General features: G+C 33.3%; 2 protein-coding genes across 2 annotated transcripts; one reads left to right on the top strand and one right to left on the bottom strand.

The window, feature by feature from the left end:
- Positions 1-2163: 2163 nt before the first annotated feature.
- On the bottom strand, positions 2164-11135 carry LOC127720940 (caprin-2-like). Its single transcript, XM_052227672.1, has 4 exons — positions 11031-11135; positions 8257-8381; positions 4719-5048; positions 2164-3092 (listed from the first exon to the last, which is right to left on the bottom strand). The coding sequence occupies exons 2-4, from the start codon at positions 8342-8344 to the stop codon at positions 2659-2661; spliced, it is 852 nt and encodes a 283-aa protein (XP_052083632.1). The 5' UTR covers positions 8345-8381; positions 11031-11135; the 3' UTR covers positions 2164-2658.
- An 11295-nt stretch (positions 11136-22430) lies between these two features.
- Positions 22431-59980, top strand: LOC127720765 (mucin-2-like). Its single transcript, XM_052227519.1, has 3 exons — positions 22431-23500; positions 25320-25423; positions 53417-59980. Exons 1-3 carry the CDS (start codon positions 22431-22433, stop codon positions 59884-59886), a joined length of 7644 nt encoding a protein of 2547 aa, XP_052083479.1. The 3' UTR covers positions 59887-59980.
- Positions 59981-72089: the final 12109 nt, after the last annotated feature.

The raw sequence follows: 72089 nt of genomic DNA, 5'->3' as shown, positions 1-72089 counted from the left end.
TGATAATTCATTTATATTTCATTTTATCTGAAAGTTGAAAGAGAATTCATTCACTTAATGGTTCTAAATATTCAATGCGGAAAAATTCTCCTGTCATTACCTCCTTCCTTCCCTCCACCCACAACCCATCCCCGAAATGTTCATCACTTATATGCAAATGCTGACTAATGTTGTTGTATGGTTAAAACATTTGGTTGAGGCAATCTAAAGTTTTAGAATAGAAACGACAGCTTTAGCTTTTTTTCATTTATAAAAGGGCATAACTCAAGAACGGTATCAGTGACGCTACCCAATTTATAACTTGATCTGTGTTTTGTGGTGATAAGCATTTCGTGTAAGTTTTAAAACATTTGTTAAGGCATACTAAAGTTAGAGAACGGAAACCAATTATTTGGCCTTTCTGGGCGGACGGGAGAGACGGGTCGGACGGACATGGGTAACATTTAACGCTACGTCAGGGCAGAACAACAGGTCAGTAAAACAGTGACATGCCTTTCCGAAAGTTACAACATTTGCCAGCTTTTGTATATGCCGTATTCATATTGTATACATCAGGTATGTAAAAGATGTAATAGGACTGTGTTCAAGCCTTATATTGTGTATATATCTTAAATGGTGTCAAGCGAATTGTATCAAATGCATAATTAGATATTTGAACCTTATACTTTATTTTCTTTAAAAATACGGCAAATAAATATTTTGAAGTTAGCAAGTTGCCATACAGTTGAAAACAAGTTGCCATACAGTAAATTTGTCAACATGAGCAAGTTGCCGTACCCTAGACTTTATATTTTATGGTCTATTTTCTTTAAAAACGTTCATTTTGACAACAAATTTCAGTAAATATGATGCCACACTATAATAATCTAAAAAAGTGTGGAAAAATAATGAAAAACAGTTGAATATCTTGCCAATGGGGCGACAGAGGACGATCGACCTCGAAATTTTCAGGTACTAAGGGGCAAGTTCTTGTGTATAACACAAAATCTTGTCTTAATTTTGTACTTATCGGCCTAATAATTTAAAGAATTATATATCAGAAAATCATTTCTTAAGCGGTATCCTCGTCAAATCAGTAGAAATGCTTTAAATTGAATGAATTCTTACCTTGTTTACTTTTTTTTCCCCATTTATCTCCGCTTCGTTAGTACCCAATTTCCGGTGGCGATGATACACAGTGTACATTTGGTCATTTAATTCTCTTGGTTAACAGATATAAAAAAAACAGTTTAAATGTAATAAACGTGAACTAAATATTATACATTTATTTCCCGTGCCGGAGGGAGATATGAAGATTTGTTCACCCAAGAATATTCATATTTCACGAGGCCTCTGCCCGAGGGAAATATGATTTTTCGAGGGTGAGCAAATCTTCTTATCCCCGGCTTAGTAAATTTCTAGGATTTTGATTGGTTAACGCACGTCGTTACAAAACCCATAGCCTCTGGGTGTTGCTAACCCATATACCAGGACGTTGCTACTCATTACAACGGGGAACATCACGCGCGTTTTCCTTAGTTCCACGGTTGTTCCTTGTGAAATATCGAATTCTGTAGATTATCCATGATGTCTGTAATTAAATATTTAATCACCTAACGATTTTATCTTATTACGTCGATCATTTGCACTCATTTTAGTAAATGCATCACTTGGCTGCCACATTGTCAATGAATGGGACTACTGACCTAGCTATGCAAATGACCCACGTTGACGTCACATCGTCTATGATATAACTCTCACAACATTGAGCGCCAAATTCGACCCATTCCAGTTTCTCTGTCTCTCTGGATTAAAAACGTCTTATATTTGACTACCTGTAGGGTTCTACCACCCTACACCCCGTTAAAACTATGTCAAATTCCCAAATTTCAATAAAAGATTTTTAAAAAATGAAAAAAACGTTGCTTTCACGTTACATTTTGTGGTTGAATTTCTCTAAAAATCGCAAGATTTGGACTGAGGCCTGGGATAAATTCGTTATCTACGTTCATATCCGTAGATATGGATATTTTAACACCCTTCAGTACCCTGTACACCCTTCGGCTCCGCCTCAGGGTGTACTTGGATACTTCAGGGTGTTAAAATATCCATATCTACGGATATGAACGTAGATAACTTATAATATCTCCCGAGGCAAAGGAAAATTAATGTTTTATTCCACTGCCTATGCTTTGTTTACTATCAATACATTTAATATTATTTTGCATACATTTTTTTTCCTTATCCGCTTGTTTTTGTAAGTCAAACTAAACACGACATACCCATTGATAAACAGTAAGGATCAAAATCTAATAATAAGTCTTTTTGTTTTATCGTCTGAAATAAATTTGAACATGATAATGATTTTTGCTATCGCTATTTTAAGAAGAATAAGAAGTTCAAAACGTTATGTACATTAACCGCGCGTAACGTCGCACGAAGTAATCCCGACATTTCAGAGGGGAATATGATCCTCAGAATGGAATATGAAGATTTGTTCAATGACACATGGGATAGCCTCAACCAATCAAATATTGATTAAACTATCAATATGCTTAAACAGTGGAATAATACAAATGATGTGCTCTATTTGAGATCTGTTATATGTGCTATATGAATGAAAATGATTTCAATAAGATATAATCTATACATCGTGATCAATGACTGTTAATTTTTATTTTAATCAAACTGTACTATTAAAGCACCAGAGAAAGTGTTGATTGGTTGGTCTGGTTTCCCATAAATAGGTGAGGGTCTTTTTACACGGCAATGTCTTATCCATACCATATCGTTGGCTTTAAGTGATAATACAATTGTTTGGCTTCCCATAGAATAATCATCTGGATCTGCATAGAAAGCGACGAGCTGAACTCCGTTTTTTACCATCTCCATATGCATTTCTTTACCTTCACTGTTTAGTATTGTTGCTGACAGGATGTACAGTCCTTTAACTGGTGCTACAAAATGTCCATGTCGGGCATCAAAACCCTTTCCAACATTTGTAATAACTTTATCATATTCAACAGGTTGGTGCTGCCCGAGACTTATAACACTAGTTAGTGCGGCAGTAAATCCTACCGCTTTGCGTAGCTGTGCAGGTTGAGAATTAGTGGCTGTTGAAAAAAGCAGACAATTATTATTTCCTTTTATGTATAAAACCAGACTAACATTTACAAGCGATGAGACGAGATTTTTTTTTATGTGTAAATGTCACAAACGTAAACAGACGTTTACCATGTTTACTGTATCAGTATACTACCAACATAACGAGGTCCAATTTGTTAGCCGGCATGACGTAAAAACGACGAATCAAAGAATATAACTTTATATATAACTAATATAGGACAATGGTGTTGTTTAAAAATTACACCATTCCAGGCCCTTTTGTTTTACACATAATTAAAATTACCAATAATTTTACAAGTTCCGGGTCGAATCCGATACCGATACCAATAGTATATGTCACATGTAGTTTCCGGTAGTTGTTATCTGTTACCTTCAGTAAACCCCTCCTCTATTAGGATAACCTGGAATTCTTCCAGTGGTTGTTTTATATCTATGTTACACTATAGTACACTTTTTATCAGGTCTGTTTTCTTCCACCTAAATACCACTATTAATTTTGGATAATTAGTTAAAAAAAAAAGTTATTTTATAGTAAGTTTATTGTAATAAGAAAACCAGGACGGGTTCAAACAGAACGATTTTGAAAGCAGAGAAAACTGTGCACCTTACAATCAGCATTACTTTATCAGATGACAATACGAATACAAAAAATAAGGCATAGGTACTTTAATTCAGCCACCAACCCGCGGGTGTGCTCTAGTAGATAAGTAAAATTTCCATTTAGTCTTTATTATTAATCTTTTTTGACAATTATCTCTGTTCTTTGGTAGTTGAAAATAATTAGGCGAAAAATAGTGTCTTCTTCACTATATGGAATTGGACCATAAACAATACATGCAGATCACAATCCTTAGTTTTATTGATACATGATTTGAACAACAGATAATGAACAGTTAATCGAATACACTTTTTTTAGTGGACATCTGTCAAGTTGTTTCGTTGATATTCATTATTCGTAACAAACTTTAAAATCTTTTCAATCTAATTAAAATATAGATCTCTGATTTCGATATCCTCATATGAGTTGAATATACAAGCACGCGAGTTAATATAGATATGCATTTTAATCAGATTGAAATCTTTTTTATTCAAACCTCGTTCGATTGTTTATAAATGTTTTAATATTCTTGAATCGTGTGGATTTTCGGATCATAAACTGGTTGTGGACGGAACTCACTGTTTCTGGATGTAGAACAATGGTAATAACTTTACTGATTATATGTTATGGCTGTTTAACTTATTGTTGATCATACTTTGTAAAAAAACATAGAAATCAAATCAAAATAACAAAGATTTTGTTTCTTTTGAGCCTCTGTGTAGGGTCACACTTTTAGGGAAGAAAACATTTATGATCCACATAATAGGTATAAGGAATTTGTGAGCTCGACTACATTATAGTAAAGTATTTGGAAATAAGCGTGTAATTTTAGGAGACAAGGAAGCAGTTTGTAATCATAGTATAATAATGTTTACATATATTTTTTGCTTATCTATGTCCAGGAAACATTTATATATCTTCTTTATAGAGTATTTGCATTTTTCATTATCAGTCATCATATCGTATTTAAAATTTTCCTTGTCCCCCTTTTACATAAATGATATAGTTCACTTACCAGCAGGTACCACTGGCAATACTTGTTTTGTTGGCTTAACAGTATTTGACTTTGTAGGTGTTGGCTTCGTTGAGCTATTATTAGGGGAAAGCTTCTTTGCATCAACAGTACTTGAATTTGTAGGTGTAGGCTTCTTTGCATAAACAATACTTGAATTTGTAGGTGTAGGCTTCTTTGCATTAACATTACTTGAATTTGTAGTTGTTGCACCACATTTACATGCAGTTTTGATTTGAACGTTTTCCTTTTTTAATTCAGCAACTGTTTTAGTAAGGTCGGTTACATTGTTTTTCAGCTGATCATAATGTGTCTTCAGAATTTTCAAAACACCTGGGAAAAAATATCATAGTTTAAGTATACAAATCATTGAATACAACACTAATAATCCCTTATAAAAACACGTCAAACACTTGGATGCTTAAGGGCATACGATACAGTTTTGATCCCATATTGAAATTTTGATGAAAATTTGCATATAGGCTATTTTTTACCTGATTAAATCAAATATGTAATAAAAAATATACCATCATGTGCTACTTTTTGAGTAAATTGAGGTTGAAATTTCAGATATTTTCTCAAAATTCGGATTTGTGGAGTGTGGACGTATTTTTCCTTTCGACAGAAATACATAACTTTTTTGTTTTAAAAGATAAACACAAGCTGTTTTTTGTTAAATTATTTGTAATTTCTTTTTTATATAAATGTTCTATAAATTTGTACATTTTATTTTTACAATTAACTCATATTTATCAAATGTTCATGAATGTAGAAAAATAACGTCATTTTTTGCTGTATATTTATCAAATTAAAAAAAATTGCACTATTGACTTATTCATGAAAATTGGTATACATAATCTTCATAAGTAATCAAACCAAATGTCACTTTAAAAAAGAGGGGTCCATGAACTCGTTTTCAAGTTAAATCAGTTTGAATGATAAAAATCAGTCGAAAACTGCATCTTTTCCCGATAAGTCACAGTTTGACGTCGCGAAAATAACAATTTACGTTAGCAACGTCATTACCTCCCCTGTAACTGTATCGTATGCCCTTAAAATGTACAAGAACAACCACTGATAATACCTATAGAGATAAATATTGCCTGTCATATTGTAGGTTATTGATATTACTGTCCAAGTCCAGTCTAAAAATATGGAAATGTTCCATGACTGCCAATGAAGAACTATCCACCACAGACTAAAGGACGAGAATGTAATTATCTATCTATATATATATATATATAGGTCTCCGTAAAGCCTCAACAATGAGCAAAACCCATACCGTATATGTAACCATTATATGATAAAAGGCTTCGGCAAGACAAAATGTAAAATAAATCAAGAGTGAAAACAAGAAACCCAGTTGGAAAAGGCTTGACTCATCAGATCGGCACGGACCGAGGTAAAAACGTACCGATATAAGACTTGTAGTTACTGACATTTAGTTCAAAATCAATAAAACGTACCGATATAAGACTTGTAGTTACTGACAGTTAGTTCAAAATCAATAAAACGTACCGATATAAGACTTGCAGTTACTGACAGTAAGTTCAAAATCAATAAAATGTACCGATATAAGACTTGCAATTACTGACAGTTAGTTCAAAATCAATAAAACGTACCGATATAAGACTTGTAGTTACTGAAAGTTAGTTCAAAGCCAACGTTAAAACCAATTAAAAACTACGTTTTATCAGACTAAAATATCTATCAGTACACGCCCTACGGATTAAGTGTTAAGAAATAAGCACGACCTTGTGTAATGCCAAATTAAAAGTATCGACCGGATGTGGGACCAAAATTGTTCATAGTAACTGTAAATGTATAGCAATACATAATAAGTTAAGGTTTAACACATTTAAAACAAAAAAATAATGTTTGTACTGTGGAAGACAAAATTCAAAGATCTTATAACAATGCAAAATTGGTCACCTTTCAGAATAATTTATTCTAAGAATCAATAAATTTATATAGATCGTATCGAAATTTACGGGCTCTATAAACAACATCAGTGTAAAAATCAGGTTGTGATATCCCGTTTGTAACACGGTCTCCATAGGTACAGTCAAATTTCCAAACCAAATAATTGTATCTATTAAATTATTGAGTAAAAACTTTTAAAAATAACTGGTGGTAACGAAATCCCTGACCTAATTTATCCGTTATACATAGATTATCTTTATTGAAATGTAAAACGTCACTACAGACGCGCACATAGCGAACAAGATTGGAAATATAGACGTCACTACAGACACGAACATAGCGAACAAGATACACCAAGTTAAAAAAAAAATTGCACACAACTTTGGCTCGTTGGACTTCAACTGAAAATCGAACAAAATAATGCATTTATCTATTTTATTTTCTGAAATATTACTAACTGAATTCTTTCAAAGTATGTGAACATTTGTATAGAAAACACATGAAATCGGCAAAAAATAACACTTTTAGATTTGTCTTAAAATCATCAAATCTCTAATAAAGATCCATAGATTTTTCTATAAAAAAGATATGGTGTTGATACATACATTTTCGTTTTAATGATGTAAAACAATAAAAGGGTCATCACCACCTTTAAGTATTACCGAATATTTGACCAAATCATAGATACCTAAAGATGACTAAACATTTCAATTTTGACAGACTTGCGGCAAATTCGATTAATTATATAAAAAAATGTTTAAAAAGGACATCTTTACCAGATCCACAATTTTAAAATTGAGAGTTTTTCTATGTATAATTATTTTGTCTTACAAATACAAATCAATTCATTTTGCAAAATTCCAACGTTTCGGCCAAAGGCCTTTTTCAAGGAGATTGTCACCATAAACAATACCTCTTGCTTCACTTTTATTGCTTTTCTAATAACAAATACAAAAGTGAAATAAGCTGCATTTTTTCTTATATTGACGGTCCTCGAAAAACGCCATCCCAAAATTAGAGGTTCCAATCATTCATGTATATAGATATAGGAAGATGTGGTATGAGTGCTAATGAGACAACTCTCCATCCAAGTCAAAATTTATGAAAGTAAACAATTATAGGTCAAAGTACGGTCTTCAACACAGAGCCTTGGCTCACACCGAACAACAAGCTATGAAGGGCCACAAAAATTACTAGTGTAAAACCATTCAAACGGGAAAACCAACGGTCTAATCTATATAAAAAACGAGAAACGAGAAACACTCATGAACCACATCAACAAACGACAACTACTGAACATCAGATTCCTGACTTAGGACAGGTGCAAACAATTGCAGCGGGTTTAAACGTCTTATTAGTACCAAACCGTCACCCTTATCTGAAACAATAGTGTAACATCACAACATAGAAAGACACACTATAAAATATCAATTGACATGGCTTAACTAAATCAAAAGAATATCTTTATGTCTTTTGTCTAATTAAGGTTATTCATGTATCTTTATGTCTTTTGTACAATTAAGGTCATTCATGTATATATCTTTATGTCTTTTGTATAATCAAGGTCATTCATGTATATATCTTTATGTCTTTTGCACATAACCAAGCTAACACTTACTAAGTAGCTGATTCAAGTCAACTTTTGCTTCTTCTTTGAAACTGCAGACTGTCCAAATATTCATAAAAAGAAAAAAGTGTACAAACATTGTACACTGACTTAACCAAATGTGAGCTCGCTATCGTCTGAAACAAACAAACAAAAAAAACAATTGTTTACGTTTAGCGATCATTTGATGTTTCATATAAAAAATATTTCAATTTTACTGTTAATTTACAGTTAATTGTCGCGAAAACATTAAAGGTTATATAAGGGCATCGAGCGGGGGTTCTGGATGTGCTTTACAGAATAGAGAATAATGGGGAAAAAATACGGAATAAAAGATCTGAAAATTAAAAAAAAAGAGAATGATAGGCCAATCAAATAAAGAATATAGAAAAATGGCTTTAAAAATTAAAGAGTACAGAAATGAAAGATCCTCATTCAGACCCTCACACGATTCCGTAGCATTGGCAGATCATGATGTATCAAAGTTTAACGCGTTCTGGTCGCAAAATTGTTCATTATTTGCGGAAAATCATTATAACATCATGAAATCGGATCAAAGCGAACATGTTGTATATTTAAGCACGTGGAATCTACCCCAGGAGCATACTTATTGAGGCAAATCGAGACTGCTTACTTTTCATTAGCAATAAATTCGTATACGACATTTATAACGTTTTGATGTATGACGGGAAAATCTACACGACGCTTTTGCAACAAGTATACACTACAAACCCCACAAAAAGGGAAATGGGATCTTCAGCATTTAAAAACAAAACTAGGTTTTCTATTTCTAGTTCAATATGAGCACATTGACCCCATTTTTTTTTTCTTTTGCAATCAACTATGTACTTCATCAGAAATGTTATATTGGAATTGCAACAAAAAACAAAGGAAGACTTTATCTTATATGCATTTGTATTGGCAAGAAATTTGTCTACGTGTATACGACTCTTTATTACCAACAATTGTATGATTTCTCAAAAGAATATCCCATGTAGCCTTCATTTTAGAAGCTGTCTTAATGGCTTATAAATTAAGGAACACTTTGCAAAAAATCCGGCTCTTTTCGTTTGAATGTTGCGTAATTTTTTTCGGGAAAGTATTGAAAAAATGAAATTTTGCGTTTTTACATGAAACATGAAAATTCAAACGAAAATATATCGAAAAGTAATTTGTGATAGTATATGTTTCTTTGTATATTTCAATATAGTGCCTATCAAACTTGACTTTGTGTTAAAATTCAATGGAAAAATCAACGGCAGACCTTTTCTGTATCGTATGCTCTAAGGTCAGTAACACTAAATCATCGATTCAAATAGATTTGCAAACTTTTGCATACTTCATCACACAGTATTCCTTGCAAATGAAAACTTTTCGAAGGATCATAGTTTAATGCACGTTAGCTGTTCATAATTTTATTTATAAAACCAACTAATTCATACATGTTACCAAAATTGTGTAATGCACTATAAGAAAGTCAAAGTAAATGTTAGACCCCGCAAATATAAACTTATATTGCATAGGCAGGGAAAATAGTCGTGAACCTATTTTTTTTCTACCTAAGACTAGTAAGAATTGTTTCCGTTTGCCCAAAACAATCTAGAATTTGAAACAAAGTCGGTAATTTGATAATAGGCTATATATTGGTCCTTCAGTGCCATTGCCATTTATAAGCATTCATCACTTACAAGTCTTTGCTATTTATTTCATTAAACAATATTTTCTTCTTCAAAAAGTTATTGTGGGGTCATTTCTGTTTGGATTTTATTTAAGTTAGTACCAATGAAGGCAGAATTGTCATAGGTTTATTTATTTGTTTGTTTAAATTTTTGAAACGAAGCGTTCTCATATCTGATAAATAAACTCATCATAGATACCAGGATCGAAATTTTGTATTTGCGCCAGACGCGCGTTTCATCTACAAAAGACTCACCAGTGACGCTCGAATAAAAAAAAAGGTTAAAAAGACCAAATAAAGTACGAAGTTGAAGAGCATTGAGGACTAAATATTCATAAAGTTTTTCCAAATACAGCTAAGGTAATCTATTCCTGAGGTAGAAAAGCCTTAGTATTTCAAAAATTCAAAGTTTTGTAAACAGTTAATTTATAATTATGACCATATCAATGATAATTCATTATGAACACGAGCATTATTTTTTCTCCTGTTTGATATTTATAATTTAACCGAATTAAGTTGAAAAAAAAAATTATATGTGTTCGCATAAGGAGAAAACACAAACAACTGATGACAAAATATATGAAATTTATAGCAAAAAATTGAACGTGACGAATACTTATGGCCATGCCCGAGGGTCCTTCCTTTCTGTATTCTTTAACTTTTTATGTCGCTTTTCTCTGTTCGTTATATCGCGTGCCCATTAAAACTTTAAACCCCATTCAGACCCTCATGCACTGTTTCTCTTTCCTACTATTATGTCTATCATTTTTTCAATCCTTGATAATGGTAAGTACGATTTAGAATGTGAAATAAAAAAAGTAAACAAAATATGAATTTGAAAAGACGGCTAAATAAGAATAAAATACTTTCAGCGACTCATTTCACAAACAATCTTACGAGAAAAAATACTCATAAGTCATGAACATTTCAGTATAACTTACGATATTTTTTTGTCGTAAGATTTTTAGTGAAAAGTGCCCCAAGTGGCTTTATCAGATCGGACAAAATCGCTACAGAATAATGTACTCTGAGGTCTTAGAAGTTGAACTAATTTTACGAAATAAACAGAGTTTTTTTTTTCATGACGAATATGTATGTATAAACTTACCTTTAAACATGTGTGTATCAGAAGGCCGATCAACGGCCCAGTGACGAGTTTCTTTGATGTGGACAAACCCCGACCGATACATATGCACATTCAAATTTCGTGACGGCATAAAAAGATATGGCATTGTGACGTTACCTTTTCTGTGAACTGTAGTCGTGTGCATTTGGCGCCATTATGAGAAAGGGAACGTTATATTGGACAAGCGGAGAAGAGGCGTAAGATTTCAAAGGAAAACTAATCCAAACTCATTAGTTGAATAGAGACCTACAAAATCACGGCTAAAAAAATACTACTAGTAATAGATAAGCCAAAATCTACTAAACACTAAATAGAAAACTAAAGACTAAGCAACACGAACTCCAACATCTCATGTGCTCTGGAAGAGGATCTGGATGGGCTTTACAGCATAATGGGCCAATACTATAATGATAAAAGAAATGATGAATAGAGAAAAATAGGACAAAAAATAAAGACTAAGAATAATGGGTTGCTACAATATGAAAAATGGACAAAAGATATAAAGAATAGAGAAAAAATGACCTAAAAATTAAAGAATACCGAAACGAAGGACCCCATCCATACCCTCTTGGAAGGCTAAGCAGATCCGGTTCTACATATTGCACCCTCGTGTTGTTCATCATAAGTACCATTTCGGTGATAAGTATCATTCATTCATGTCACAATAGAGGAAGAGGGGACGAGATTCGTGAAGGAAATGAAAATAAAAATGTTGTGCGGCCGAAACGCTTTTCTGCATTTACCTTCATCGGGAATTACGCTCAAACTTAATATTTGAAAGCCAGGGAAGTATAAATAAGTAGAACATTGGGAGGTCTTTCACCAAAAGGGACCTAAAATATAGCCAAAGTCAACTACGGTTAACTTTTTAATTTTTTATTGTCTGCGGGCTGAAACCTATGTGAAGGTTTAAAATTTTCGGTATACAATTATAGAAATAATCAATTAATGCGACAAGAATAGCCAATCATTGTAGAGGTTACACAGTTGGTATAGAGAAAGCTGCAAACAATACAAGACTTTCAGCTTTCCAAATTAGAATCGGTTTATGTATTTGAATAGAATTACGCCAAGATACAGTGGCATACCGTTATGAATACAGTGGAAGCTGTTGCATTCCAATTCATTTTGGCAGTTATGAGTTTCAACCTAAACAAATGTTATAAGTAAATACAATTGATCCCTCCGAAGGATCTTCTTGGAAATTGGTCCCAGTTTTAAAGTTTGAGGGGATAATATTCAACCACAAGGAGGTCCGATTGTCTCAGTGGGATGTATAAATATGACTAACGCCGACAATTCTGGTGCATTGTGTAGCAAAAGTGCCACTGACTTTGCAACTAAATCTAAACAACTCTTTGAGGGGTCCGTATATAGGTGGCTTGTTGCAAGGCACATTTATTATCATGATTTTCAATAATTTTGAATGAACGAGCGCCTCCCTTAAAATCGAAAATAATACTTTTGGTTTTGGCATACATAAAAACCTCACAAACTCTTTCGTTTGCGTCCCCTAAATCTCAAATCCTGAATATGCCCTCTGATCAATACATATGATTTAATTTAATGTTCATGACGTAAAGTATATTCTACCGATATTTATGTGCCCCTTTTATTCATATCGAATAACAAATAAAAATAATAAAAATATAGCCACAAAAATAAGCAATCTTCTTGCACTTTAGTTTGAACAAGCAAGGTTTGCTAAAAAGATTTCAAAGTTGAAAGAGTAAGGCACCAGAGAAAGTGTTAATTGGTTGTTCAGTTCTGCCATAAATTGAAGAAGATCCAGTTGTTTTAAAATGTCTTATCCACACCATATCGTTTGCTTCCAGGGCAATAACAATAGTTTGACTTCCCATTGAATAAACATCTGGATCTCCATAGAAAGCGACAAGTTGAACTCCGTTTTTCACCAATTTCATATGCATGTCATGACCTCTAACGTTAAAAATGGAACCTGACAGAATATATACGCCTTTTACTGGTGCTGTAAAATGACCATGACGAGCATCAAAAGCATTTCCGATATTTGAGATGGCTTTACCATATTCAACAGGTTGAAGTTCTCCAAGGCTGATATCATGCGTTAAAGCTGCTGTAAACAATGGTAAATGCTACCTTTGTTTGTTGGTCAGGCGAACTAGTAGCTGTAAAAGATGCATTGACACAATTGTATTTTTACAATTATACAGTTATATTTATGCATTAATTCATTAATTCATATGTATATAACACATATATGGTCACGTAGTAACGCTCTAGGCCTTGAGTGCGGTAGGTCGTACATTGTCTCGATTTACAACCGTGTCAAACCAAAGACTCTAAAATTAGTATTTGCGGCTTCTTATTATAATTGACCATACATTAGAAAAAGGAAACTCATTGGTAATCGAAAATAGTAATATAAAGCTTTTGGTCAGTAAATGTAAATACAGATACAGAAACATGTAGATAGTAAATTCATAGTGTTAGCGCAAGTCTTAGAGTAAAAAGAATATCGGAGAAATAAGAGCACATATACACGCATACAAATCAATCAAAGAAAGCAAAAACGCAGAAAAAAAGTTACAACTTTCCTTTACACTTTTTAAGTTGCTTGATTGATAAAATTACCTGCAGGCAACAATAATCTCTTGACATTTCCAGGAGATGATAAAGAAGGGTTACATTTTCTCAACACTGTTGCCTCTTTTTCCTTCTTTAATTCTTCATCAATTTTGTTGATGTCACTTATATTTTCTCTCAATCGTTTGTTATCCATTTGCAGCTATTTATTTTCCATTTTCGTCTGAACGAATTCTTTCTTCAGGAACTTTATGTCAGCTTAAAAATGTATCGAATTCAATACTTAAAATTTCTATGTTGTGTAGGAAAATCGTCAGTGTTTAGACAAAATTGATTAAATCATTGCATATAATATTAATGTAACTTTTATTTTCACAACATATGTACGACATTGGTGCAAAAGATTAAAACAGTGACCACTCGACATACACACCATAACGATTTATATATTGAAAGTACTTTGATTAACAACATATTAAATTGTAACACAAAAATTTATAGCATATTTTCTATAAAGCAATTTGATTAAATACAAAGATGTCCCCTTCTGTTTTGTGGATATAGTAAAACAAGTTGCTTTCTTTAAAAAAAGAAAATCAATACGTGAACCTAAGACCGCTGACTGGTAACCAAAATATTATAGCTGAATTTTTGTTTGCTTTTGAATTGAAATAATTGACTGTGAATAGAAGGAGATAATGATGAAGTTAAACTACCTTTATTAAAAATATGTAATATTGTGTACATTCTTGCACAAGTCAGTTGAAAGCAATGTTGGATAGGTGTGAATAGAAAAGTGTATATACAGCTACTATTTGAATATACATTTTAAAGCTCGACTATTTCATTTATTACTTGGGATTGTACATCATTTTTTTATAATCCTATTGCAAATCCAAGTTTCTACAAACCGGATGTATAATGCAAATTGCACAAACCAATCGCAATATAAATTTAAGCACTCAGTTTGCTTTATAATCTGGATGCATTTATTTTATCTATCACATCTTTATATTTTGTTTCCTGCATGGATGCCTTCATATTCTCAACTCGTTACTGAAGTTATCTGTACTCATGGTAAATGTCGTACAGATAAATTTAAAGTCCATTTTCCATGTGAAGTGAAACCCTGTGGCATGCAACTTATAAGAAAGTTTCTTGAGAGTAACACACCAGCTTCATTTGGACCTCTTATATAGAGATTTATTTTGATCTCATAAAACATCTCAAATTTTAAGGATTTCCTGATTTTAGTTAAATCAATCCAAATACTTTTCAGGGAAACTTGGTTTTGAAGAATATCTTATTTTCAGAAGTTTTATGAATGCCTGAAAAATACTCTCAAAAGAACCAATTTATATAAAAAGACATGTAGATATAAAAAAATACCAGGATTAACATGTTGTACGCCAGACGCGAGTTAAGTCTACAAAGAATCATTAGTGACGCTCGAATAAAACTAGTTAAAAAGGCCAAATAAAGTACGAAGTTAAGTAATCTATTCCTTAGGTAGAAAATCCTTGGCATTTCGAATATGTCAAAGTTTATAAAAGGACAGTGACTCCAAAAAGAAAACAAAAGAGAAACAGCTAGAGGTCAGAATACCGTAAGCAATGATGACCGTGCTTGAAAGTCACATGGCAAGCTCTTATTGCCGTGTCCTGAATTTAGATAAGAAAAGCGAAAATTCGCATTCGCGAATGAAATTAATATTTATGCATGAACGTGGTATTTTTGCGCAAGGAATAGTAAATAGAAAGCATACGCACTGATACTCTGGATAAGATTACGCATTTGCGTCATCACATATATAACTAATAGTTGAATTCGGATGTCAAACAACCTACCTCAAGTGTTTTGACTCCGGATTCATTGACATTTTATCCGGAATTTTTGCGAACGCAAACTGATAGTGTGCGTGTGAACAGGGTGATATATAATGTGAATGAATCAAGACGTGTAGGATAGCTGACCAACACAATGAATACAATTTTCAAAACGTACCATAGTACAAATATTTAGATGGTTGAACTAATAGAAGAAAAAAAAACAAAGAAAAAATAATTAACATTATGATAGTAATTAAATTTTGTTATGATTATTGTAAAATGTTAATTACGTTTTTTGTGAGATGCAAGGATTTAAAATCCTTGTGAATTGAAACCAAGCAAGTATTTTTTCATTCACGACCGTTTTAAATTTAGATATTTAACTAACTTTAGGTACGCATCCTTGCTAATTGATGCTCATACGTTACATATAATTTTCAAAAAAGTATTGACTGATCAAACCTACGAGACATAATGCACGTATACGTTACAATTTTAATTATATTCTATAATTATTAGGAATAAATTCAGTCTGAGTTTTAAACCTTAACAATGAATATTCTCTTAGTCCGGTAGTATCTATTAATGAAATTAGATTTTTTTTTACAGAAAAATCCTTTTGTTTGATTATCTTTCTGCTTTCCGACCACTGTGTTTCCGACCTTATATAAATATTTTTAACAGAAATATCGTTTTCTTAATTTTCTTCATTCTTTCCGACATTTTCTCATGCTATGATTGAAATACTAAATATCAAATGATAAACGTTCAGAAATAATCAATTTATTCTGGGTCATTGTATATAAAAAAACTATTCCCAGGTTTATCAAATACAACACACATAGCGCGTAGAGGGACCGTCTCAAAGCACGAAATATATAATTGCGTTATCATTATACTTTTTATTTAATAAACATTCACATTGTTATTTAAAAACATATATGTTTTGTCAAAAGGCAAATAGGTTCTAACATATAAATGATTTTTAGAATGCAACCTAGTCTTTATTGTTTTACTTTCAAATCTACAAATGAACCGTTTGTCGGATTGTTGATCCATAGAGGGACCGTATCAAAAACATATATAACTACCTATATAAATGATGAAATTTTTTCGAGACGTTCCAAGAATCGTGATTCCGAGGATATCGAGTGGCTCATAGACACTTCCAAAACTCGCAAATATATAAGCGTGAACCCCTCAGGGGATTCACGCCATGATGAACGCACATGCTTAAGATGGAAGTCTACATGCTTCAATTTTGTTATACCGCCTTGTTGGTCTCTTCTTAGCGTTCACGCCATGAGTACAGGAGGTTGTTCGTTCAATCACCGGTCGGATCCAGCCAAAGACTTTAAAATTTTAATGGAAATGCGTGTGACGTCAGCGTACTAAAGTTATTCGTTAGTGTTGTGTTAGCGACAAGTTCATATAATTTTTTTTTTATTAAAATCTAAATGAGGTACGTATAAGGGGTAATTCACGTGCATGCAACGTTAGCACCCATTTGGGTTACGTATACGTCAAGGCTTTCCGTTTGGAAACCCAACAAAGGCTTTTCAAATACAATAAACTAATTGAAGTTATCCCGGTTACCTATGTACATCAACAACCCTTATAAAAAAAATTGCTCGATTCAAAATTTAATTGTATTAAGTCACTGTGAACAGTAACGGCCACATTAATTTACTATAAAAAGCTTTTTTTTTTGTTGTAAAAATATACCTTGTGTGTGCGTTTCAGATTCCTTACAGAAATATACCTTGTGTGTGCGTTTCAGATTCCTTACAGAAATATACCTTGTGTGTGCGTTTCAGATTCCTTACAGAAATATACCTTGTGTGTGCGTTTCAGATTCCTTACAGAAATATACCTTGTGTGTGCGTTTCAGATTCCTGACAGTATCTGGTTAAGGATTTATCAATGCTTACATTTTCATGATACAAAAAAACCCAATAATGAAAATACTTAACCAGCGATGGAATTATTAAAAGTGTATATATGATATATAGTTGTATACAATAAGTACATTTCAACTGTTCCAAGTCGTTATATTTTAAATCATCTTGCAGAATATCAAATGTGCCAGAACACAGAATTGTCCCAATATTCACGAAGAAGCACACTAAGTACGTTGTAAACATTATGTTTGTAAATGAAGTTTTAGAGATAAGAACTTGTTTTAAACATTTAGGTTATTAAGATATATATCAATACGTTAGTCCAACAGCACATCGCATCAAGTCAAATCAATTCAAATAAGCTTCTTTGTTTTTGGTAAATTATTTTGTTATAAATTAGGCCGTTAATTTTCTTAATTGAAATATTTCATATTTTTCATGTCGGAGCCTTTTATTGCCGACTATACGGTATGGGTTCTTCTCGTTGTTAAAGGCCGAGCGGTTGCCTATAATTGCTAACATCCACTTCATTTGAACTTGATGGATAGTTGTCTCATTGGCAATCATACCACATCTCCTTATTTTTATATTATTCATGGTCGGCAAAATAAGTATCAGCACAACATAAGCTCATAGGTAGAATTTGAACCTACTAATTGTTGTACTCTCATACACTCTCTATAAAGCGACTTAAAACGACTTATTGACAGCAAACCCAATCCTCTTACAGCCTGGTAAAGTACGGTCAGTTAATCCGGATTGCCTGGTCTGCTGACATGCTTACGAGCATCCCTATTATTTCCATGGCAATGGAGCAAATTTTAATTAATCATTTATGTAAAAAATACTGCGTTCCTTCCTATGAAACAAATTTCCTGATTTTTTAAAATTATTGTAAATAAACCACAAAAAAAAAGACACTATAGATACCAGGATTTAAATTTTGAATCTGCAAAAGACTTGTCAGTGACGCTTGAATCAAAAAATTTAAAGAGACCAAATAAAGTACGAAGTTGAACAGCAATGAGGACCCAAAATCCCGAAAGGCTCTGCCAAATACAGCTAAGGAACTCTATTCCTGGGTTAAAAATTCTTAGTATTTCGCAGAATTTAAATTTACTCGTATTTAATTCTTAACGATTATAGGCATTAAATTTGACCGGAGGGAATGACTCCGGTGCTGCTCAATTGCGAGTACTGGGGTATCTAGTCCTATAAACACACGAGATATTTTGATTAACGGACATTTTGTGAGAGGTAAGTTTAGGCTGATGTCAAGAGAAATCTCGATTGATAGTTTTTTTAATGTAATAAAAAGGAATGTGAGGAATACTTCAAAGACAGGACAAAACAGACCATAAAACAACTGGGGGTCAACATGCAGTTCTCGACAACGGACATCTGTCTATATAGATACAACAGGTTCAATTAAACAAACAATCAAACAATTACTATTGATTGAATAAACAAACAAAAAGGCTAAGACAAAATAAAACAACTGAATATGTCTCTGACTCAGGACAGCCAACAATTTTATAAACGATAGTGATAATTTAAAAAACTTGATTTTATGACGTTTTTATAAGGAAATAATTCAATAAGATGTAGGGTATACTTTGATGTGACAGTAACAACCTAATAACACAAGAAAACACAAAAAAACACCCTGAGGTCACAATAGGTTTACAAAAGGGACATATCAATACAAGTTTTAAATCTCTTTATTTTAGAAAAAAAGCCGTCTGTTGATAATAACGACTACCAAAAATCTACAATCAACATCGAATTATTTCCGGGACATAAACGCACTAAGATATTACTAAAGACAACAACTGACAAGAAGACCTAGAAGGGGCAATCAAATGGGAACAAGACTGGCTAATGCAGTTCCACCCTGACAAAGGCAATATACTTCGAGTGACCACAAAGAAAACACCTATTCATTTTTATTATAATTAGGAAGAATGGCTATTGGAGAAAAAATATTAAAAAAAAATAAAAAATAATCAATTATGCTGTTGTGTACTCTATCTTCAATTCTATCTTGTAACACAACAGCAGCAGCAGCGCCTGAATATGGGATATATATCTCCCAGCTGATACCAGCTTTCGTTTTCTATCGACAATTTTCATTGATTTTTTGCTGGTTACATGTAGCTGTATTTTGAATCAAGTGACAAAGGTTAAAAAGTCATTCATAAAACGAACACCATCATAATTTTGTTGATTACAGATATCTTCATATTATCGTAGCCACAATCCTGTCGTCTTTTCCTCGACTGAGACACTACTGTTTGATAATTACTACCGACGAGTAAAACAACGGGTGGAACAAGTGAAGCAGGCACAGGTTTCTCCCAGAGCATCTAACAGGTTTTTTGTTTGAGTTCGTGTTACACAATCGTTAGTTCTCTATGAAACGGACTGTTGTTTGTCTTGCATCAGTTTTTTAAGGCAAGGTAGTTTTGACATTTGGCTTTAGACCCACCCCGTTGGTATTGTACTATGCATTTGCCATTGTGTTGTTCTCATTGGTTTCAAGAACATTCAAAGTTTGACAAATTAATTCATTTAGGGACTATACTTCTTTCTATTGGTGAAAAAAATATCGGATGTAAGATTTCAAATCTGAAAAGACCTAAGATAAAAATGGGGTGAATAGCACTAAAACGAAAATTGTACATACAATGAATTTTCTTTTCAAACGTTTTCATTGATTGTAAATAAAAAGTATTATTTAAGATACAGCAAAAGTAAAAGAAAAAACAACGGGGATAATAGCAATTACATTAAAGTAGCACAGCAAATGAAATAACATTTTATTTTTAACATTTCCATTGAGAGTAAATAAAATGAGTAGATAACAGGCAGCACCTGTATCAATGACCTATAACTATCTGGAACTGTAGACAAGACAATACAAGCATACATAAGATAGCGTACGAATAATGAATTGAAGATTAAAGAAATGATCAAAGGAACAGTATTATAAGGCAGTATTTGATACTTGAAATACGACATTGGTATAATAAGTGACATTTGCTACAAAAGACTCGTTAATGCCATTTGTAAGGATTGATTCATAAATTTTAATCTGCATATTCTCTAATTCTGGATCCTTCTTTGCATATACATAAAAAAAAACCAAAAGAAACCTATAAAGACATATAAACATTAAGACACCTTAAATGCGCTCTACTATCGGTTTGTAAATGCCTGAGACGGAATTACATTGTAGGTTACAATCCATTAAAGTTGGAGCTGGTGTAGAATTTATAACTGGTTTATTGTGAAACTTGCAAATAAAAATACTTCACACATCAGTAAAATGCACTTATTTCAGGGCTGTAAGCTTTGGATTCTCAAATATTTTGGTCTCGAGCATCACTGAAGAGACATTGATTGTCGAAATGCACATCTGGTGTAGAAAAAAATGGTACCGTTTATATTATTACTACCACTGGGTCGATGTCTCTGCTGGTGGACTGATAGTCCCCGAGGGTATCACCAGCCCAGTAGCAAGTACTCTAGTACTTAAATGAAATACGGATTTTATCTTATTAAAATTTGCTGTTATAGAATTTTGGTAATTTTTTTAAATTAAAGAATATATCTCCCTCATGCAAAGCTCCGATTCCTTGCACGGTTTTTGCGATATTTTTTTGTCTTTTTAAGTTTATAGCTCTTCATCCTGTAATAGTCTTCGGATTTTTTCAGATATTTTGGTCTCGAGCATCACCGAAGAGACATTGATTGTCGAAATGCAAATTTGGTGCAGAAAATAAAATTGGTACCGTTTATATCATTACTAGGTATTTATGGGAGGACTGAAATTGACATTCCCACATTGTGTATGTCTTTTTATTATTATCTGTTGGATATTTAATCGTTAAATTGTAACTCATCAAAGATACCAGGATTATGTTTTTTTTTTACTTTTTCAACTGAATTTTCTTTTGTATCCGTTTGTCATTACCTTAAACTGAAATGCAAATATGCATGGTTTTTAAAGATGAGAAAACATAATTGTTTTGGGGTCTTTTCGGTTATTCCTTCGCATGGATAAAGCTGTGAAATATTTGTAAATTCTTGGATAATCTATAAACATCGTCGCGATACCTAAGCATAAAGATGAGGCATATGTTTTTGATCTTTTTATTCTAAATTAATGATTGAAGGAATACTTGTTTTTATTAGTTTAAATTCTTTTTTGCAATAACATTTTTATTAGGGATACATTCTACATTTTGTTATATCCTCTTATTTAGACTTATCTCCGGGTTTGTACTTACACGAGCAACACGACGGGTGCCACATGTAGAGCAGGATCTGCTTACCCTTCCGGAGAACCTGAGATTGCCCCCAGGATTTGGTGGGGTTTGTATTGCTCAGTCTTTAGTTGTCTGTTTTGTTTTTGAACAGTTGTTTTCCGTTGATCTTTTTCCTTTTTAGCCATGGCGTTGTCAGTTTATTTTCGACTTATGAGTATGAATGTACATTTGGTATCTTTTGCCTCTCTGTTAGATCACACGTGTTTCAGTACTTATACACCCTTGGTTTTCAACTTTTTGGCAAAAGGAAAAGCACTTCGGACGCTTAAAACTTATAAAGTGTTATTTTCATTTTCAAGTAAAAAAAAGGTTGTGTTACTAGCGATTGTTTTATTCCATCTGTTCAATATATGCCCAACTTGGATTGACTGAAGACGATAAAAATTACAAGCTGCAATGCATGAGTGAAAAATAAAAACAGTAAAAGCGTAATCAAACAATTTTAAAGGTTTTCTCCATGAGTTCATGTATTACCCTCTATCAATCAAACATAGCTATGATCTTTTGAACACTTTATTCATATGGATTGGACAAGATTTTCGTTTAGTTTAGGTATACTTGCCGCCACTCTAATCGTATAGAGTATCCAACTTTATTCCATTATTATATCTTAGAGATGAAGGGATATAAATCAAAGCCAGCAACAAGAATAAAAAACCATAAGACATCATTTAAAAAAATATATACAGATTCATTTGATTTTTTTTTTTATTAAAATTCATAGTCATAACAGCAACAGTACCAACTACCGAAATGACAACACCTGGACATTCTACAGTGACAACTACAGAGATGACAACACCGGGACATTCTACAGTGACAACTACAGAAATGACAACGCCTGGACATTCTACAGTGACAACTACAGAGATGACAACACCTGGACATTTTACAGTGACAAGTACAGAGATGACAACACCTGGACATTCTACAGTGACAACTACAGAGATGACAACACCTGGACATTCTACAGCGACAACTACAGAGATGACAACACCTGGACATTCTACAGTGACAAGTACAGAGATGACAACACCTGGACATTCTACAGTGACAACTACAGAGATGACAACACCTGGACATTCTACAGCGACAACTACAGAGATGACAACACCTGGACATTCTACAGCGACAAGTACAGAGATGACAACACCTGGACATTCTACAGTGACAACTACAGAGATGACAACACCTGGACATTCTACAGTGACAACTACAGAGATGACAACACCTGGACATTCTACAGTGACAACTACAGAGATGACAACACCTGGACATTCTACAGTGACAACTACAGAGATGACAACACCTGGACATTCTACAGTGTCAACTACAGAGATGACAACACCTGGACATTCTACAGTGACAACTACAGAGATGACAACACCGGGACAATCTACAGTGACAACTACAGAGATGACAACACCGGGACATTTTACTGTGAAAACTACAGAGATGACGACACCGGGAAAATCTACAGTGACAAATACAGAGATGACAACACCTGGACATTTTACTGTGAAAACTACAGAGATGACGACACCGGGACAATCTACAGTGACAACTACAGGACAATCAACCCTTGGTCAATCAGAGGTGACAACTACCGAAATGACAACACCAGGACATTCTACTGTGATAAGTAGAGATATGACAACACCTGGACATTCTACTGTGATAAGTAGAGATATGACAACACCTGGACATTCTACTGTGATAACGAAAGATATGACAAACAATAGACAATCAGTGACAACTGCAGAACTTATAGCACTTGGTCAATCAAAAGTCACAACTACCGACATGACAACACCTGGAAACTCGTCAGTGACTACCTTACAAATAACAAAGCCTGAAGCATCTGAAGTGACAACTAGGAACACGACACCAATTTTGGTAAAGTCCCAGGTCACTTCAGTTGAACCGATCGTTCCACTTGAATGCCTATGCCCCTGTTCTAAGGTTGGAAAAGGCAAATGGGATTGCTTACGTGGAATGAATCTTACTCTTGATCAAATAAGAGAAATACTGAAGCCAGAATTAGACCTAATGAAAAAAGAACAGTATCAACAAATCCAATACAAGCCATATGCTTCGTTCGAAGATATCAGCTCCAGACGATCGTGTATTGGCTGCATCTGTAGGATATGTTGGAGTCATCTTCATTTGCCTTATAACAGTTTTAATTGTTTTCATTGACATACTCGGCTGCATTGTTGCTAAATTTAAAAGACGTTCTTGATTACAACTTTAAAGAAATGGTTCCTGTTGCTTTTGTGTTTTTGTTTTCTTTCTCAAATAGACATATATAATCTAATCAATTGTTATCTTGATTTTTGAAATGTGCAGGTTAAGTATACAATGACATATGTATGAACATAATAGTTTGTCTTGATACGAATGGGTCTGTTAGACTTAACTATTTGTTTGGCATTTGTTACACAGGCATACATATTTCGTCGAACCAGTAGTGAAGTCCATTATTCTACTATTTCCATATCCGATCTGTTACAAAAGGTGCATACATATGTTGATCTACTAAAACATTCCTCATATTGCTGTCTGGTCTATTGTAAGCAAATGTTGGCTTTGTCTAACTTTGTTTACCATTCGCTAGCTTATCAAGTCTGTTTCTCGCAAATTCAATTTATTAGTACGGTAACCGTACTATTGCATATGTACACCAGAGACATATACAGAAACATAAACATTTGCCTTGACCATATGCAAATTATATACAGTTACAGTGCTCTGCATTTTCATTTCATCATTGAATATATCACTGCATTTGTTGAACATCTTTTTTTGAACTTGATTATACTTGTTTTAGGTCTTTGTATAACACTGCATTAAGGGGATCACAATTCAGCAATACAGCATGTACAACATTTGTTTGTTTGTTTTGTTTTGGTTTTGTTTTGTTATTTGATAGACATAAAACTCTAGAAGGAGTTCAAAGAAAAGGTGGAAAGATATTCGAAAATTTGGTATTTTGGTAAAATTATTCTGCAGTCACATTTATTATTTTATGTAAATCAAATAAAGAATTTGCTTCGTCGTGTTTTCCCTGCTTGCTAAATAAACATTATGCCTCGCTTGCAACATACGAGCAAATGCCATTGACAAAATATATTTCTAACAACATACTTATAGAAAAGTTACAGTTTTAATTACATGCACCATATATATATTAGATTTTGTAAATATATTCTTGATGTTACAAAAAATTGTACAAATATTGATAATTTGTCCGAACTAGGAAAATTCTCTCTTTATATTGATATTCTTACAAACATGTGTATGTATTGGCACCGCCTTGTAAACCCATCTACAAAGCTATGTACATTAGCTTTCAGTGACTATCAAACAAGAGAGGTAGTTATAACCAATACCTGGTATAATACAAGTAAATTCTTTGGTGAGAAATTAAATTTTGATCTCTTTTTTGTTTGCCAAAAATATAACAAGTTTGCTAAAAAATGCTCCAAATTATATTTTATTAAGCATTGGAAAAGCATAAGAGATTCCATGTGTCATGGGATTACAGCAAATAAAAAAAACCGATTTAAATTTCACACTGAACTTTGAATTTGAAAATTTTGTTAATATCAAAAACTAACAAAAAAGATTCACATTGTGTAGATTTAGACTAAGTAACTATAGTCTCCGAATTGAGGGTGGTCGTTATGAAAGAATTATTGATAGTCGAGGAAAATTGGTTGTTTTACCTCGTCACGATACAATATGTAAGTTTTACTCACTCAACACAGTTGAAAATGAAACTCATTTTTTATTTACATGCTCTCTTTATAATATTAGAGAACCATATCTTAATAACATTTTTCATAAGTTTCATATCTTGATAAAATAACATAAAAATGATCTTTTAATCTGGACAATGTCAAATGATGACATACAATTTATATCAGAATTCAGTGATTATCTTAATTCTTTATTTAAAACAAGAAGGACAAAAGATCTAAAAAAACACCATTATATCTTGACAAAAAAGTATAGGTAAATAACAATAATTTATGAATATCTGATATGGACCAGGAGCTTTTCTCCTTTGTATATTGTATGAACTGACTCCCCTTTTATTATTGAACAATTATTGTTTGCTATATGTATTAATAATCATACTTATATTGTAATGGCTGTTTCTGTAACTTGATTGATATGCTTGTAATAAGTCCTATGGTTAGGAAAATAAAATAAGTGTACCTTGTTCACAACATGCACCACGTTAGAAAACATTTACTTGTCTAAGAGCAAGTATGGCCTTGCTAGAGAACATTAGGACATAAATCGTGCCATGCAACTGATATCAAAAACAAAGAAAATTTCTATCTGTCTTAGACTACACAAATAACAAATTTACTTTAACAGATATAACATAATGCTCCAATAGTTTCGTTAAAAATGAAATAAAAATACGTGTATGACTTAAATGTAATAACTTTAAAGATCTTGGCATTTGTAGACAATGAACAGCCTAGAGAGTTGTTCACTAAATGTCCGAAAATATCGGTTTCCCAGCCCAACAACTAGGTAAATAACTTCATGCTACTGATGGATGCAGGTGAGGAATTTGCCGGAAAATTGTTAAAGTGCGAGCAAGATGGACCAAAATAGGACACTTGATCAGTTAGATGAAAGATGTTCGCTCATGCGTTTAGAAGCGCATTTATAAACCTACGATGCACAATGAACACATGCAAGAAATTGTAAATGCTTTATCCTCTCTTTAATTTACTACACATATGTTGTTGTCCCAACAGAACAAGTGTCAAAACATATTGTTTGTATATGAAAAACTCACTATTTGGATCATCTAGCTATTCATAAGATTGTATATTGACCGCTAATTAGCTTTTGTTTTTTTTTCTTTTTTTGCTGTATTATTGTTGTAGACAAGACATTCAATTTTTTTTTAAATTCCACAAGACGAATGGCTGTTTTCTTAACAAAAACAATACATATGTTATAATCGTCTAATCAATGGGTATGTTTTTACAAACTCATTGTGAGTTAACATGAGGATTGACGGAAACTGTTTATTTCAGTAACTTTAGTATCTACCATTATTTTGTTTATTTATCATTGTTTATGATTAAATCCATGTTAATCATGTATATCTAGTTCTTAACAAAACATATTTCAACAGAGTATATGGAAAATCTTTTTCAGTTATTATTAGAAATCTTCGACAATTTTTTTTACCTAATTACCTTATTCAAATATCATCATAGCAAAATACAATTAGATCAACTGCTTGGCTATTATTACTGACACATTAGTATTATCTTTAAAGATGACAAAAATGTAATTCCAAATTGTAAACATTTTAAATTTTGAGTAAAGGTGTTATAAAAATGAGGAGATGTAGTATGATTGCCAATGAGGCAATAATCAACCAGAGTTGAAATGAAGTGATAGTAAGCAATTATAGCCACCACCCGGCCTTCAACAATGAGAAAAACCCAGACCGAATAGTCGGCTAAAAAAGCCCCGACATGAAAAATGTGAAACAATTCAAACAAGAAAGTTAACGGCCTCATTTATAACAAAGCAATTTACGAAAAACAAATATAACAAAGAACCAACTACAACCACTGTACTACATGCTTCTGACTTGTGAAGGGCACATCATTTTTTTTTCAATGAACATTTAATTTTTCATCGTTTGATAAATGGATTGTCGTTTGTTGTGCTTTGAATTCTGTACTTCGGTTCACTTTGGACATCCATGTATATTATTTTTTCAAAATATACTCTGGAAAATAGAAATATACAAACTGGGTCTATAGTTTGAAATGGTCGATTTCAATAAATAATACAATTTCAAATGTTATATATATGCATAATGCAACTTCCATTATTTATATTTGAAATATTGAAATAAGAAAAAGTGGAGACGATACCATTAAGGTAATACAAATCCGAAATTCCAAATAAAATACTAATGTGGCTGTAAGAAAAACAAGTAAAAGACAAACAACAGTTCAACAAAACAACACACAAAAATGTAAAGTTTTCGTTTCGAAAACTCCTCCCAAATTTGAAAGTGAGTTGTTCTGTACGAGCGGGAAGATCTTGCACCTCTATTGAAAACCGAAGTTTTGCTTATGTAATCGTCATATAAATGCCATTACCTAAATTGTCTTTATGATCACAACAATTTATTTGTTTCATTGATATCTCAAGGTCCCTACTTACACAAAATGACGACTTTGAAAATGAAGATATACTTTGGTAGTATTCTGGAGGTATCGGTACGGACTTGAATAAAACAAATCCTGGTTTCCTATATTCAATATGATATTAAAAAAAATATCTGATGTTGACGAATGACGGTATATTTATTGCAATAATTATTAATAAGTCGAAAATAAACTGACAACGCCATGGCAAAAAAAGAATACGAACAACAGACAAACAGTCAAACACAACATATAGAAAATTAAAACTGAGCAACACGAATATTATGTATACGCCACTGGAAAACATAAATTCTCTGTTTGGATAAGTCTATGTAGTCTATATAGATATGTTACAGTACACTTTGGAATTCAGTAGGATCCAGAATCATCCTAGTACAAATTGAAATTGCAATATCTACTAGAAGAAATTGGAATTCTGATTTATACTAATTAAAATCCATTACAAATCAGAATTCCAATATCTACTTGTAGAAATTGGGATATCAAGATTTGTACTAAGAGGATTCTGGATTGTTCTAAATTCTAGAAGAATCCAGGATATTACTAAAAACAATAGTTAGATGTTCTAAGGGATTTTTTTTATCATAAATTGACAAGATTGTTTTCTGAATATCGATTTTAGACATTGTTGAAAATTTAGCATGTTTCGTTAAATTTTGTATTGAAAGACATTATCAACATAAATGATGTAATTTTTCTCTGGTAGAAAATATTAAAAATACTTCTAATACAATTTTGTTTTTGGTTAAAGGCAACCATATATAGGTCTATGATTTAAAACCTCTAACGAACTTATGAAACTGTGAATTATAGTAAAAGTTGAAAGTTTTTAGAAAAATAAAACTATAGAAAATTTGTTTTATAATATCAGTTTATTTCATCATAAGAAAAATCTTAATTAGTATACATCTAGTACAATCAAGGATCCTTCTAGTACAAATTTGAATATCCCCGTTTCTACTAGTAGATATTGGAATCCCAATTTGTAATGTAACATATGTATAAGTTTTTTGAAAACACAATAACATGTATAAGAAGATTAAGCATAAGTTGTACACACCACATCAGAACTTCAGTACAGGATGGACGTTTTCACGCATTGAAAAAGACTGCAAACATTTTACCTTTTATTATGTCTGGAGAAATTGCAGTGATGGTATTTCAGAATGGTGATGACGCCAGAATATGTAGCTGGGGAAAAAAAGAAGGCATAAGCAAGAGTTACTTGAAAAATGAACCGTTTGTTGAAAAGAAACCAGGACTATTGCAGCAGCTCCCTCTCCCTATTTCTTACTGTCCGCAACAAACACCGATAAAACTTGACAGATAATCAGGGGGTCAAAGACCCCACCGAAATTATATTAAAACATAGATTAATCATCTGCAGTGTTAAAAAAAATGCGGCATTACTAGTATTTATAAAGACAATATCCGTCGTCTGTTGTCTTCACAGCTCCAAATATTGGTTGTTTTCCATGAATAAATAATCACAATTAAAAATTAATCTACAGACACTTTATTTGAAGGACGACAAAGCATTTGTGGTCCAGGAATAGCGTTATATAGACCTAAAGATGGTTATAGATAGAGAAAGTTAACTTTCAAAATATCGGAATAATGCTGCATGTAGTCCATGGGCCTTCCATGTTAATCAAATTATACTTAACTAGACGATTCTGGTAAATAAATAAATGTTAATGATAAAATGTGATCTGTGATAAATTAGTACAAAAAAATACTTTCCACTGATAGTTTTTATCTTCCATCTAGATTATTTATACGCGTTCCATCCGAAGTGACAATGTAGCAGAAAACGTTTCTACGATACACGATGTTTACACCTGCTGCTATGCGTTCTATCCGGTTCGCGTTTACCTATGAAATGAATGCTTCAGCCCCGTCTACAGTTAGGAGTTTGTTCTTTTTTTTTTAAATAATATTACAATAACACCAAGTCAATTTATCGATATTAACCTGAAAAAACAAAAATAGTTTTTTTTATGTGACCAGAGTGTTCTTATTCGGACACATCTCATTTATTTGGACTCCAAAAAATAAAAACAACCAAAAAATGTTTTGGTTTGGCATTACTAGCATGTTTCCGCTAAAGATTAAGTGAATTAATAGTAGATAACGGTCAACATGGTCAATGCGTAGTTTCTAACAACCTCTGTCTCTAAAAGATTAAATTAAAAATCAACAATTTTTGTTCACCTAAATATACCAAATGAAATGTTGTTCATAAAAGGTACTAAAAAGCCTTGTTAAGATCATTAATTATTATATACCTTTCCTTGAATATAGTAATTTGGTACACCAATATATTATTTAGTTCCCTTTAAATGTAATTAAAATTGAGGAAACAAAAACAGCTGTAATTAAATAGAAAGTTCAGAAGATTATTCTTGAGAAACAGAAAAATAGATCATAGAGAAAAGTTGTATTTCCATAGATCGAAATAGTATGTGTAATTTAGATATCTTACAGAGCCCCTGACATGGCATTTGTTATTTCAAAGTCTGGTTTAATGTTTAAACAAAGCAATAGGCTTCTCCAAGACGAGCAACAGTAAAAAAACACTAAACTTTCAATTTTCAATAACTGTATCATATTTTCTTTCTTTCTGTGTTAGTAACTAATGATACAGTGTTTCAACTAAGTGAAATATCATTTTAAGTGTATATATATTTTAATTTTTTTTGTTTTAAGAATGAACGTTTTCTTCTGGGAATACTCTCTGCTAACAGTTACCTGTTTTCTTCTAATGAATGAAGGGAAATCTTCAAGGTAAAAAGAAAAAGAAAATATAACATTTACAAGACTTGTCCGGTTTAAAATAACAATATAAGGGATGTGTATATAATGTTATTGATAGAACGACTCTGATATCTCAATTTGTATTCTTATATATCAAACATTCAAGTATGCTATTGGTGAACCCAAGATGCATGAATAATAATCTCCCTCCGTAACTCACTATATCACAAAAACTGTTTGCCTAAAAACTTTCATACTATTGGAAGGATTGTAAGGCATGTGGGGCCAAAAACGGTCCTTATCACCCTTTGTCCTTTCACGTGAGCAAATGTTGCCTGTGTAATCATCATGAAAGCACTCTCCTGTCTCCGTAAAATTGTTATCTTTTTAATCTGTGAAAATCAACAATTATGAAAGCTCACCAATGAAAATCATTTATGAAAAAGAAATAATTTAGTATAATAATTCATGCCACAAATCCCTAGACGGGCTTAAAGAGCCATTAAATAGGAAACAGCCGTTTTATTGCATCAGTTTCATATTTCACAATTATATTTTAATAATCATTTTTCTATAAATGAATATACTATATATAAAATATTAACTCTATCAACTTTCCAGAATTAATAAATATATGCTGAAGTACTGACATATTGCTTATTTTAGAAACATTGCATACTGTACCATGGTTGCTTGCCATGTTATACATTTTCAAATTGTATTTAACTTACTTCATTGGATATTTTACACAGTACGGATAATTTATTCATTCGGTAAGTCTAATAAGTAATAAGTTTTTTTCAAATTTTCAATTTTATCATTACTTATTTTAGTCTGATACATTAGACAAGTGCTGTTTATTTTGGTTTGTCTTTGTTTGTATGTCAGTTTTATTTGATGGGTTTGGTGTTGCTGGTTGATGTTGTACTGTGTTGTATATTGTTGCAATTCTTGTTGTCCTTTCTTTATTTTTAATTTAACAATAAAACATTGTAACTTACATCCGATTTTTCTATAAGATTTATGAAAAATAGAACATAATTTGAAATGTTCACAGTTTCTATGATCTTGTATGCTTCCGTGATTAGAATTAGATAGTTCCGTCATAAGAGTATCCAAGGTTGCCCGTAGTAATTGAATAAAGGAGAAAATGATCAAATTGATCTATTTTTGTCTTGATTGTGACATTTGTATAAAAGTGCCTGTACAAAACCAGGTATTTCAATTCAGGTATCTCCTCGCTCTTTAGCTCTTTTGTCTTGATTTTTATTATGTGTTTATGATTAGAAATTGTAGAATACTAACAACAAGAACAACGTTCTGATTATTTAATTTTGTTGATCCATTTTACAAGGTTGCTTCATTCCCATAGAGTTAGGGTTAAATAGACTTGCCATCGGGTTACTAGAGACCAAAGTGTACTCAATTCAATATGTTAAGAAAAAGAATTTAGTATTTTTAAACCTGAAAAACGTCTTATTTAACTCATATTTTTTTGATAAAATTAGGGATTTTATGAATCATTTCAGTACTTTTCCAAAACTTCTGAAATTTCAGGGATTTTGTACAATCACAAATTTACCAATTCACAATAGCATATAGACGTCTTAATATTTAACAACTGTACGCGACTGTTATACAAGTGAGACGTTTAGCTAGCTATAAAACCAGATTTAAGCCATCATTTTCTACATGAGGAAATGCCTGTACCAAGTCAGGAATATGCCAGTTGTTTTCCATTCCTTTGATATGTTTAAGCTTTTGATTTTGATAAAGGACTTTCCGTTTGGAATTTTCCTTGGAGTTTGGTTGGTTTTTTTTTTATTTTACTTTTTATGCATTAAAGCATTATTAGTGTAGGATTGTTTACATTAATGTTTAATGTGTCAATAAATTAACTATAAACTTTTTTTTTGACCTTCATCATAAAAATATGACATGAAATTATATAAATATGATGTGACTGCCATTGAGACAACTACCCACCTAAATCCAAAGGACAAAGGAATGCATTGTTCTATTGCTCATGGTGGGTGTTGAAAAATACAGTTTTACAAGCTTTTTTAAAAATGTTGTTGTTGTTGTTGCGGTGACTATTGTTACCCTCATTTAAATTGGAAACTGCATATATATATAGCTATTAAAGAGAATCGTATATGCATCTACAATGTATCAATATTGATTCATAAGAATTGTTCTATATGTTTGTTTTAAGTATTCGAAATTCGTGTACTTAAAAAAAACCTTTTACATTCTACCACAATTGGCTCTTTCTTGTATGGATTTCCTCATGCAAGTGTTCTACATAGCCATTTAACCATCTTGTTATCAAATGCCTCCTAAATATTCCAGATCATTCTCACAACAATTTGTATGTACAATTTCGGGGTATCATGTGCTTTTGGTGTAGCTGTTTTTATAATTCATTGGTTTTTATAACATGGAATACATTTGTATTCTGACAAAATTCTTGAAGAAAATTGGCAGTAATATGTATTTTAAGTGTGGGGGTATATGCACATATAGTCTGATAAGCACCCAGAAACTTGGTAATCTTTGCATCCCTCGAGCTCTTATTTAACAATATAAATTTGACGCGACATTATATAGCAAGGTAAACCAGTAAATGCAAAATTATTCATTGATCGGGTATTGGATCGATACTGATACTTTTCCTTATCTAATATCTTCTCCTATCCGCAACACGTTCCCAATTCTTTATCTCATTCTTGTCAAAAACATCTTTCCCAAATCATAAAGCAAGCGATGAGAACAGATAACTGTTACTGTTTCAAGATGGCCTGCATGTCGTATGAAACTAATAGCTACGCACTGTGGTGCGAAGCGGAAATAACGTTTTAAAAATAGATATCATACATAAACATGTGTGAAATCTATAGAATTGAGAATGGAAAATAAAATATTCAAATACAATTTCTTCCCGAAGGGTATTTTGACCTTGTTTCTGATTTAGAAAGCGGTGGAAAATGTAGACGAAAGTAAATCTTGATGCACTTATGTTTTATGTTTTAAGTTTTTATATTGTTTTTACTGTCCCGTCTTATCTTTGTTCTATATGTTGATGTTCCTGCAGTTCCTTCTTCGAACTACAATTGTTAATTACTTCCTTTAACATTCTTTGACTTATTTGTCTTGATTTTCATTTGGTTTCTTCTTAATTTTACATCGTTTTGTTTGGTTAAAGGGACGAATCTTACAAAAAATCTTTTGAATCTCCATTCAGATATTTGAAATAAGTCTTCTTTTTGGTGAAGAATATTTTCGGGTAAAGAGTGTTTTCGAAATGAGATAATTAGTTTCAAAATTGAACAAATGCTTTCTCAATTGATGTTTGCACTCTTTTTTATAATCAGAACAAAGCATATGTTTGTTTGTAGTGTTCTTAATTGTTTTGAGTATATTTTAATCTATATTGATGTGATGTTAAATGCTTTATACTTCGAAACGTTGGGCTTTCATTGAAGATTTTGAACCAACGGTTTTTAATCGTGAAGTTGATATCATTGCTTCGAAGTGTAATGAACGATTACTGTGAAAGTTTAATCTTTAGGTTATTAAACATTCTTGGCTTTCCAATATTCGACTTTGAGCGTTCCTGATGAAGGTAAATCCAGAAAAGCGCTTCGGACGCATGAGATTTATAACGAGTTGTTTTCATTTTTTATATAGTTGATTAACATTTTCATAAATTTTGATACATACATCAGCTTACATATAAAATGTCTTTTGAATTAGAAATCGTAGATAGAAATTTCAATAATACATATATTACAGGATTCTGTTAAATTATTTAGATACTGTTTGTAACCATTTGTCATCACAGTTAAACGGGAACCTAACCAATCTATAAATATTTATTGACTGATCGATTTCTCGATGAAAACAACTGATAGCTTTGTTTATGGATCAGACAGTTACTCTTGGTTAGTTTACATGACAGTCGATGAAGTGTGGAAAAAAGTTTACTTCATTTGCATGCACTGATAAAAGGGGAAGTATTTATATTCAATATTACCTTTCGATGGACAAAAGTTTTTAAAAGAAGTTAAAACATTGATTAATCTATAACAGACAAAGAAGTGTATGTCAACTCAAATCATAAAACAAACTGCATCTTCCATTTAAGTTAACAGTCCACCAGCAGAGGTATCGATTCAGTGGTAATGATAACATTACCGGTACAATTTGTACTGTACCAGATTTCGACAATAAATTTATCTCCAGTAATGCCGAGGATAAATTATTTAGGAAAACCAAAATTTCTACAAACGGTGAAGAGATGAACAAAACAAAAAAGAACTCAGTCTAACAAAATCCTGAACGGATCCAGAGTTTTAAATGAGGAAGATATATTCCTTAATTTATAAATGATTTCCAAAATTCAGCAAATGGCACTATCAATATTTTCATGCCAGTACCAAAGTACTGGCTACAGGGTTATGATACTCGCGGGGACTAGCAAACAACTCGCCGAGGTATCGACCCAGTTTAATGACCTATTTCATAATTATACATGTACAGGCAACTGACGTTTTTATCGGTTAAATCTTTCGTTGGATTGAACGTGACGTTAAGCGCGGTTGTATATCAAATCTAGCCTCTCCTCATAAATCACGTGCTATTTTGTGCTGTGAATATCAATTTCCCGCATTTTCTTCTGGTGAATACGATGTTTTTTTTTCTCAAAATCAAATTCATATGGAACACACTTCTTAAACAATACTAATGTGGTGTAGAAATGTTTGTCCCTTAATAATGATTTGTTATTATCATATATATATATATATACACATAGTGGAAATCTAGGTTCGATTACCAAAAATGTTTTCCTGTCGAAAAAAAATATGAAAAGAAGCTTGCTTTAACATTTAAGTCTCTTTCCGCTACATAAATGATATCATTTCAATGAACGATTTACATTTTGGTGACTATATTGACCACTGCGACCGATCCATATTATAAAGTGTAATTTTTATTGTCACAGGGTCGATATCGCCCCTTGTGGTTTGTTAGTCTCCAAGGGTAGGATTATCCCAGTAGTCAGCGCTAAGCCAAGGACATGATTTCCTGCATGGTCCATTGTTGACAAGATTCAAAACATACATTTCTGAAAAGTTTCGCTGATAAATTACTAAAATATCCATGAAATAAAGTTCCAACTCGGAACCTAGGTAAGGTTGGCCTTGAAAGGAATTATCTTTTGTATGACCCTTTTAGTCTTGTAAATCCTCAAGTATATTTTTTATCGTTTGTTCTCTACATTTTAGTTTAAAGCGTAACTTATAAATTTAAGTCTATAAAAACGCTGCGAACGCACTTATTTTATATTGTTATTTGTATTTACTAACCTTGGGTCGATACTACCGATGGTGACTTATTAGTCTTCGAGGGTTTCATTAAGCCAGAAGCTGTTGACATGATTTATAAAATGTATTTCTTAAAAATTTTCGTTGATAAAATAAGAAAATATTTAGAAATCAAAGTTCAAACTCCTTCAGGCAAATTTTCCTTATATAATTTTGTCTGTTATTATAAGGTCCCGTTCTGTCACATATATCCTGAAGTATTTATACATCCTTGGCATTCAAATTTTTTATTGAGCGTTGCTGATTAACGCAAGTCAAAGGAAATGATTAGAACGTACAAATTTTATAGTTCTATCTTTATTTAAGAACTGGGTAGATACCACCACTGGTGTACTGATAATTCTCGAGGGTATAATTTGCCATGAAGTCAGTGATTTATGAAAACTTTTTTTTTAAATTTTCTTGATCAATTCAGAAATCATCCAGGAGGTTGCAACTACCCTAGGTAAAGTTGATTCAAGATTGTTTATTGTTAAAGGAGTAGGGGCTATTATGTCCTAAAATGGCCCCAGATTTAAAAAATAATAACAATTTAAACCAAGCAGATTTTTCTCAATAAATTATTATAATATGAGTCAATGATTAATCTAACAAAAGATGGTTTAATGACGTCACAATGGTAAGTGCAAATGACGACATTTTCAGGGAAAATGAGCAAAAATACAGAAATTTAGATGGTTTTCCTACATTTTGACCACCGCACTATCCTTGCACCAATTTGAAATTTTAACAGTTTGACAAGTTCATACATATAAATATCTGTTTAGTGTAAGGTTGGTGCGATAGTTTATTCTATTTTTTTTATAGGCATTCAGAGCAATAAAAAGCTGAATTTTGCCTTCAAAATGAGACCTATTCTTCTGACAAAGTTTAATTTATACATTCTTATGCATATATGAATTTTACTTTTTCGCTTATGAATCAGTAATATGTATTTCTATTATTATTTTCGTAAGTATACTTAGTTTAACTTTTAAAAAACCCAAAAGCAATGAACTACATATTGTAAGGAGTCAACGACAACTTTGAGGAAAAGTTTTAATTTTAAATATGAAATTTTAGATAGACATATAATATAACAAAATCTGATCATTTCTCATGTTTCTGCTAATCTCAATTCAAAATATGGTGTTCGAAATGGGACAATCTTCTATGGTATTAGGGTCGGATCCATGATTAACGAAAGAGGGGGTTGGGGGTGCAATTCGAGAAAAACAAAGTATACCGAAAAAAAATCAAAAATATTTTTGTGCTTAAATTTACATAATTTGGTGAGAAACATGAGATTTATTTTGAAAATGATGCCATCCTAATTCGAATTTGATATGTCTTTGGTGGTAATAAGCATTAAGTACAAGTTTTATTACATTTGGCAAAGTAAAGTAAGAGAAATTGAAACCGCAAAATCGCTGAGATTTCCTCTTATAAAGGGACATTACTCCAGAACAGTGAAAGTGACGCCACCCAAATTCTAACCTGACCTGTGTTTGGTGGTAAAAAGGATTGTGTATAAGTTTACAGAACGTTTTATTGTGGCAAAGTAAAGTTAAAGAACGGATTCAACTTCGGGATGTCCGGATGCACAAGGGTAAACCGTAATGAATCCGAGTCCGTTTGCCCAAAATCATGTTTGCTCCCATTCACGTTCGCTCCCTGTCACGTTCCCTGCCCACACGTCTGCACCCTTTTTAATTATGTTTTGAATAATGTTTTGCTATACGACGTGTCTCGGTATTTATACATCCAACACTCATGTATTTAGTTATGGTGTTTCTTTAAAGTATTATGTTAGTCCAAATAATTATGACGTCGTCACAGCATTAATTTAAGATAACCTTTCAAGACCGTCATAATCATGATAATTATTTGGACTAGTATTGTGAAAATAATTGTGATTTTTTCGATCTCGTTCCATATAATTGTTTGAATTTCTAGATTATATATACGTCACCAAAATACGTCACTTTTTGTGGCGTTGATCCATTCATGTGACGCGCAGTTTGTGGTGTCCTGTGCTGTCGTTAATGGGAGATGTTCGTTGTTATTCTGCGGTTTACATGTTGTAATGTACTATTATATTATTTATTAATGCATTTCTCTGTGCCTAGTGTTCTTGCGTTTGCTTGTAATGTAGTTCTGTCACGTAGTGTTGTCGTTTTAGCGATATTTTTTAACACTGCAATATAGGCTGGAGGTTTGGCTAGCCATAAAACCAGGTTCAATCCACCAGTTTGTTCTTAAAATGTCCTGTACCAAGTCAGGAATATGGCAGTTGTTATCAAATAGTCCGTTTATATGTATGCTGGCGTTTGTTTTTGTTGCAGTTCAGTGTTTCTGTTGTTCCGTTGTTTTCCTCCTATAGTTGATGTGTTTCTCTCGGTTTTAGTTTGTAACCCGGATTTGTTTTCTCTTGATCGATTAATGACTTTTGAACAGCGGCATACTATTGTTGCCTTTATTAATCATGCTTTAGTAAGTGTATTCCTTAAGAATAAATAAAGATAATAAAGTTTTAATTGTTTAAAAATAAAGAGATATTCTAAAAATGTAAACAGGTTTTGTTTTGTGAATTATTTTTGACATAATGAATAATGAATATTGCCATGATGATTAAAGGCCAAGTCATAAGTCTCAAAGATTCACGAATTTTTATTCATGAAAATATAAATGTTTTGATATATACATCTGAAAATACAAATGTACATTTAATAATTCAACCTGTATTTGAATAAAATATGGTTCTAACGTATAGGGTGCGAAAGAACCCAGGAGGCTAACGTGTGGGATGCGAACATATAGGGTACAAATGTGTTTTGGGAGCGAACGGACCCGATACCAACCGTATTGCCCCCTCCGCCAATGCGGGCGATCTCACTAATTAGTGATAAGAAGAATTTTAACGACAAGAAGCGACAAGAAGAGAAAATTTAGCGACAAAAAGACAAATTAAACGACAAAACAGTTTATATACTTTTAAAACAATAAATTAATAGAAAAAGTCAATTAATTACAGCTGATTATGTGTTGTTTAAAAAGTTTCAAATCTTGAAATATTACAATATTTTAAAATAAGAATTCACAGAATAATTTGTCAGATATATATATATGGTCCTTTTGATTCTGAAATAAATAAAGATTAGATTATCTTATAATTGAATTTTGAAAATGTCAACTCTGCCGACTGTACATAAGTACATACTGTTATGAAAATTCACTTATATTTAAAAAAAAAACACCCTTTAATGCATGTTTCTATATTCATTTATTTTAGTGCTACATTAGTCTTCTTGTCGCTGAATTATTCTTGTTGTTGCTAATTAGTGAGACCCCACGGCGGGGGTATTAAAAAAATTAAAAGGACTCCACCCAGGACTAGTGACAAAATCTGTTATTATCATCAATACCCGGTATAATTAAAAGAATATATAAGGTGTACACGCATTAGTTCATGAAAAAATGTAATAACTAGCAATTTCACCGCAAGGGCAATAGTACATTTTTTTAATCCACAGATGGACTCTAGAAGTGCATTTCGTTACCACGTTCTCTTGAAAAATTACTGTTGTTTGTCTGTAGTTTTATTTGCTGATATTATTTCAGCATTGATTTTTATCCTTGAAATTTTCTATGGAGTTTGTTACTTTTTACAATGTGCATCTTGAATTATCTTTTTGTTGCAACATATTAAAAGTTAAATCTTGTAAAATAGAAAAAAAAAACAAATTGCTGTTGCTATGGGCAAAGTTTTGTTGCTAGGGAGAAATTACAATGATTTTGCTAAGAATGTGAATAACATTTTGTTAAATTTAAACAGTGTATAAGTGTAAAATTCACTGCAAGTTAAACAGGTTTGATTTCAAATATAAATACATTTAAGCTGTATATTTAGCATATTTAATGAGTATATCTCCACCATTATGCTGGTTGCTAGACAACGGAATATACGAGATAGACCCAAAATGCCACTATTTTCAGAAGGTCTGTGGTATAGAGTTATAACATGACAAATTAAATGAAATTTGGGGTGGGGCCAAAAATGGCTCTTTTCGCCCTTTGTCCTTATAGGCTTTCGATTTTGTTTTGTTTTTAGCTAGCGTTTCTGATAAGGTACATCCGGGAAAACGAATCAGACGCATCGAATTGATTTTTATTTACTAGCATTTTTTATATATATGCTTTGCCACGAACAAGATGTATAACATACATTTCCTAATCTTTCGTTATAAATTGGAAGTCTTTCAGAAAGTACCGTTCTATCTGTTTCGTGCAAAGTTGACCTTATGCAGTTTTGGCTTTCTTTAAATGTCTATCTTAGTCATAGCGTTAACACTTTTGATTTTCAACGTTACTTGTGAAGTTACACCCTGAAAAAGCGGTTCGAACACATAATATTGCTTAAGGAAGTTTGCTCCTCTTGTTTTTGAATTTTTGCCAAATATTCGGAATCCTCTGGTTTTATCCTTGTAGTACCGTTAAAAAATTTTGCCCGCTAACCCCTTCTTTTCTTTTCATAATTTTATTACATGTAGTTTCAAAAGCCATATTTGGAAATCTTATAAAATCCTTGTTATTTTTTTATAGTTTTTGAAAGAAAAAAGGTGCCAATGTTAAATGTAGGAAAAATCTAGAGAGAATTATTTCCCGCCAAATTTTAAATGGCTTATATCGCGAAAACAAGCACACGGACCCTTCATTTTTTTCTGCTTATTTAGTTCCTTTATTTATTTACTATCAATTTATAACAATCTTTTAAAAAGCTTGTTATTTTGAAACAGAATAGCGAACATCCTTAAACGTCATTGTAATTGACATTAAAAAAATCGACTGAGAATCTTTTGAGAACTAAATTTTAGAGGAAAAAAAAAGATGATTTCAATTATGTAACTGCTAACGGTCAGTTTTGTAATATTCTAGCAAGACCTGATAAATATATCCGGCTTATAATAAGTCACGACAGATGCGCATCACAACAAATGGTAGGTAAAATCAAATACAAAATTAAACAGCATTGAGAAACATAAATTAAAAAAAAAACCTGTGCAAAATACTGATAATGAATACCATCTATGCCTGGGGTAGGAAAATAGCGTTTCGAGAATTTGAAAATTTTAAAACAATAAATTATAGAAAATGATCCTATCAGACAACTGTGCATATTGGGCTGGTGATCCCCTGGTGGACAAAATTTACCCTAGTTTGGTGACTATTTTGAACGCATTTATCCCATGGACCTAAATTAAGGATACAGTTGAGTTACATCTAGAAATTGACCATTAGGGTCGGTAGAAAAAACCAAATTTGTACCTCTTGGGTAGGTGAACAAATAGTTACGCGTAACACTAGTGGTACATTAACAAAGTGTTACGTGTACCTCTAGGGTACTTGAACAAAGTGTTACGTGTACCTATAGGGTACACGAACGACCTGTTACGCGTACCTCTGGCGTACGTGTAACAAAATGAATTATGTCCCGAACGGCCCTTCATAGATGATTGCCGCTTAAAGGAACCACGGTTGCAATTAGTGGAGCAGGATCAGATTGTCATTTATGAGCACCTTAAATAATCAAGACCCCGATTTTTCGTGTTGCTTAGTCTTTTGTTTTCTATGTTCTGTTTCCTATTGTTTATCTTTTGATAGTTTTTCGTTTTTTGCCAGGTAATGTCAGTTTGTTTTTGACCTATGAGTTTTTATGTCGTTTTGGTATTTTTCGCCTTTCTTTTATACTGTTTAGCTTTGTGAAATACATCATTCACTTTTTGACAAGAATACGAAATTGCAACTTAGCTGGTTTGATATTATCTAAATAATAGACGAACAGTATGCATGCTATAAATTTGACGTGTCAAATACATTTAATGTTTAATGGCTACGCTAACTTTTTGATAAATGTTTAAACTCTTTTAGCAATACTTTGTAGATCAAAATCACATGATTTAAATGTTTGTAGTAACCTTAACTTGTAGTAACGTTATTCTTAACTTGTTTAGACTTCCGATGATTTAGAGCTTGCATGTTAATTAGAAACCCGTCTCCTTTTGCAAATTGTATTTTGACTTTCGAAATATATTTGGGTGTTTTGTTTTGTTTTGTTAATGAGACATTTACAAATTAGTTCATTTTATTTCCTATCTAAGATAAATATATTGAAACAAAATAATGTGGTTGCATGTTTGATATTTCTGGGAGGGCAATAGATTTTCGTTGAAGTTCAAACTATTAAATATATGTTTTTTATAATACAAAGTGAAAAACATTAAGTGAAATGTATAAGTTTCTTAACCATATATACCTCAGGATCATAATAAAAAACGTATTATTAGTAATTTTGCTTTAACCTTTGGTCGACGTGAAGATGAAGCTAACGATACAAGTACATTTAGGTATAAAGAAATAAAACGTGACAGTAATCCAAACGACAACAAAAGCCACAACACATTAAGTGGCTACCTTTAAGCTTCATAAACAGACGAGTTTAAATTCAATATACCAACTTATAAATGTTCCGGAGTTTAAAACAGTTAAATAAAGGCAATAGTAGTATACCGGTGTTCAAAAGTCATAAATCGATTGAAAGAAAACAAATCCGGGTTACAAACTAAAACCGAGGGAACACATCAACTATTAGAGGAAAACATAGGAACAACAGGAACACTGAAGTGCAACAAAAACAAACGCTAACATACATAGAAACGTGAAACAGTGGAACTACATTAAACAGAAACGATCGTAGAGCACTTTCTTATCATTGGTGTTGCTATCCACTAAGAAAATATACGAACCGATATGAATGTACTATTTGTTTGCTTGTTTAAGTAAATAAATATTTCGTAATATAGTGTTATACTTTTTTCTTATCTACAGGCGCATCGGATAGACTTCTCCTATCGTAGGAGCCGACCTCGATATTTTTTTAGTTTCATGCAATTGCGCTTTCTCATTATATTAAAAATAGATCACCCATTCACTAATATTTGTAAAGTAATGTTGTATCACATTTGGTCAAGAAAATGTAAACTGTTAGTAACATGCGTTAACACTAGGCAGTGTCATTCTGGTCACAGCACAATATTCTATTGCTTACTTTCACTTCGACATTTGGATTATTGTTCGTCTAAGTAAAACTCATCAGTTATTCCAGGCTGATCATTTGTTTCGCCAGACTACGCCTTTTTGTATACTTATTTAAAACACTATTCATGCTTTATGGTTTGTATCATATAGTTTTTGTTAACAATAATTACCGATATCAATGAATTGCTACAATGTTTCACAATCACTGGGGAAATAATTGATCGTCATTTCCAAATCATTACTTATAGAAGGGCTACAACGTATCAATTCATGTACGAGTCCCTAGACGAAATTCACAAAGCTTAAAGCATTAAAACAACAGTTTAGTTGCTAACAGTTTTCAATATATATATTTTATGTTAACAATGGTTTTACGCATCGACGATTCTACCATATGCATATGTATAGATTGTATCTATTTTTTTGTTTCATGTAAAAATAAATGATGCATTTTTTTTTAGCCATAACAGTAATTGTAGGTCACAATATACTGTCAGGATGATTTCTCACTGATAATAGCCCTTTGTAAATAAAATCACAAATTACAAATTGAGGCTTCGAAGTTCTTCTGGATTAAACTTCACCATGGATGGTTAAAAAAATTAAAGCCAAAATGCATAAGTACTCTACGATAGCTAATGTACAAGTACAAGCTACATAAGGTACTATACGACCAAAAGGACACCACCACGGGTGCCACATGTGAAGCAGGTTCTACTCATTCTTCCGGAGCATCTGAGATAACATCTGGTTTTTGGTGGGGTTCATATGCTTTGTCTGTAATTAGTTTTCTACGTTGTGTTTTGTGTACTGTTGTTTGTCATGTGATTTTTTTTTTTTTTTTATTTTTTTGGCATTTTTGTGACGATTGTCGCATTACTTTAACGAGGAAAGAGAAATGTATGACGACCAAAGGAGACTTAGGTCGAAATCTAAAACGAAGCTGAAGAGCAAAGAAAACCTGAATGTTTAAAAAGAGTCAAATCTGGCATATTTATTATCATCGCCAATGTCTAACTGTGGTCTCAGTTCTGAATTTTCTTCTATGAAAAAAATCATCAAAGATACCAGGTTTTAAGTGCCAATCTGCCTAAGAATCAGGCAGTGGTGAAAACATGACAAACAAAAACCCACTCAAGTTGACATCAATCTATGTTCAAATTGTATCATGGTGCACGAATATACCATTCGTTTCCTCTTCCTGTTCTGGTAACTCAAGATATAATTTGGTTGAAATGCACTAGAAATTAACAATTAAAGGGAGATAACTCTGTAATTTGCTATCATTCTAACCAAAAGTTATCTAGAGATTTCTCGAATTACCAGAACAGCAGAAACAAAAGACCTACCATTTCTAACTCAGGATGAGAGTAACTTCAAAATAGGATAGATTGGTCGGTGGGTTTTTTTCAGCCATGTTTTGAAATTTTTCTAAATTGCCTGATTCTTACAAAGACTGGCACTTAAAATGGTTTGACACACTTTATCTGTTATATATTATAACACAGCTTGAAAAAAATTGCCACAAGGAGAAGACGGACACATTGATATCAAATTGTAATATGTTTACTATATTTTTCTTTTACGGTCAAAGGAGAAGGTTATAGAATGGTTAAAATTGACCCTGAGATTTTGATATTTTTTCGAAATAGTCAGAAAACTGCAAGTTTTATATACAAATAGTTGTGATATAACTACTAATACAAGCTACCCTTTTTTTTACACATCGCCTTACAAATTACGCTGCTTAATTATGTATTACTCGTGTTGTAACATCAGCTTTGTCCAGTTTTTCAATAATTTGTAACAGCTTTTCGAAAAATTTTAATTGGTCGCATCCCCCGATCCAGACAATTGTGTCGAAGGATTTAATATAAATATTGGCTAATTTTGGTTACAGACCATTTGAATCGTAGGTTGCAGCAAAAGTTTTCTGGAAGCTTTGGGTTAAAACAATATGCTCAAAATCATTGTTTTTGACTGCATATCCAGAATGAGCTGATTTTATTGCCTCTAATGTACTTTAATGTATATAAAAAAGATTCATTTTACTTGGCACTAAGGCTTTTGAAATTTATCCATGAAAGAATAAAAATGTGACTTTTTTGATAATTTGAGATAAAATTGAAATTCAAGGCCATGGTTTGGCAAAAGTGAACCCTTCAGGACTTCCAGACACTAAGCTGTATTTGGATATTGCATGTTAGCCTTATAAATTGTTATTCATGCAATACAATTTTTTTTCCAGAAGTTGAATACCTTGGTTGCTACGTTGATGACTCAAACAGAATGTTAGATTATCGAGAAAAGAGTAACTATATGACACTTGAAATGTGCAAACAGTCCTGTTTTAAACGCAAGGACATGTACCTGGGATTACAAGTAAGTTGTAACCACGCACACGTTATGGGAGAAATACAAAACTGGTTTCACAGGGGTTTAAGGCAGGGACCCCTCTTTTTTCTCTTTATTTGTGCATATTTTTTAAAGTAAATATTCTTTAATATGTTATCTTATTTCACTCGAATAATGTGTTCCTCTACTTTAAAATAAATACGATATTACTTTAGTAGTAGTTTATATATGCTGCCTCTCTGTTTTATTTTTGACAAGGTAGGAAAAATAAACAATTAGCTATCGCTTATCTGTCAGCACCTTAAATTTCGTCAATTATTTACTGATGATTAAAGTTGATGTCGAACAGTTGTGCTTATAAAAATCCAAATGCAATGCATGAAATCATAATAACTCGGGTGGAATACTTAATTGATAGGGGCGCTGCTGGGGTTCTGTTACCCCACCCTTTTCATATAATTTAGATTTTAAAAAATGTATACCTTTTCATATATTGCGTAGGTAAATATGAAACCCTTTTCCATGTTCACATTCCGGCATAATCGAGAAAATATCACCTTTGGTCGGAGTTCAGATATATATGAGGCTCAGATTCCTTATGTAATGTTTACATACAGCGAGACTTTCGGCTGTGAAAAAAATACAGGGCTTTTCACTTAACCAGTAATAGGAACTTTATTGAACTAATCATATATTTTCGATAGTTTTCCTTACCTATTCACATATTTTCAAGCTGGAAAATGTGACCTATTCCAGCGACACGTCCTATGACATTGTATATAGGAAGTGACCCTCTGAGCATAAAACCAATATATTCAAAGGGTTCCTGCTGATCCTTTTTAAATGTAGGCGCCTGTAAACAACAGGGTAACTTTCCCGATTCATTGGACTTCATGATGTCAAGCTTTGCATTTGTAGTCTTCAAGTGCGTGTGTTTGACATCTAATTCCGTCAATAGCAATGAACTAAACAAACTTTAATCAACCCAGGAGTGAAAATTTTAAATTTCTGGATAGCTTAAGGGTTGTATAAACAAACAAAGAACATAAACGCAAAGGTAAGTCTTTTTGAGTTGATACATGTTCTTATTTGTATGATTTATACGGTGCATAAAATGGATGCGTGTAGATAACCAATTAAAGTTTTTGACCTTTCCTGGAAAATAGGTATAGCAGAGTGGGATACATAAAATAATATTATTGTAATATCGTATGGCCGGAGATAGAACGCATGACAAAAGTGAAAACAAGTTGAAATATTAAAGAATATTCATTTAAATATTGAAAGCTTTAGTTGCGATTAAGCTGGTATTGTATTGTCCATTGACTCGAACACAGATGACAAGCATTTTATTTCATTTTTTGTAACAACAATCCTCACATTGATCATCAATAATCTGACTTTGAGACCATCATTAGATTGAGTGTTCTGTCAGCGGCAATATGAAAAATGCCATAATTGTAGTTTGTTCATAAACGTAAAGAGATATGGTATGAGTGCAACTTAGACAGGTATCCACCAGACAAGGATGTTAATAACAAATCAGATGATGCTCTAAAAAGTCTATATCTATCGGGGAAAGGAATCAGATCTTTGCATGAGGGAAATATATCTCTTGATTTAAAATTTTGTAACAGCAAATTTTAATTACACAATATCTGTATTTTCAGTACTGGATACTGCGCTTGTGAAAACCTTATGAAAAAACTGTCCCTGTCACTTACATGTTAAACGCCACCACATTCTTGGTGTGTCTTTCTAAAGTTAATCGCCTCTTTTTCAGAGGTTGGTGTCTACCATATTTAATTATCATTTCGTGTGTTATTTTTACATATAATCGCTTACATCCAGGACCTTGTGTCTCCGGTTGGTAATTTTCTAATTAGCATTCATACCACATTTCTTTATTTTCTAGATTATTCATTATTTTACAGGATTCTAATGCGTGTTTGTGTGGCAATTCTTTGGGTGATCCAGGTGTGTACCAAAAGAAAAATGATAGTGAATGTAATCTACCGTGTATCGGGAATTTTTCGCAAATATGTGGTGGATTATGGCGAAATTCTGTTTATGAACGTAAGAATTTTTTTTATTTTCTACCAGTTAAACAATAGCAGAAGAGAATTAACCTTCGAGCATATTACCAAAACAAGTTTGCGACATGTGTTTTTTTTTTGTGTGTGTGTTTTTTAAACATAAAAAACATAGTTTAGATAAATTTATTTAAACTCTGAGTCTTGTTAAAAAAAGGATTTTCTTTTACCTGAAAAACGAATGTAGGAAAAAGAGTCACGGGAAAAAAGTCACAGGAAAAAATCACAGGAAAAAAGGTCACAGGAAATTGAGTCACAAAAATAAAAATGAATAGTAAATTTAGTACATAACATTTTGAATATATTTACTTTTTAATAGATTTTTATTGAGATGTAGGCAGAAGCATATATATGTTTTATATGTCTCTAATGTATTGAAAAATACACATGAAAATTATTTGATATTGTATGTAGTAAATTATATCAACTGTGTAGTGTTTCAGAATATTTTAAAACATCTTTTTATGTTTAATAAATTTTAAGATCAAAACAAAATGTTGTCCTTGAAAATGTCGGTTTTTATTTTAATTCAACAGACAGTTATTATGAACAACACGACGGGTGCCAAATGATGAGCAGGATCTGCTTACCCTTCCGGAGCACCTGATATCACCCCCAGTTTTTGGTGGGGTTCGTGTTGCTCAGTCGTTAGTTTTCTATGTTGTGTGTTGTGTACTATTGTTTGTCTGTTTGTCTGTTTGTCTGTTGGTCTTTTTCTTTTTGTTAGCCATGGCGTTGTCAATATTAATAAGAAGATGTGGTATGAGTGCCAATGAGACAACTCTCCATCAAAGTCACAATGTGTAAAAAGTAAACAATTATAGGTCAAAATACGGCCTCCAACACGGAGCCTTGGCTCAGTTTATTTTCGACTTATTAGTTTGAATGTCCCTCTGGTATCTTTTGCCTCTCTTTTATTAACTTATTAACTGGTTTTAATTTACATTTCCTGTCAATCTTCTACTGTCTGGACAGATAAACACTTAAAACCATAAAAAATGTATTTTTTTTGATGATATGTCATTTATATACCAATGAAATTTTGATAACTTTAAAAGAAGAGAAAAGTTATAAAATACTACTTCAAAATTTCTACGACTTTTTTTCTATATTTTATTCCTGTGACTTTTTTCCTGTGACTTTTTTTCCGTTTACCTTATCAAATGTGTGACTTTTTTTCCAGTGACTTTCCTTCTTGTGGCTTTTTTTCCTACCAAATTTGTGACTTTTTATCCTGTGATCTTTTTTTCCTGTGACTTTTTTTCCGACTAAGGTTCCGATTTAAGAATTCCTTAGATAAGTGAAGACTTAAGTAGTTTTATGCATTTAACTGAACTAAGGAAATTCTCAGTGAAATCTAAGTTTAAGGAACACTTAAGTTAAGATGTTTTATGCATACGGGCCTTGTTTGATAGATGGCAACATATATGTTCCGATTGTCGTATCCGCAATCTATGTTTAGTAGGTTCAGACTTGGTCGAGTATGGTTCAGACTATTTTGAGTATGGTTCAGACTATGTTGAGTATGGTTCAGACTATGTTGAGTATGGTTCAGACTAGGTCGTGCATGGTTTAGACTTGGTCGAGTATGGTTCAGACACGTATAAAATGGTTAAGTACTGGTGGAGAAAAGGTAAAGTACAAGTTCAGACTGTTAAGTATGGTTCAGATTACAGTTCAGTAATATCGAGTAATAGTAAGACCAATTCAGACTGGTCGTGTAAAAATCAGTAAAGTTGAGTACAGATATAGGCCATTTCAGACTTTTACTGGTTTGAAGTATTTATTTATGAATAATTATGTCAACAATATTTCGTTTGTTTGTTGCTAGATATTGACGACAATTTTATTTTTTTCTTAAAGTCACGTAAAATCAACATATTCAAGAGGGTAGTTATATAATTTCTTTGTATCCTTTTGACTCAATCTCGCTATTGCGAAATGTACTCACAACTTTAATTTTACACGCATGGAATTCATGCTTTTATTTTTATTTATTCCTCTGTTCGTGCATGCTCACATAGATAACATTAACGTTATATTGTTGTAAAATACACCCATGGTATTGATTGTTAGTGCAAAAGGCAAAAAGGAGGCTTTGAGGATCTTTAGGCATGCAAACTTCCTGTTTTTTCTTTGGGAAGGGGGACTTCGGTTTTTTGATTATGTAGTTTTATTCTAAAGAAATAGGGCAAATTTCCTCTAAATATATTTCCACTAACTGGAACAAAATCAGAAATGTTTAAGACCTATTGGAATTCGAAGTTTAAGTAACATACTAATGATAATAAAACCGTTATCAATTATTTTTAGTTTCTCCTTAAACATTCAGTGATATAAAGCTGTTAACAAAAATATTTATTAAAATTTTGCAAAGAAGGAAGGCTATAATCTAAATAGATTGTGTTGTATTGGACAAACAATTTATGTCATTACTTCCAATAGAATTTCTTTTTTGTTAGGAATGACCTTCTCCATGTTCTCGGCACTTTTAGATATTTTTTTCAAAATTTTCCAACATCTAGCAAGATAACAGGTTTGTGTCATCTTCAGGCATTGATGACTTTAAAGAGAAATATTTGGAAATACGCTAAGATGTTGTTAAAATCTTACAGTAAACATATGAATTGGATACTGTCTGTTTTATAAAGATTGAAGGACTTTTGAAAAACGGCCATGGTTTGATGTACATTTATGGAAAACTGATCCTACCCCTGTCCATTCTGTAAAAAGGATGTTTTTTTTTTGTTGTTTTTTCTTATTTCTAATCGAAATAGATCTAAAAAAAATTGAAAAAACGTGATCGTTGAAAAGTATATGGTTGTCTCAAGAGAAAAAAAAAATGCCCTCTCCAAGCCACTTTCATCTCAACTGTAGTAACAGTAGGGGTACTTTGCAATAGAAATATTGTTTTCTGCCTATGTTTATCCATCAAATCAACTTATTGTCTTATGCGCATAAATTGTCATTTAAGTTGGTAACGTATATTTTCGAATTCTAAATCTGGAACACACCAATATCAATTTAATCCAAAATATTGATTAAAGTATTTATTGTTCAATCAATGTAAATAATCAAAACAAACGTTTTCACAGATGAGTACATACAATGACCTAACATATAGCATACGGTAATTAAGATTCTGATTTAAGTATTCCTTAGATGAGTAAAGAATTAAGTAGTTTTATGCATACAACTTAATGATTTAACTTAACTAAGGAAGTTCTCAGTGAAATTTAAGTTTAAGGAACACTTAAGTTAAGATGTTTTATGCATACGGGCCTTGTTTGATTAGATGGCGACATATATGTTCCAATTGTTGTAACTGCAATCCCGTCCTCTTTAATCGAATGTGACCTACCGAATTAGACTCACCCCCTACGTGTTTGAACTTTTTCGAGCAACACGAAGGTGCCTCGTGTGGGGAGGATTAGCTTACCCTTCCGTAGCACCTGAGATCATCACCGGGTATGGTGGGATTCGTGTTTCTCAGTCGTTAGTTTTCTATGTTGTTTATGAATATCATTTTTGTATCTTTTGCCTCTCTTTTGATTTACAATTTTTCATTAGCATCTAAAGGTTTTAACCAGAAACAATACTATAGTCTTAACGTGAGGGTACCCAAATTGCACCTACTTTGACAGTTTTTTCACCTATGTTTATTTATGATCCAAACAAAAGTTTCCATTCTGTGTTTATTTTGTAGATGTATCATTATTCACTATATGGTTCCACCAATTTAGTTTTGAATCCATACTGAATCATAAAAAAATGGGTTTGAACAGACCTCCAAACGATCCATGATTCTGTAATGAGGAGTACCCAAATTGCATCCATGCTTAAATTCACATCCTCAAAAATCGAATTACAGATAAATTGTTTTATTTTTTCAAATATTTAGAACAATTTGAGATTAATCTATGGTTACTATTCATCTTTTAAGAAATGGAGGCTTGTTACATATTTTATTTGCTCATTTTTAGAAGATGACCTTTTTGTGGACGTCGCATGGCGACGTTTCCGTACATTTTCCTTTACCAGTGAATACTTCATCTGTTGATGTATACTGTTAACGTTTTGTGTATATTTTAATATATTAACCTCTGTTGAAAGACGTGCATAATGTCAAATCATAAAAAATACAAATTGTTTAGTCTCTAAGAAAACTTGTAAGATTTCCGCTGCTACTTTTGCTAGATCAGTGCAATTTGGGTACTCGGTGCAATTTAGGTACCGTGACGTTCGATACATGATTTTTTATTAGTTGTTATTGGCTTTGAACTAGCTGTCATAAACTGCGAGTACCACCAGAACTGTACTTGTTGTCTTTTTTGTTGTAGGGTGTATAAATACCCTGCCACGTTCTGTCTGGGTTTTTTTTGTGATTTGATGAGTTAAGCCCTTATCAACTGATTTTTATAGCTTGTTCATATGTTGTACTGTTACACCGCTGTCCCAGGTTAAGGGGAGGGTTTGGCGCCCGCTAACATGTTTAACCCCGCCACATTCTGTATGTGCCTGTCCCAAGTCAGGAGCCTGTAATTTAGTGGTTGTCGTTTGTTGCTGTATATCATATTTATATTTCGTTCATTGTTTTTTTTACATAAATCAGGCCGTTAGTTTTCTTGTTTGAATCGTTTTACATTTGTCATTTCGGGGCCTTTTACAGCTGACTATGCAGTATGGGTTTTTCACATTGTTGAAGGCCGTACGGGGACCAATAGTTGTTAACTTCTATGGCATTTGGTCTCTGGTGGATAGTTCTCTCATTGACAATTACACCACATCTTCTTATTTTTATATTTCCTCCGTTTTTTGGACTGAAATACCAAAACAAAAGTTTTTAATGCCCCCTTCACATACACGGATTTTTTAACAAGTCCTTACGGATCGCCAACTCTTAGTTAATCTCAAGCATCCGTAAATAACTCGTTGGTATCCGTAAATAACTCGTCACAGCTCACAGACACTCTTACGGATCCGTGAAAAAATGATGAAAACAACACGTTATAAATTTCATGCGTCCGAAGCGCTTTTCTGGATTTACCTTCATCAGGAACGACCAAAGCTGAATATTTGAAATCCAAGGATTTATAAAAACCGAAACAGTTGAAGGGCTATATAACCAAAAAAGAACCTAAAAAAATAGCAAAAATGTATTTAAGGTCAACTTTGCCAGAGGGAGTTGAAACCTTATTTTCTTTATAATTTCAAAATTTATTAACGGACAATTTTAGGAAGGATTGTTATAAATCATGTCAGTACCAAAGTACTGACTACTGAGTTGATGAAATAAGGTGGCAAAAGCTGTAGCAACGGCTATGTGCACTGAGTTGATTGATGTTAAAAGTCAAGCGCATATAGGTGTTCAACGTAGTTATTTGATACTCTGATCAAATCTTCGATAATTGATAATGCATTCATTTGGGGCTCTCGTAACTTTTTTTTAAAAACAATACTCTTATGAAGTACGCTATCTAATAAGCGTACAATTCAATATCACAATGTTTTAGTTTTTTTCATAACTGTATTAGACCAAGTTTTAGAATTATTTACACCATTGTATGTGACCAAAAACGTGTAAGAGACTTTATACCCAAAAATATCAAATTCAACTGTTAATTTTGAGAAAAAAAGGGTATTTTGTTTTTGACAATATGCTTTTATACGCTCAGTATTGATATCATCAATATACACACAATTCAATACATATAAAAGGAGAGGTGCGCTTAAGCGTGATTGAAGCAGCGACCTAATGAATCGAAACTCCACAAAGTATTAAGGTTAGTTAAAAAGATAAAAATAATTTGTATGTTATAACTCAGAATGATATATTTGTATTTTGATAGTTGTGCCAACATCACCTACAGGAATCATGACGTCCGAGACAACATCAATCTTTTTAACTACAAGATTGACAACGCCTTCAACGTCTACAATGACAACTACAGAGCAGATAACGCCTTCAACGTCTACAATGACAACTACAGAGCAGACAATGCCTTCATCGTCTACAATGACAACTACAGAACACACAACGCCTGCATCGTCTACTATGACAATTACAGAGCAGTCAACGCCTCCAACGTCTACAATGACAACTAGAGAGCATACAAAGCCTTCAATGTCGACAATGACAACTACGGAACACACAACGCCTGCATCGTCTACAATGACAACTACAGAGCAGACAACGACTTCAACGTCTACAATGACAACTACAGAGCTGACAACACCTGCATCTTCTACAGTGACAACTACAGAGCATACTATGCCTTCAACGTCTATAATGACAACTACTAAACAGACAACGCCTTCAACGTCTATGACAACCACAGAGCAGACAACGCCTTCAACGTCTTTAAAGTTGACAAAACCTGCATTTTCAACAATGACATCTACAGAGCTGACAGCACCTGCATCGTCTACAATGACAACTACAGAGCGGACAAAGCCTTCAACGCCTACAATGACAACTACAGAGCAGACAACGCCTTCAATGTCTACAATGACAACTACAGGACAGACAACGCCTTCAACGTCTACAATGACAACTACAGGGCAGACCATGCCTTCGACGTCTACAAGGAAAACTACAGAACACACAAAGCCTCAAACATCTACAATGCCAACTACAGAGCTGACAACGACTTCAACGTCTACAATGACAACTTCAGAGCTGACAACACCTGCATCTTCTACAGTGACAACTACAGAGCAGACTACGCCTTCAACGTCTACAATGACAACTACAAGACAGACAACGCCTTCAACGACTTCAATAACAAATACAAATCAGACACCGCCTTCAACGTCAACAATGACAACTACAGAGCAGACAACGCCTTTAACGTCTTTAATGACATCTACAAAGTTGACAAGACCTGCATTTTCAACAATGACATATACAGAGCTGACAGCACCTGCACCGTCTACAATGACAACTACAAAGCTGACAGAACCTTTAACGTCTACAATGACAACTACAGAGCAGACAACACTTTCAACGACTACAAAGGCAACTACAGAACACACAAAGCTTGCATCGTCTACTATGACAATTACAGAGCAGTCAACGCCTCCAACGTCTACAATGACAACTAGAGAGCATACAACGCCTTCAATGTCGACAATGACAACTACGGAAAACACAACTACAGAGCACACAACGCCTTCGTTGTCTACAATGACAACTACAGAGCAGACAACACTTTCAACGACTACAATGACAACTACAGAGCTGACAAAACCTTTCACGTCTACAATAACAACTACAGAGCACACAACGCCTTCAATAACTACAATGACATCTACAAAGCTGACAAAACCTTTAACGTCTACAATGACAACTACAGAGCACACAACGCCTGAATCGTCTTCAATGACAACTACAGTGCAGTCAATGCCTGCATCGCCTACAATGACAACTACAGAGCAGACAACCCTTTCGTCGTCTAAAATAACAATTACAGAGCTGACAACACCTGCATCATCTAAAATAAAAATTACAGAGCAGACAACGCCTTCAGCGTCTACAATGACACCTACAGGACAGAAAACGCCTTCAACGGCTACAATGACAACAACAGAGAAGACAACGCCTTCAACATCTACAATGACAACTACAAAGCTGACAACACCTGCATCTTCTATAGTGACAACTACAGGGCAGACTACGCCTTCAACGTCAACAATGACAACTACAAGACAGACAACGCCTTCAACGTCTCCAATGACAACTACAGTGCAGTCAATGCCTGCATCGCCTACAATGACAACTACAGAGCAGACAACCCTTTCGTCGTCTAAAATAACAATTACAGAGCTGACAACACCTGCATCATCTAAAATAAAAATTACAGAGCAGACAACGCCTTCAGCGTCTACAATGACACCTACAGGACAGAAAACGCCTTCAACGGCTACAATGACAACAACAGAGAAGACAACGCCTTCAACATCTACAATGACAACTACAAAGCTGACAACACCTGCATCTTCTATAGTGACAACTACAGGGCAGACTACGCCTTCAACGTCAACAATGACAACTACAAGACAGACAACGCCTTCAACGTCTCCAATGACAACTACAGTGCAGTCAATGCCTGCATCGCCTACAATGACAACTACAGAGCAGACAACCCTTTCGTCGTCTAAAATAACAATTACAGAGCTGACAACACCTGCATCATCTAAAATAAAAATTACAGAGCAGACAACGCCTTCAGCGTCTACAATGACACCTACAGGACAGAAAACGCCTTCAACGGCTACAATGACAACAACAGAGAAGACAACGCCTTCAACATCTACAATGACAACTACAAAGCTGACAACACCTGCATCTTCTATAGTGACAACTACAGGGCAGACTACGCCTTCAACGTCAACAATGACAACTACAAGACAGACAACGCCTTCAACGTCTCCAATGACAACTACAGAGCAGACAACGCCCTCATCGTCTTTAATGACAACTACAAAGCTGACAACACCTACATCATCTACCATGACATTTACAGAGAGGACAACGCCTTCAACATCTACAATGACAACTACAAAGCTGACAACACCTGCAACATCTACCATGACTACTACAGAGCAGACAAAGCCTTCAGCGTTAACAATGATAACGACAGAGCAGACAACGACGCCTTCAGCGTCTACAAAGACAATCACACAGCAAACAACGCTTTCAACGTCTACAATAATAACTACAGAGCACACAACGTCTGCATTGTCTACAATGAAAATTACAGAGCAGTCAACACCTGCATCGTCTACAATGATAATTACAGAGCAGACAACGTCTTCAACGTCTACAATGTCAAAAATGACAACTACAAAGCAGCCAACGCCTTCGACGTCAACAATGACAACAACAGAGCACAAAACGCCTATATCGTCTACAATAACAACTACAGAGCAGTCAATACCCTCATCGTCTACAATGACAACATCAGAGCAGGCAAAGCCTTCTACGTATAGAATGACAACAACAAAAATGAGAACTCCTGCGGCATCTACAACGACATTTACAGAGCAGACAACACCTTCAATGTCTACAATGACGACTACAGGACAGACAACGCCTTCAACATCTACAATGAAAATTATAGAGCAAACAACGCCTTCAACGTCAACGATGACAACTGCAAAGCTGACAACACCTGCATCATCTACCATGACTACTACAGAGCAGACTACGCCTTCAGCGTTAACAATGATAACGACAGAGCAGACAACGACGTCTTCAACATCTACAAAGAAAACTACGAAGCAATCAACGTATTCAACGTCTACAATAACAACTACAGAGCAGTCAACGCCTGCATCGTCTACAATGTCTACAATAACAACTACAGAGCAGACAACGCCTTCAACGTCTACAATAACAACTACAGAGCAGACAACGCCTTCAACGTCTACAATAACAACTACAGAGCAGACAACGCCTTCAACGTCTACAATAATAATTACAGAGCAGACAACGCCTTTAACGTCTACAATGTCTACAATGACAACTACAGAGCAGACAACGCCTTCAACGTCAGCAATGACTACTAGAGAGCACAAAACGCCTACATCATCTACAATAACCACTACAGAGCAGTCAATGCCCTCATCGTCTACAATGACAACAACAGAGCAGACAACGCCTTCAACATATATAATGACAACAACAAATCTGAGAACACCTGCAGCAACTTCAGCGACATTTACAGAGAAGACAGTGCCTTCAACGTCTCCAATGACAACTTCAGAGCAGACAACGCTTCCAACATCGACAATGACGACTACAGAGCAGACAACGCCTCTAACATCAACAATGACAATTACAGAGCTGACAACACCTCCATTACCTACAATAAAAACTACAGAGCAGACAACGCCTGCAATGTCAACAATGAAAACTAAAGAGCACAAAACGCTTGCATCATCTACAATGACAACTACAGAGCAGTCAACGCCGTCATCGTCCACAATGACAACAACAGAGCAGACAACGCCTTCAACGTCATCAAAGACAACTACAAAGCCGAAAACGCCTCTAACGTCTACAATAACAACTACAGAGCAGACAACGCCTCCAACAACTACAACAACAACTACAGAGCAGACATCACTTTCAACGTCAACAATGACAACTAGAGAGCTTACAACACCTACATTGTCTACAATGACAACTACAGAGCAGTCAATGCCCTCATCGTCCACAATGACAACAACAGAGCATACAACGCCTTCAACGTCAACAAAGACAACTACAGAGCAGACAACACCTCCAACGTCTAGAACAACGACTACAGAGCAGACAACGCCTTCAACATCAACAATGACAACTAGAGAGCTAAAAACGCCTACATCGTCTACAATGACAATTACAGAGCAGTCAATGCCTTCATCGTCTACAATGACAACAACAGAGCAAACAACGCATTCAAGGTCAACAGTGACAACTAAAGAACAGAAAACGCCTCCAACGTCTACAATAACAACTACAGAGCAGACAACGCCTCCAACATCTACAAAAACAACTACAGAGCAGATAACGTCTCCAACGTCAACAATTACAATTACAAAACTGACAACACCTGCATCACCTACAATGAAAACTACAGAGCAGACAACGCCTTCAACGTCTACAATGACAACTACAGGACAGACAACGCCTTTAACATCGACAATGACAACTACAGAGCAGACAACGCCTTCAACGTCAACAGTGACAACTACAGAACAGATAACGCCTCCAACGTCAACAATAACAACTACAGAGCAGAAAACGCCTCCAACATCTACAATTACAACTACAGAGCAGATAACGTCTCCAACGTCAACAATGACTATTACAGAGCTGACAACACCTGCATCACCTACAATAAAAACTACAGAGCAGGCAACGCTTTTATTGTCTACAATGACAACTACAGGACAAACAACATCTTCAACGTCTACAATGACAATTATAGAGGAGACAACTCCTTCAACGTCTACAATGACAACTAAAGAGCAGACAACGCCTCCAACGTCAACAATGACGACTACAGAGCACACAACGCCTGCATCGTCTACAATGACAACTGCAGAGCAGTCAACGTCTTCATCGTCTACAATGACAACTACAGGGCAGACAACTCCTTCAACGTCTACAATGACAACTTTAGAGCAGATTACGCCTTCAACGTCCACAATGACAACTACAAAGCTGACAAAACCTGCATCATCTAACATAAACACTTCTGGTCAGACACCGCCTTCAACGTCTAAAATGACAACTACAGGACAGAGAACGCCGTCAACGTCTACAATGACAACTAAAGAGCAGAGAACGCTTTTAACATCTACATTTACAACTACAGAGCATACAACGCCTCTAACGTCTACAATGACAAATAAAAAGCTGAGAACACCTGCATCATCTACAACGATATTTATAGAGCAAACAACGCCTTCAACGTCTACAATGACAACAACAGAGCACACAACGTCTTTATCGTCTACAATGACAATTACAGAGCAATCAACGCCTGCATCATCTACAATGACAACTGCAGAACAGACAACGCCTTCGTCGTCTACAATGACAACTACAGAGCAGACAATGCCTCCAACGTCTGCAATGACAACTATAGAGCAGACAACGCCTCCAATGTCTACAATGACAAACACAGAGCAGACAATGCCTCCAACGTCTACAATGACAACAACAGAGCAGACAACGCCTTCAACGTCTACAATGACAATCACAGAGGAGCAGACAACGCCTTTAACGTATGCAATGATAATTACAGGACAGGCAACGCTTTCAACGTCTACAATGACAACTCCTGAGCAGACAACGCCTTCAACGTCAATAATGACAGCTACAGCGCGGACAACGCCTACAATGACAACTACAGAGGTGACAATTCCTTTAACGTCTACAATAACAGCTACTGAGCAGACTACGCCTTCAACATATACAATGACAACTACAAAAATAACAACGCTTCCAATATCCACAATGACAACTACAGACATGAAAACGCCTTCAACATCTGCAAAGACAACAATTGCATACAACAGGATAGTAAATACAATTTCGGAAAAACCCGTGGTCACTTCTATCTATCCATTCAGTCCAGATAAATGCCTTTGTCCGTGTTCAAAAGTAGGCAAAGGCAAGTGGGATTTCTTACGTGGAATGAATCTAACTCTTGATCAATTAAGAGAATTACTAAAGCCAGATTTAGATCTTATGGAAAAAAGAACTAAGTATCAACAAATCCAATACAACCCGGATGCGTCGTACCAAGATATCAGCTCCAGATGATCGTGTATCGGCGACATCCGTAGGATATGTTGGAGTCGTCTTCATTTGTCTTATTACAGGTATAATTGTTACCATTGACATTCTCGGCTGCAATGTCGCCAAGTCTAAAAAACGTTCTTGATTACACTTTTATTGAAATCAAAATAGATATATCCCTTTTACCATGAACGCAATTACATAAATCGTTTAACTTGTCAGTTTTTGAAATACTCTTGTATCTCATATCTATACTATTCATATAAGACAATAAATTTTGTATAAACAAAAACTTGCAGTTTACAAACACGATAAAATCAAAAGAGCTGCAACATTTTGTACATAGACACTATATTTTTCTTCCATTTACTGACGCATGTAAAACACCACTAAAAGGTCCAGAGTTCACATTCACATTAACAAATACAATGTTAGATTATATATTGATAGACAAGACGTCAGTCAGACAATTACGACGGTATGAAATCCTTGAAGAAGGAACGTTTAGCTCGACGTCAGATCATCTACCAAATATCGCCTATGTGGAACGAGACGAAAACCCACATATTGACTTAAACAATTTTACGAAACTTCCAGCTTAGCATAAGATCACAGAACATAATATTAAAGACTATCAAGATATATTGTGTGTTCCTTTAGATAGACTAATACGGGAAGTGCAAAAAGATGACATTGACATAAACTTATTTTTCATAAACTAGTGAATACGCTTATGAATACCGCGAAAGAGACAATTCCGTGTAATATGTGTAATCCGCACACAATACCATACTGAAATGAAGACGTGAAAAATGCACACACTAAAGAATGCAAAATGAGTAGAGTATGGATGCAAGACGGAAGACCCAGAGGTATGCAACACGAGTCATACTTTAACTACAAACGAGCCAAACAAAATTTCAAAATCATTTAGAAACTTGCAAATGAACGATATATCGAAGAAATGTATGATGACATTAATAACACTGCCAAATATGACAAAAGACTATTCTGGAAACTAATTAAGCGCCAAAAACCAAAACATTCAAAAGTGTGTCATCAAATTAAACATAATAACGTTGTTCACTTATCACCAGAGTCGATTTGTGATGCATTTGTGAATTATTTTGAAGATCTTTATACACGAAAAGATACGTCAGCGTTCGATGATCCAACTCTTAATGAAATGAATAAACCTTACAGCGAAATTGAACGAGTATGTAAAGCTGATGAAGACCTATACTTACCAGGTGGACCTATTTCTTGTGACGATGTAAGCTCTGTCATTAAACAGCTAAAACGTAGAAAAGCCTGTGGCAATGACATGATTCAAAACGAACATTTGATATATGGTGGACCGAAAGTTGCGGATTTTTTTTTTCAATTTTTCTTAATATTGTTATAGAAAAACAGCAAGTTCCTAATGACTGGCAGAAAAGACTTGTTTAAAGGAGATAATAAACCTAAATTGAGCCCGGACAGCTATCGGCCCGTATGTTCACTATCTAGTGTATTTAAGCTTTTCGAAAAGATAGTACTTATCTATGGCAAGCCGTTCTCGTCAAAACTATGTTTAAACAATTTTTTCGAAATAATTACACACTGAGAATTAAAAAAATCACACTGAGATTTAAGAACCTAAAATAACATACTGAGAAATCGAAGTTACACACTGAGATTTTAAAATTACACACTGAGATTTGAAAAAATTAAAAACACACACTGATAATTTAAAATTACACACTGAGATTTTCAAAAAACACACTGAGATGAAATAAATTGAAAAACACACACTGAGAATTGTTAATTACACAATGACATTTCAAATAGACACTTGCTGACGATATTACATGTATTGCTACATGTACAACACCGATGCGTTTACAACACATGCTCGATACCGGCGGTTTCAGTTCGACGGAAAGAAATCATGTGTTATTCAATTTTCAAAATCTTCAATAAAAACAGCAATGACTGGAAATAAACCAAGAATCTGTACCTGTTGTAGAAAGCCATATTCATCTAGGCATTGAACTAAACGGAAAATTAACGACAAAATCTTGTAGGAGGGTTAGAAACACTTATTTTGCAATTGCCAACTTAAGAGGTGATAATACGAATCCATTAGTTCTCGTGAAACTGTATAAGCCGGTCGTAATTCCTACTTTGTTATATGGCTGTGAAGTTTGGTGTGATTTGAAAAATCAAGATATGACATTACTGAATGACTTCAGCATTTTGTTGTAAAGCACGTACAAAAATTCAAGACGTCAACAAGATCAGATATGTGTGAAAGCATGGTTGGGCTACGAAATATAACATGTGAAATCGAAAAACGTAAATTATATTTCTTTGGAACATTTTGTAAAACGAAAAACTCTTGTCTTGCAAAACACATCTTTCTACAAGGACTTTTTTCGCGCCTGTTAGATGGACGAAACCATATTAGATTTATTCTGGACATATTGCACATTCTGAATAAATACAATCTGTATGAATGTCTTATCACCTATATTAGATTGCAACTTTCCTGATAAGCTGCAATGGAAACGTACTGTTGTGAATGCAGTAGAAACGAAACATGACAATGACTGGCTGATTCGCATTATTTCGGACAATGACTTAAAGAGATTCAAATATATACATAAATCTGTATCTGCGGCTCATGTGTGGAAATTCCCTTCGAACAGCTCCGACATTCGCACTGCACTGTTTATCGGAAAACTTCTATCTACCGCTCCAAACCACGTTTCCAAATCTTGTGAAATTTGCGACCGTCTGTTCATTGACGTTTTCGAACATGCATGCTTTGGCTGTACGTTTACATCAAAGATGTACAGCACTTGGCCGAACTTAATAATAGAAAACGTTTGTCTTGATCTCTTTGTTAAACTAAGTGAATGTAAAGATAAATCATTATTTACAATTTGTCTAGGAAAAGACGTTTCAACTGTGTTCAGTGACTCCGACTTAGATTCATTTAAAAGGGAGAGGAAAAAGATACCAGAGGGATATTCAAACTCACAAGTCGAAAACAAACTGACAACCCCATGGCTAATAAAGAAAAGAAAAAGACCAACAGACAAACAATAGTACACAAAACACAACATAGAAAACTAAAGACTGAGCAAAGCAAACCCCACCAAAAACTAGGGGTGATCTCAGGTGCTCCGGAAGGGTAAGCAGATCCAGCTCCACATGTGCCACCCGTCTTAGCGACTTTGCTACGTCCGTGTAATAAAATCTGCATCCGAATACACAATAAAGTATAATGTTAGCACATGCAATATCGCCAGTTTACGATATATTCTCTTTTACTCTTTTACTGTATATTAGAATTTGCATTTATATGTAAATATTACGTATTGTTTATAACTTTATCATTTGTATTTTCTTTTATTTATTTATCAATTTATTGTTCATGATAATATAATTCGTGTAATCTCTATGTAGAGGAAATAAAGATATGAATGAATGAATTGTCCAAATATCAATTTATCCTGGAGTACAACAACTTTTAAGTTATTGGGTATTAATTTTGATGTTGTTCTTGATAAAATTATTAACATTAATTATAATGAGAAAGTTCTGCAGATAAAAATTCTAATTAAGATGTGGTCAAAAGAAATATTACAGTAATAGGTAAAATCACAGTTGTGAAAACTCTGATTTTACCTGTCCTTAATTACCTTATAATAACAATGCCAAATCCAGATCAATAACTTGTTAAAAAGATTAACGAGCTTATTTTTACATTTATTTGAAATTCGCCTGTACATAGAGTCAAAAAAGAGCTGTTACAAAAAGGCTACAGTGCAGGTGGGTTGAAAATGATCAACCTTAGCCCCTTCGTCACAGCCCTCAAATCTACATATGTTAGAAAACTTTTTCAATCTAACTATAAATGGAAAAATATTTTATTTTCCATAATGAATCAAGAAAAAATAATTAAATTTGATAATGGTTATCTGTCATACATTACAGGAAATATGAAAAAACTAATTTTGGCATGGTGTATTCTACTATTGTTTTTAAAGAAGAAAACTGTTCCTTGGAATATATTTTATTAAGCCCACTGTGGAAGAACAAATGTATAAAAATAAAAAAAGAATAAACCTGTAGTTTATATAAACTGGTTCAATAAAGGTATATTTTTTATTATTGACATTGTATCAGATGCTGGAAAAATTCTCAGTTTGGAACAGTTAGAAACAAAATTCAAATTTGACAGAAATGTTATGAAATATAACAGCATAATTTTTACTGTAAAGAATGCAGGAAAGTGCTATGTATTTGATAAATATAAACTAGCCACTCCATTTATTCCTTCATTTGCCAAGATTTTTTTGAAAAGTTCAAAGGGAACTAAAGACATATATTCACTATTAATTAGAAATAATATAGTTTCAACAGGTCAGAAAAAGAGGATTGGAATTTTAGGATCAGATGAAAATGAATGGAGACTAATTTTTAAATTAACTTTTATAGTCACTACAAATACCAAACTGCAGTGGTCACAATATTGAATAAACCAGCATATTTTAGGTAAAAATAAATTTTTGAATAAAACTAATGTTATTGACAATCCAAACTGTACTTTTTGCCAAGAAGAAGCAGAAACAATTGAACATATATTTTGGAATTGTGGGATTGTACAAACATTTATTGATGAAATTGACTCTTGGTTTTTGTCAAATGGTATAAGTGTTTCATTTACATTAAGAATTTTCCTGCTTGGGGATATTACAAAATGATCTAGAGGGTATGCTGTTAATTTGATTTATCTGCAAATAAAACAATATATTGTTAACTGCACATATTTTTAAAAAGCTTTAACATTGCCGGCATTGCGAAATAGAATAAAGTCTCTATACAGCATGGGAAAAATAAAATAGTAGATATTTTTAACAAAAGTTGGAATATTTTTGCCATACTTTTCAGTGATTGATCAATTATTTTTAGAATGAAAATCTGTACATAATGTAGTGGTAATAAAATTTGCATATGATATAGTGGTTCTTTTATGAGAAAATACTATAAAATTCATTCATATGTGCGAATACAAAACTAAAATAAACAAACCAACCTTTCAACAAAGAAAAAATCCTTTTGATTGTTTAAAAATCTAGAGACATCCTCAAAGTACATATCTTTAACATATATCACTAAAATCTATTATCTACTCATTGAGATAAACTGCATACCAAGTGGTAAATTACACGTTTTTCAAAAGTAATTATATTCCTGCCTAAGAATTGATTCTTCAAAAACATGGAAAACACTATCATTTGTGACATATACCTCTACATCATTCATTGGTGGAAAAATTTTAGAAAATAAAAATTCGTAATTTCCTCCTTTGGTATTACAATTAGAAAGGATTATGAAAATCTCCAATTTTTACACTGGATACCTAAACTACACAAAAATCCTTATAAAGAACGATATGAAGCCGTTGTCAAGACTAAACATATGTCTAAAGTTCTTACCACAGTTTTTTCTACAGTAATATAGCCTTCAGAAGTATCGTGGTGACGTATATTCTACCAGCGGTGTCAATCAGATGTGGATTCTTAAAAATTCTAAAATTATACTCCAAAATCTCCAATCGCAATCTGTATAATTTTGCAGTAATATCAAACCCTTTGATTTGTCTACGTCTCACACTACTATATTCCTATTCCCCTTGCTCAATTGAAAGATCAAATACATAGTCTCATTTAACAGAGCTTTTTCTACAAAAAAAAAAAAAGTAAAATACAAATTCCTCGCGAAAAATCTTACTGTGTGAAGAATCACACTGATTCCCATAACAAAATACACTAAAAATGATATTATAAAATGTTTGTACTCTATAGGAAACGTGATGATTTCAATTTTTATTGTCATCTTTTAATTTCTAAACAGTAACATACCCTCTGCTCCATCGTTTTGTATTTACATATTTCAGTTAATACATTACGCTTGTGCATGTGTACACTATAAGGACTTTATTAGCACCTGAGTCATAAACATAGATAAATTGCTACCTTTTGTGAATGTCAAAAGAGAATTCTATAAAAGTAGTAAGATTTTTACCTGTTATATATATGATATCTAAGGATGTTCGCTACTCTGTTTCAAAATAACAAGCTTTTCAAAAGACTGTTAAAAGTTGATAGTATATAAATGAAGGAACTAGAAAAGCAGAAAAAAATGACGGGTCCGTGTGCTTGTTTTCGAGATATAAGCCATTGCAAATTTGCCGGGAAATGATTCTCTCTAGATTTTTCATACATTTAACATTGGTACCTTTTTTCTTTCAAAAAAAATGAAAAAATAACAAGGATTTTATAAGATTTTCAAATATGGCCTTTTAAACTATATGTAATAAAATTATGAAAAGAAAAATGGGGGTTTAGCAAGCAAATTTTTTGATGGCACTACATGGATAAAACCAGAGGAGTCCCAATATCTGGCAAAAATTCAAAAACAAGAGGAGCAAACATACTTAACATGCTGATATTCGGGCGGAGTATATTAAATGTGGATACATTAATTTCCAAACATGTAATATCGATAACTTGAAAAATCGGTTAGGAGCTAAACTTTACGACAAAAGTAAAACATGTTAATTTAAATTTTCTCATATGGAACCTTCCATTTCTACTTATCAGCATCCAAGCAGCACCTGCATACTGTGTATAATTTGATCGAAATTGATTCGAAATAACAAAGATAAATAGTAAATTTAAAGACAAGTATCACCAGATAGGTACCACATGAGCAACAAGACGGGTGCAACGTGTGGTGCAAGAACTGCTTACCCTGCCGGAGCGCAACCTGAGTTAACCCCCGATTTCTGGTTAGGTTCGTGTTTCTCAATCTTTAGCTTTCTATGTATTGTTTTGTGGAATTATTCGTCTTTTCGTCGTTTTCCGTTCTATGTTATGGCATTGTCTGTTTCTCTTCAATTAATGAGTTGTCCCCTAGGTATCATTTGCCTCCTTTTTATAACTTATTTGGGATATCTCCCACTGCAAATTGTCATCGGATTTTGAATTTTCATAAGTAAAAACGATGAATACCCCTAGTAAACTAGTTAACCAGGGCTCCTGAAAGAACGCTTGAATTCACCCTCGGATTTGGTTTGATTTTTGTTGCTCAATGTTTACTTTGTTGTGATGTGTTTTGTGAGCAGTTTTCGTTTGGCCATGGTGTTTTCCGTATTTTCTAGACTTAATATGATTGTTGATTGTAAATTTCGTATCAACTCTAATTTTTATTAATGCAGATCTAATCACCCTAATAAATCATTTTAATGTTAAAACATAAAAATAATCGCGGGAATTACAAAAAAAAAAAATGGAACAGTATCATCAACTACACCAACAATCGAATCATCCATGGAAATGTTCATCTAAACAAACACAAACAACGCGTACGCATGTCGAAAAATTTAAGTTAAATACAAATATTTTTAAATGAACCAGGTTTTCAAAGAAGATTTTTAAATTACTCAAAATGTAGGGAAGAATTTATATTCCAATTTCACATATTATGGAATTAATGATAGTATTAAAACAATTTCAGATTCCTACTGGAGAAATGGTATTAGTGGTGGTGTTTACAGTTTCATAAATATTGATGCACAATGCTGTTACCAATATAAAGTCTTTTGAAAACTAAAGAGAAATGTTAATGATACCATTTAATATAAGAGTGTTCAGATTATTTCTATAGATAAAGTACTTAAACCGTTCTACAATAATGATGAACGGTTCAGGAAACCTGGTGGCCTACGTAATGGTTGCTGAAAGATTGCTGATGAAAACAATTGATAAATCGATGATCGACGTCAAAAGTTTATTTAAAGATTCAATAAAAACATTAACATGACAATAAATTGACTGATTGGTGTTACTGCCACTTTCAGCACTATTGGCTATTTTGTCGTCGTGGCGGTCAGTTTCATCGGCGGAGTGGCAATAAATGAATACGATCATTAATTCTTTGCACTGAAAAGCGCAATTTTCACAATATCTTGAAAAAGGTACCTCCTTGTCACGGAAAAACGCTTTTTACACAATATCTGTAAAAGGTCCCACCCTGTCACAGAAGAACACTATTTACACAATATCTGATAAAAGGTCCCATCATGTCACAAAAGAACGCTATTTACACAATAGTTTATAAAAGGTTCTCTACCCTGTCACAGAAGAACGCTATTTACACAATATCTTATAAAAGGTCCAACCCTGTCAGAGATGAATGCTATTTGCACAATAACGCCCAGTCACAGACGAACGCTATTTACACAATATCTTATAAAAGGTCCAATCTGTCACAGAAGAACGCTATCTGCCATCTATCTTATAATAGGTCCCCCCCCCTTCTGTCGCAGACGAAAGCGATTTCCAGAATATTTTATTTAAAAGGTCCCACCCTGTAACAAAAGATTGCGATTTACGGGATATTTTATAAAAGGTCCCAACCTGTCACTGACGATCGCTATTTACACAAAGCTTATAAAAGGTCTCACCCTGTCACAGGTGAACGCGATTTACAGAATATCTTATAAAAGGTCATACCCTGTCACAGAAGATTGCGATTTACAGAATATCTGATAAAAGGTCCCACCCTGTCATAGAAGAACGTTATTTATACAAAATCTTATACAAGGCCCCATCCTTTCACAGAAGAACGAAATTTACACAATATCTTATAAAAGGCCACGCCCTGTCACAGAAGCACGCTAATTATGCAATATATTTGAAGGGCCCTCTCCTGTCACAGAAGCACGCTATTTACACAATATCTTATAAATGGCCCCGCCCTGTCACAGAAGAATGCTATTAACACAATATTTTATAAATGGACCAACCCTGTCACAGAAGCACGCTATTTAAACAATATATTATAAGAGGCCAAATCCTGTCACATAAGAACACAATATCTTAAGAAAGGCTCAATCATGTCACAGAAGAAGACTATTTCCACAATGTATTATCAGAGGCCCATTCCCGTCACAGAAGAACACTTGTTTACATCCGGTCTCTTTTCCCCAAAATATCATTCGATTCATTCAGGTTTTATTCTCTCTTAGAATATTCTATATTAATTTACTAGTTTAGAACATCAGTAAACTGATGTTGCATTATTTTTGATCGGGTTGAACTGTCGGTGATAAAATTATTTGTAAAACTCGGGCAAGAGCAAACTTAACTTGGACCTATCAGTATAAATACTAGACAGTGCAAATCAGACCATATTTCAGTTTTTCTTTAAAGTTGCAACATAGACTTTAAATCAATAAAACAGATAATTCAAATTGATTTAAAAACACATAACCATACAAAGGCACTCCTCGTACGTCATAATTTGTACAATTGTTTTTTCTCTTTTTACCTCTGAAAACCTATGTTTATGAGAGCTCAACAATGAAAACGATTTATGAAAATGAAATACTTTAGTAACAATGAATGACACAAATCCGTAGAATGATGAGCTTAACGCGCTATAAAATAAGAAACAGCCAATTAGTTGCATGAATGCATATTTCATATATATATTTGTTGTATCTATATAAAATATCAATTCTATCAACTTTCCAGAATTAATTATTATATGCTGAAGGCTGACATATTGTTTATTTCGGAAAAATTGCATACTGTACCATGGTTGCGTTTCAAGTTATACATTTTAATGTTGTATTTAACTTTTTTTTATTGGATATTTTACATGATACAAATAAGTTACTCGATCGGTATTCGACGGTAAGTCTGATAAGTAATAAGTTATTTTCATTCTTCATTAATCCTATCATCATAGGTTAAATGGGTGTATATGAACATGTACCGTCCTAAAAGGCAAATTATGCTTTTTTGAATGTAAAAATTAGTACATTGTATCGGTCAACTGGGACAATAGTTTCAGCAATTGTCAAAGTGATTAAGACATGTTCATAGTTACTAAGATTACAAATTATTTTGAGATGATATACTTTGGATGATGTCTACTGTTACATAATTGACCGAACACATTATGTGACAAATCATGCTATCTTACCCATGTGCTGTTCGTTGTGGTTTGTTTTTGCTTGTATATCTGTTTTGTTAGAGGGTCTGGTGTTGGTGGTTGATGTGATACATGTTGTACAATCTTTTATCTTTTGTCGATCCCTGTTGTCCTCTTTCATATGTAATTAAACAAAAAAACATTTGAACTTACTTCCGATTTTTGTTCTAGGATGTATGAAATTTAAAAAAACAAATTGAAATTTTCACAGATTTTGTGATCGTGTTTGCTTCCATGATAAGAATTAGATGGTATCAGACATTAGAGTATCCAAGATATAACCCAAAGTATGTGAATATATTTGAACATTATTGATCTAGTGTTGTCTCGATTTTGACGTGTCTATTAAAATGCATGTCGAATCGGTATCTCTTTTGTCTTTAATTTCAGTATGCATTGATGGTTAGAAATAGCAGAATTCTAAAATAAAACACATTTAAATAATTAGATAATTAGATTTTGTTTGTCCATTTTACAAGGTTGCCTCATTCCCATAGAGCTACAGTTAAATGAACTCGCAACCGGGATGGCTACAGATCAGAATGTTGTCTTAGATACATAATAATAATAATAATAATAATAATAATAATAATGACTTTATTTAAAGAGGGTGACTCAATTAGCATTCACTAATCTACCTTGAGGCCCTCACAAAAAATATAAAAAAACGTATTAGGCCTCACTACAACTAGATTATTATTTGCAGATGATCTTAAATTTCTGCTGTGTAGGTTTATAATTGGACAACATCGTTCTTTAAGGTAATTAGGTGCTTTATTATTGATAATTTTATGAACAAGAATCAATTTATGATAAGAAATCCTAGGTTTGAAATTTAACCATTCAGCTCTTTAAATAAATGTGCAGTATGTGTTAGTATTGGTGCGTCAAGTATAATTCTGGCAGCTCTTTTCTGCATCTTATCAATTCTTTGAATTCCATCTGCATTGCAATTTCCCCATATTGAGCAACAAATATGGGCAGAATATATGCATTATAAAATAATTTTCTACTACTAATATCTAGATATTTCTTAATTCTGGATAACAGTGCAATACGAGTACTTATGCTTTTACATACATGATCAATTTGAAATTTCCAGTCTAAATTTTTGTCAATATATATACCTAGAAGCTTTTGTGTTTCAACAACTGTTATTGGTTATCTTGTATTGATATATTTAGATTATGACCTATCACAGCTCTTTTTTGATTCGTTCCAACCAACATATAAGTTGTTTTAAATGATTTTTTTATTAGTTGTTATTGGCTTTGAACTAGCTGTCAGTAACTGTCAGTAAATTGTTTTGTTGTAAATTAGGACGTTAGTTTTCACATTTGAATTGTTTCATATTTTTCATGTGGGGGCTTTTTATAGCCGAATATACGGTATGGGTTTTTATCATTGTTGAAGGCCGTACGGTTGCCTATAATTGCTTACATCCGCTTTATTGAACTTTGGTGACTAGTTGTCTCGTTAGCAGTCATACCACATCTCCTTATTTTTATATCAAATAAAATGTCAATGAAAAGAGTCTAGTTTCTAGACAAATCAGATGACTGGAGGTAATTTTTAGAGAGGAGAGTCCTGGTCGCAAAATTAACACTTGATTAAGGCTTGCCAGCCCAGGAAGGAAAAATGTTTGCAGGGGGTGACGTATCCTCGGCTTTTAAAGTCCGGCTGGTCACTTAATTTCACCAGTTGCTATCTATAATGTGTATGTTTATCTTTCAAATTGTGGCAGTTTATGCCCATAGATGAAAAATGTAAGTCCTTTTTCTTGCTGTATATGCTGATGTGGATTGTTTATTTCAGACTGAATTACCTTTGTAAAATATAGCACGTTTTGGTTGACCTTGTTCCTGATTTAAAAAATAGGTGGAAAATGTATACAAAAGAAATTCATCTTGCACTTCATTTATTTTATTGCCCTTTTCTTTTAAATTTTTACAACGCTTTGTGTGGTTAAAGTGACGAATCTTACAAGATATCCTTTGAATCCCCATTCAGATGTCCGGATATTTGTAATTAGTATTCTCTTTGGTTAAGTTTGTTTTCAAATTTAGATAATCAGTTTCAAAATTGAACAAATTCTCTCTAATTCGATATTTGCACATCATTTTTATAGTCAGAACAAACTATATGTTTATATGTAGTGTTTTTTTTTTATT

The sequence above is a fragment of the Mytilus californianus genome, unplaced genomic scaffold (assembly GCF_021869535.1).
Source record: "Mytilus californianus isolate M0D057914Y unplaced genomic scaffold, xbMytCali1.0.p SCAF_11, whole genome shotgun sequence".
Lineage (NCBI taxonomy): Eukaryota > Metazoa > Mollusca > Bivalvia > Mytilida > Mytilidae > Mytilus > Mytilus californianus.
The sequence above is the reverse complement of the archived record's forward strand: the minus strand, read 5'-3'. Positions and strand labels throughout refer to the sequence as shown.

Coding starts and splice junctions, on each gene's coding strand:
- LOC127720765 (XM_052227519.1), top strand. CDS start 22,431: ATGACAACACCTGGACATTCTACAGTGACAACTACAGAGATGACAACA. Junction 23,501..25,319: donor ATGACAACACCTGGAAACTC/GTCAGTGACTAC, acceptor CACATTGTGTAG/ATTTAGACTAAGTAACTATA. Junction 25,424..53,416: donor ACCTCGTCACGATACAATAT/GTAAGTTTTACT, acceptor GTATTTTGATAG/TTGTGCCAACATCACCTACA.
- LOC127720940 (XM_052227672.1), bottom strand. CDS start 8,344: ATGTTTGTACACTTTTTTCTTTTTATGAATATTTGGACAGTCTGCAGT. Junction 5,049..8,256: donor TGACTTGAATCAGCTACTTA/GTAAGTGTTAGC, acceptor ATTTTTTCCCAG/GTGTTTTGAAAATTCTGAAG. Junction 3,093..4,718: donor ATTGCCAGTGGTACCTGCTG/GTAAGTGAACTA, acceptor TTTTTTCAACAG/CCACTAATTCTCAACCTGCA.